Here is a 72089-nt window from a genome sequence, read left to right on the forward strand (position 1 = left end):
GGTCATAGAGTGACCTGGGTGCATTGTGGCACTGAAATGGGTGAGTGTTGGTGTTCCGATATCTGGACTGAATACGAAATATTTAAGCAGTCCCACTATTCAACATTATATGCAAAATCACATTCCTGGCTGATCTCATGCAATTTAATCCTGATGATGGAAGACTCCAATCCTGAGGGAAGAGGGTAAATATTTTTAACCATACTGCTGCCAGTTTCATTATGTTGCAATGGTTTATAGGATACTGGATCCAAAAAATAGTTCCCATCCACCACCAAGCATCAGGTGATACATTGCTGGATGTGCCTTGTAGATCACTGGACGAGGTGAATGCTGTCATACACATGTTCTACTGGTACCACAGATATCATATTTTTCAGTTGAGGATCTGGGGCTGTATATGTAGCCATATAAGAAATGGTTTGCCTGTTTCTTTTTACACTGGTAAACCCTCTACCTTACACATCTCCTCCACGAGAAATTTGTTGACTGATTCAGCAGCTGCACCTGTACTGATTACGTCCTCATCTTTAATATGGCACTATTTGTGACTCTTCATCCATGGAGTGCAAAATTCACATCTATTGATCAAAAGTGGTACTCAATCCACAGAGTGTGAACTTCACATCTATTGCCCAAGTGGCATCCCAACCACAGAGTGCAAACTTTGCATCTATTGCCAAAATGGCATCTCACGTGTTCATATGATGATCAGTAGAAAAGATTTCATGTACCACGAACACCATTATATAATAAGTAACCAATCAAAGGGTTGGACATTCTAATGGGTAGAAATAATTTACAAAAAATTAAAAATAAAACCATTTCTTCCTTAAAACTGCAGTGTGTTGAAACCTTCTTTGATATTCTTCAGCAGTAAGAACATTTTCAAATTAACTGCTCTGGTTGACATATTTGATGTCAACTTGGTACCAATTTCAATGAGGACCATCAAGGCTTCATAAACGGTCATCTGGTGGAAACCCCATATGACATCCATGTTGAAGATGCAAATGTAAAATGTTTGTAGGATGGATGCCATGGTGGCCATAGTCACTGTCACCATATCTATGTAGTACCAAATAGATATCACAAGAAGTCTTGTAGCGAAAGTAAAATGTCAATATGCCTAGCCTTCCAGAAGTAGAAATAACACCATGTTAAGATGGCTATTGTGGTAATCATATCTGAAGTCGGTTCAGCACCATGACCTACTAGGCGTCGTCAGAAGTCTTCAAGTTGAGCCTGCATGCTGATATGAGTATTCATTCAAGAGTAATAGTTAAAGTTTTTCAAAACGGCCATAGTGGCAAACCTAATGAATGCTTGCATGGCACTATTAGTGCCAACCCGACATAATAATTTAGCCCCCCCCCCAAAAAAAACACTATGCTGATACAACCATCCATTCATGAATAGTGATACTATTGTCATAATGGCCACTGCTTTAACCATATCAGATTGACGCCGTTTTCATTTTTAACCAAAGAGTGAAAAACGGATGGTGATAATACCTTTCTGGACAATTTGTATTAACATGAATTTCAAGTTGCAATTGCCATAATGGACACCAGGTTGGAACATTTAGTAACAATTAACACCATAAGAAGTCTTTTAGTGAAATTTCATGTTGATATTATGTATATTTAATTTAATTGTTTGTCTGTTAATTTTAAATTGCTTTTATTCCATTACATGCTATTGTAATGTAACATTGCTTACTGGATTTGACCTTGTCCAGAATTTTTTTCATTCATGTAAACAACATTTTTAAAAATCTTTTTTCATTCTCAGAGTAAGAATCATTAAGTTGAGTGACGGTCATACCTGTACTACGTGACAAAAGTCATGTGCCAATTGGTAACAAACTTCTGTTTTTCCAGAAGGATGAACATTTTTCCCTCATCCAGGAATCTGTTTTGTGTCTTAATTAGTCATATAACTGATGTTTTGATAAAGGTTTGTCTGTTGGAATTAAAACACTTGACACGTTAAGTTGTATTATGTTGTGACCACTTTGGGCTAAACTTTATTTTCTTCAAATTATTGAATTCAAGTGATTATTTTCTCTGGAAATACAAAAGTGCTCTTAAATTTTTTAAAATAAAGACATTCATTGGAATTTATACTGAATTCAAAACTGGAATAATATTTTCTGTGATTCAACAAGAGACACATCTGCATTTCATAGGATATTACAGATGTCATCACTTTCAATTTGGATTGCACCAGGAATCAAATGTAGTTTCATTCAGGACTTTTTATTATCAGGACTTCTATTTGTAATTCTTGGATTATTTTTGGATTTAATTTGTAAAACTGTTAAGTTCTTTTATCATAATTTTTCACTTTGCATTCAAGGGAAATAAATTATTTATTAAAGTTTACAAAGCTTGTTGTCTTCTCTTTTCTGTTACTTATTTTAAGAGCACTGACTCGTAACAATATGACCATCGATTCAGGAGAAGTAGCGATAAAAAGGTTTTAAAGATGGCCATGGTGGCATCTATACTGGCGATCAAGCAGACATTATTTTCATTTAGAACCAACTAGAAGAAGTCTCCATTCAGGAGGAATAGCAATAACAATATTTTCAAGATGGCTGCTGTTGTGGCCATATTGGAAACTGAATTGGAACACCTTCCTTTAGGACCATCTAGACATCATATGAAGTGTGAAAACCCCATGTCACTGACTCAGATCAGCAGAAAGAGAGATAACAAAATTTTCAAGATTTCTTATGTTGCTACCATAGTGAACATAATAATTAGCACGATTTTAATTTAGGATGAACTAGACATCAGCCCATCTTTATAACAAAAAGTTCAGGATCAGTAGTTATTTATGGTGAAGTGATACACCTGTGCCACATATTGATCGATTCACAATATGCTACCTGCAATATGATACAGTATTGGTCTTTCATTCTTTAGATGATCTGTCAGTGGTAGGTGGTGCTTTTTACGAATGTTGACATAAGGGTTCTATTTCCAGTATGCAGATTACAAATATACTTAGCATCAGTTTATAAGATATTCTCATTGATAACAAGATAACAAATATACTTAAAAACGGACTATTTTTAGTTGTCAGTGAGATTTTTTCAACATTTTGGCTATTTAAGGCAGGCTCCATTGGATCAGATGCAGTACTCACTTTAACCACCACACCCTTTTTTTATATCAAGGCTTCAAAAACATCTTAATACAATTTTTGTTTCCAATTTGGAAGACATTACAACATTATCTTCAAAACAGAAAAGTTAACAGTTGAAAATAAAATCTAGAACAAGTCAGGGTGTGGAGCTGGGATGAATACCAATAAAATATGTCTCTTTGTACTTCCAGCAGATGCAAAAAAACCTGCAATGGCCACATGTACTTGTTTTTTGTTAGTGAAGAAGGAAAATTATTGGCAACACCTACACTGATTCTATTAAAAATATTGAATAAATTACACAAAGTAACAAGTTCACACAGTTTGAAATTTGCTCCCTTGCTGAATCTGTGCTAATTTTATTTATCTTGTCTGAGCATTCAGTCACTGATTAAATATCAATGCATACAAAGAGAGATTACAAATTTGTTCCCCACATGCTGCCAGGATTGTAACAAAAGGGGATCAGCTACCCCCTTGTCAGCAAAATAAAAAGGAAGTTGGAAGACATGACAGGGAGGAGGAATTGTCCATAGTTCAATATCCCACTATCCATCTTTCTTCATCCTCCACTCTGATAGAGCTCTGTTGAAATCAAAATCTTTAAAAGACATTACCTCTAGTTGTGTAGACATTAATCTGTTATTTATGAGCATACTCTGTTCTTTACCTGTGTATGAATATTTATCTGTGCTTCTGTCTGAAGGGGCATATACATTGCTAGCTTAGCTTCAATAAGTTGGGAAACTGTTCTTTATAGTTCTCAAGTACAGAGCTCAAATATCACATATGTATCAAACACATCTTTGTAAATATCTGCTTCATAGCAAGCTCTACTGAAGTTTAAAAGTTTCACTTGCCAGAATCTGCGATTTACTGACTGCTTACTTGCCGTATTATGCTTGTTCAGACAAATAAATATCTTTACTTCCTAATTTTATATTATCATCCTTATTTATTCAGTTTATCTTAACCGTGATAGGAATACAGTTTTGTAGCACATGATCCCACAGGGCTAAGTAGCTTGCAAAAAGAAATGAAAATTGCCAATTGACTGTGTTTTAATAAGACTCAGTATTCTGCCTTTTCTACATCTGATTCTAACTACCACTCAAAGGGAGATTGGCCAGCATGGTGTCTATTTTTGTCCTTCCAGAATGTACATAGGACTATTTAACACCATTTTAGGGTTTAAAATCACTCACTGGTACCTTCATCAACACTTATCCAGCTCCAATTATCTGATATATTTCATATCTTTAAAAATTACTGCCACCATCGTTATCAATGGCCAGTATTTGCTAAATAAAATCATCATCTGATGATGAATTACAATGGGAATGAGCTGTTTAGGTTTCCTAGGTAGTATGGATTTTAAACACATATTTGTAAAACTTCCTTGATGCAAGGTTCTATGACATAATGCTTGTTACAGGGACATGTGCCAATCAGATTTAGTTTAACAACCATTTCAAGCATAACACACTGGTAGTGTAGCTTTCAAATTTGACCAAAGTAGACCAGATATAAATCAACATAGAAATATTGCATCAAAGTGGTTATTAAACAAAGAGGAAAGAACTTCATTATGCATGTGAACACATTTGGAACATCTCATGTATGCTGAACACATTTGGAACATCTCGTGTATGCTCAACACATTTGGAACATCTCGTCTATGCTGAACACATTTGGAACATCTCGTGTATGCTGAACACATTTGGAACATCTTGTGTATGCTGAACACATTTGGATCAACTAATTTTCATATTTCTTACTTTATATGCAAATAATTTCAAAGCATTACACTTACTATACATACCTCACAACAAAGGAATGAGAGGCATCTATAAGTATAGGGAAAAGGATGGGGTGGGTTGTTTATGAATCATGTCATTTTGTATTAATTTGTAGAAGACGTGAGAGTGTTCTCAATAGTCTTTGTCACTTTTACTAGCAATGAGATCTCATGCCTGTAACAGCAATCACAGATGTATTCTCAATTAAAAGAATAACAAGACAAATGATTAATAATTATTCACGACTGCAGAAGATTAAAATAATTTGCATTCAGTAAGTATCATCTTGTATTGATATGTGTATCAATGTATTAATATATTGTTAAATTGTTTCTCCCTTAATAGATATGACAAGATTTTCAAGATGGCTACTATGACAGCCATATTGGATGTCTGAGCGGCACATTTATTAAGGACCAATTAGCTCATGTTATATATGTGTAAAGCTTCATGGCTGGTAGCTCAGGAGGAGTAGTGATTACGAACTAATGAACAGATGGACTGACGACAGATGAAAGATGGACTGATGACTGATGGCAGATGAGAGATGACAGATGGACTGATGGCAGATGAAAGATGGACTTATGACTGATGTTTGTCAACAGACTATTAAGCTCTTGTGGTCAATAACTAATTAAACCATTAGAATCAAAGCAAGTTCTTCTTGAATGTAAGTCAACAGGCACAAAACTATAGACCACAAGATTACAATTAAACTGACATGTGTAAATGCAGGTAAAGATTTATTAAGTACTTTTCATGTTCATACTCTTCCTTTATATACAAATAATTTCAAAACACCACACTCATTGTACACTCCTCACAACAAGAGAATGAGAGACAACCATGGGTATAGAGACACTGATAGTTCTTGATGTGGAAAAGTTGTTTTGACATTTTAAAAATGTTTTCATGCAAATCCTTGTAACATGTCTGTAAATAATTGCATACTTGTGCTGTGTAAACAATTCCATGTGCCACATCTAATTTCTCTAGATTTAGAGTTGATTATCATTCTCATTTAAATAAATTAAATTGCTAAACTGTGTCGGAATTCTGGTTTGGAAATATACTTTAGACTATATTATCATTCTGTTTAACAGTAGAAGCCATTGGTTTATAGCTATCAAGCATGCCATGTTAAAATGTAAACCTTATTTGAAAAACAAAACTTCTTAATTTTTTCTGAAGTAGGTTTGCTGTTGTTGCTCAGTGGTCAATGGTCCTGACCAAAAGGGTGTGGGATTGAATCCTATCAATAGATGAGCCTGGGTCAGTAAAAGTGGTGTGCCCTTTGGCAAGGCACTTAACTCCAACTGCTACTGCACTAAATGACCTATTTATGTTGCTGCTACATAAACCATCAAACAAAACTCATTAACATTTGCTCTATATTTACATAATCTTACCTGAACAGTCGAAAATATCCTTGTTGATACAAGATTCAGTGGGCATCTATTTAATGAATCAAAATTGTTGAATTGCTAAGCTCGTTACTAAAATGTTATTTTTTGATGTAATATTTATATTTAAATGAAACTATTTTGTTCTGTATCTTTTTAAAAGAAGGATTTAACATCTTTCTCAAATGTATTTTCTCATTATATTAACGGACTGGTTGTAATTTTCAGTGTATGTTCTCATTATATTAGCAGACTGGTTGTAATTTTCAGTGTATGTTCTCATATAACAGACTGGTTGTCATTATAGAGACAGACTGGTTATAATTTTCTCTGTTCTCATAAAAAAACAGACTGGTTGTAATTTCCAGTTTATGTTCTCATTATATTTACAGACTGGTTTTGGATTTCAAACTTTTCAATGCATCTTTCCATTATATTAACAGACTGGTTGTAATTATCCTGTTGAATGTTAAACATTCTGGACAGTGGTATATTTCTTTATCTAAAATTAAGATAATATTAAATTTAAAATATGGAAGAACAAAAACAAGAATATATGTATAAGTGGTGTTCAATGGCACAGGAGCACAATAATGGCTATATACTGCTGATAAAAATGAAACTTCAGAAATTGTAACGGTAATGAACTGCAAATAGATATAGGAATTAAAATAAGACATACAGTAAAATTTAAAAAAGGTAATAAATATAAAATACGTAAAATATATAATCATTTTTTTAATACACAACCCACATTTTAAAAAAAATGAAATTGAACAAGGCAGGTCAACAAAGACTTATTGCAAGAGTTAAAAAAACACAAAAGAAAACAATAACATTCTATATTTCTCACAGATAATAAATGTTGTATTTTGACTTCGGGATTTAAAAGACTTTTTGGACATCTATTCAAAATCAATTCTAAAATGTAATATTCAGTTATTCATACAATATCTGCTTTAAAAAATGCATATTCTTCTGGGTAACTTCACTTTGCATGTTTTAACTTCAAATAACAGTCACAGTTTGCCATATGAATTTGACTAATATAGCAGTCACCTGAAACAAGAAAAGCTCACCTAATAAGATGCAAAACTACCCCCTTCCCTCTCTTTACATATATATATATATATATATATACACACACACACACACATGCACATATGATATCCAGATTGGTAGTAGTCCATCATTGACAAAAGCACAGTGGGTAATGCACAACACATACACAGCTATAGCCTTAAGGCTTTAGCAAAAGAACTGGCCATGGCTTGCTTGCCAAGCCTGCATGCTAGTGTTGATATATGTATGTATGTATGTATGTATGTATATATATATATATATATATATATATATATATATATATATATATATATATATATATATATGCCAAGCCTGCATGCTAGTGTTGATAAAAATGGCATTTAACCTGTAAAATAAAAAAGTCGATGCTAAAGTTACATTCCGTATCCTAACAGACTTGTTTACTAAATTTAAGCCTCTCAAAACAGCTACTGAATTCAAAAGAAATTCTCACAAATGCCGTTTTATTGCCAATATATGAGTTGACTTCATAAAACTGAGAATAAAATTACTCATATCTAAAAAAGTTGCATATTTGCGAACAAAGTCAATATTTTACAATTATATAAAAATAAGACACAAAAACTTCTTTTGCATATACAGGTTTTTTTCGTAAAGTTTTGGCACTGAGAGTACAAATGGCACTTTCATGGCACCTGAATGAATCTGGAAAATCCCTGATCCATATTCAGGCACTTCAATATTGGGTCAAGAAAAACAGCAATGTACATCACATAAAAATACAAAACATTTGAAAAGTGTCAACGGATCTGAAATGAAATAATAAATCTGTCATGTTAAATAAGAATTTACAAATCTGTTACAGTGAAAATAATCAATTTGGTTATTCCACGGGGATACATCTAACTAATGTTTGGTGTGAAAAATATTTAATAGAAATAAATATATATTTAACATATTGATGAAAAACTAGTAAGTACACTTCAGTGACTGTGTGACAAAATAAAAGATAGTAACTTAAATATGACACATTATAACAATGAATACTGAGAATTCACCTTTATTGGTAAGGCAGACCTGCCATCCCTAACAAGACTTTCTCAATAAGGCAGTTATTTTTTTCCGTAACTTAAACCAGTTTTTAGTCAGGTGTGACAAAGTATCATGTACTGCTATTATCAAGCTTGAAAACATCAATTTAAAAGTCCAGAAGTGTTTTTAAAGACTATTTCGGTGACAGTAAACACTGTGTTGAAATAAAATGTTTGTACAGTATACATGGACCTTAATTACCTCCAGTAGTTTCGTAAGCTGCAGTTCCAAACCCTATGGACTTCAATGGCTATCTTCTATCTCTCAACCAGATGTAATCTTTAAAATAACTTTTATATTTTGTGGCAACAGCGATCATCTTTCCTGCCATAATGCATAGTCAAACTCACACATGTTGTCACACACTAAACTGATGCCCTTCCTGTTCCCCCCCTCCAAGAATTTGAATATTTTTTTAATTTTTCTGTACTATCTATCAAAACTTTTTAAGAGGTTTATTGTCCCTTTCATCCTGAAATATATCATATGTTGGATGCCATTTTTATAAAAATATGCAACTGCATGATCATGCACACATTTTGCATCAGAAAATATATGCTGTTTAAAGTGTCTGTGGTACTCCTGTAAAGTTAATTTGGTACTCTAACTCTTCCAAATATGAAACCCAGAATGGAAGCAATCAAGGAGAAGCCAATATCTGGATTTTAACTCCAACAAACACATTTCCATAATTTGTGCTTTTATTCCGCATGTGAAATTTTAAGAGTCATTTCCATGAGATGACAAAATCATAAGGGTTGGCAGGCCTGGTAAGGTGTCAGGCCTTTGAAACTTTCTTTTAAAGTTACTTGCCCATAATTTTGACTACTTGCCCGTAAGTTTTTACTTGCCCAACATAAGCAGCTTCAGAGATGTAAATGGCAAAACATAAAAAAGACTGCATCTCAAGTAAGAACAGATTACACAAAATTATTGCATGTTCCATGAGAAAATTAAACTCCTCCCAAGCTTATGTACAATGGAAATTTTAAAGAACCCACTTTTCCATTTCATAATTGCTAAAACAAATCACCCTGAAGACTCCAAAAATAAAACTTTGCAAAATAAAAATCCCTCTTCCTCATCATTAGCCAAACACAAATTTAAATAACAACAAACGTCACTTTCTGCAAAACCATGGAAACTGATGTAAAAGAAAATAAACAAATTCACATTAAGTCAGGAATTAAGCAGCTGCATGCTATCTTGCCAGGGTGTATGGACCATCTTAAATTCCACACCAGGGTGTATGGACCATCTTAAATCACACACCAAGGTGTATGGACCATCTTAAATCCCACACCAGTGTATATGGACCAACTTAAATCCCACACCAGTGTATATGGACCATCTTAAATCCCACACCTGGGTGTATGGACAATAATAAAACCCTCACCAGTGTATATGGACCATCTTAAATCCCACACCATGGTGTATGGACAATGATAAATCCCACACCAGTGTATATGGACCAACTTAAATCCCACACCAGTGTATATGGACCATCTTAAATCCCACACCAGGGTGTATGGACAATGATAAAACCCTCACCAGTGTATATGGACCATCTTAAATTCCACACCAGGGTGTATGGACCATCTTAAATCACACACCAGGGTGTATGGACCATCTTAAATCCCACACCAGTGTATATGGACCAACTTAAAAATCCCACACCAGTGAATATGGACCATCTTAAATCCCACACCTGGGTGTATGGACAATGATAAAACCCTCACCAGTGTATATGGACCATCTTAAATCCCACACCAGGGTGTATGGACAATGATAAAACCCTCACCAGTGTATATGGACCATCTTAAATCCCACACCAGGGTGTATGGACAATGATAAAACCCTCACCAGTGTATATGGACCATCTTAAATTCCACACCAGGGTGTATGGACCATCTTAAATCCCACACCAGTGTATATGGACCATCTTAAATCACACACCAGGGTGTATGGACCATCTTAAATCACACATCAGGGTGCATGGACCATCTCAAATTCCACACCAGGGTATATGGACCATCTCAAATTCCACTGTATGGACAAACTTAAATTCCACACCAGGGTGTATGGACCATCATAAATCCCACACCAGGGTGTATGGACCATCTTAAATCACACACCAGGGTGTATGGACCATCTTAAATCACACACCAAGGTGCATGGACCATCTCAAATTCCACACCAGGGTGTATGGACCATCTCAAATTCTACACCAGGATGAATGGACCATCTCAAATTCCACACCAGGGTGTATGGAACATCTCAAATTCCACACCAGGGTGTATGGACCATCTTAAATCACACACCAGGGTGTATGGACCATCTCAAATTCCACACCAGGGTGTATGGACCATCTCAAATTCTACACCAGGGCGTATGGACCATCTCAAATTCCACACCAGGACGTATGTACAATCTCAAATTCCACACCAGGGTGTATGGACCATCTCAAATTCTACACCAGGATGAATGGACCATCTCAAATTCCACACCAGGGTGTATGGAACATCTCAAATTCCACACCAGGGTGTATGGACCATCTTAAATCACACACCAGGGTGTATGGACCATCTCAAATTCCACACCAGGACATATGTACAATCTCAAATTCCACACCAGGGTGTATGGACCATCTCAAATTCCACACCAGGGTGTATGGACCATCTTAAATCACACACCAGGGTGTATGGACCATCTCAAATTCCACACCAGGGTGTATGGACCATCTTAAATTCCACACCAGGGTGTATGGACCATCTTAAATTCCACACCAGGGTGTATGGACCATTTTAAATTCCACACCAGGGTGTATGGACCATCTTAAATTCCACACCAGGGTGTATGGACCATCTTAAATCTCACACGAGTGTATATGAACCAGACCATATTAAATCCCATACTGGGGTATATGGACCTTTTTCAATTTCACACTGGGGTGTATGGACCATCTTAAATCCCACACCACTGTATATGGACCATCTTAAATCCTACACCAGGGTGTATGGACCATTTTAATTCTAATAATAAGGTAACTGTGAAGGGTGCGTAGGATTCAAAACAGTCATTTAATGAATTTATCTCATAGCTCTTACATAAAATTATTTGTTGAAATATAAACAATGGATGATGTCTTAGTTGCCATTGGTATAGATTTTACAGTACACATTTAACAATGGATGATGTCATAGTTCCCATTGGTATAGTTATTACAGTACACATTAAACAATGGATGATGTCTTAGTTGCCATTGGTATAGTTATTACAGTACACATTAAACAATGGATGATGTCTTAGTTGCCATTGGTATAGTTATTACAGTACACATTAAACAATGGATGATGTCTTAGTTGCCATTGGTATAGTTATTACAGTACATATTAAACACTGGATGATGTCTTAGTTGCCATTGGTATAGTTATTATAGTACACATTAAACAATGAATGATGTCTTACTTGCCATTGGTACAGTTATTACAGTACATATTAAACAATGAATGATGTCTTAGTTGCCATTGGTATAGTTATTATAGTACACATTAAACAATGGATGATGTCTTGTTTGCCATTAGTATAGTTACTATAGCACACATATGTGGAAGGTTATAAACCAACTAAAACCATGTATGAATAAGAAAATATCTCTGAATTTATGATTTTTCTTCCAAGATGCTACAATAAATTGTCATTTTTAAACCCCTTACCTCAAAATCAGAAGAAACCATGTAAACTTCAAGTCACAAAAAACCCAAATGAATTCAGCTGCAGTGGCTCAGTGATGACTCACAACCTTAAGGTCAACCTACACCTGTTCGGGTCAGTTGCCATACACTGTCCCTTGGAACTAAATTGCTCTTGATGTCTTATCATTCAATATAACACCAACCAATCAAATTTCAATTAAACACCAACCAATCAACTTTCAGTTAAACACCAATCAACTTTCAAACCAACTTAATGCCTATTCACCTAAAGACAAGTAGTGAACCAATAGCAGTGACAAGAATACACTATAATACACTATACGAATACTGACAAGAAATGCCATTGTACAATCCACACAAGAAATCAGATGTTAAACAGATATAACATGAAAGTTACTGTAACAAGTAATTGCAGGAATTTGTCGCCCATTTTCAACTGGAGGACAGAATGCAGCTTTGAAGAAGAAAAGGCTTATGTCAATAATATAGTTGTTGTAGGGTTTAACGCCATTTTTCAGCACACGATAGGCTATACATGGTGGCCAGTATTAATGGTGTTGGAAAAACCCAGGAAAGAACCACCGACCCAAGAGAAGCTACTGAGAAGCTTTCTCACATACCCACATTAGCCGAATCCGAGACTTGAACTAACGCAGACAGAGGTGAGATGGCACTGATTCGTAACGGAGCGCACTTTAGACCACTCTGCCACTTGGGGCCCTGCAAGAATAAATAACAGAATTTTGTGGAAACAAAAGTGTGCAGGTCATGAGTCAAAACAAAACTAAAACGTAATGCAGAGAGCTGAAAATGAAAATCAGCCAAGGTCTCATCCATTTCAACCTGCATACTATATTTATAGGAAATGTAAAAATAATTAAAGGGGGATAACTGCAAAAATAAAAGTAGTGAGCCCAAATATAATTTGGCCAATTGATGACTAAGAACACATCTAACAATAGAAATAAAGGGCTATATCTCAGCCAAGTGATGATAAATAACACAAACAACAATAATAATAAAGGATCATAACTCAGCCAAATGATCTAACAATAAAATGGGTTGTATTGCTGCATTAACAAAAGTCTGTGGATCTGACAATCAGGGGCAATAACTCTGCTAAATGATGATAAAGAATGCTGACTAATATATTCAGACAAGGTTTCATCAATATTAAACTGCATAATAATTACAGTTGAAATCCCAAAAGAAGCTCCAGCCCCCTTGTCAAGCTGCCTTTTATTTACCCAGAAAGTAAAACATCTTTAACTCTGTGATAATCTATAAAAGATACTTAATACTGGGCCTTAATATGAGTACAAACATATGGACACATATTCAAATGTACATTAAAACTTACATCAACATGAAAAGGATTTACTGAGCACAAACAAAAGTGGGACAGATGGATGATGGATCAGTGGAAAGATGGAAGAACAGAAAAACTGGTGGATGCATAAAATTTAATCTTCCCATCCATCTCCTATTTTCTTTGAAAAAGCAGGTTAAAAAATGCATAAACTAAAAGTATTTGATGCTTATGAGGGAAAAATTTAAATGAAAACAAAACTGACTGCAATATTAACAAGCCAAATATAGTTGCAAATTATCCATAAACTTTAAAGACTTTTTATGCAAACATGATGCAGGTTTCATACAGGAAAAAACCCTGTAAATACATACTAATACCCTCTGTGGTATACAAATTATCACCATTTGTGGCACACATATTATTACCCTCTGTGGTATAAATATTATTACCCTTTGTGCCATACATATTATGATACTCTATGGTATCTACATTATTAGCCTTTGTGGTATATATATATATATATATATATATATATATATATATATATCAGTCTATAATATACACATTCGTTCACAATTTTGATAGCTACCTAGACAGCTCCCGTTCATGAAACAAGGATTGACCAAGATGTTATGATGCATCAAGCAATTTTTTTATTTGTAACTTCTCTTTGATCCTAAAGCCAATCCTGAAAAGCAGCCAAGGTGGTTTAAATAAAATGGGGATTCTTGTTTGCCAAGAAGCTTTTGGCAAACATATGTACAATTTTTCTGTACAATATTGCACCTACATTCACCCAGGGCATAAGTTTGTCTTGCAGTAATAGCTGAGGTAGTTCAAAAAAATGATACATATTATTACCCTCTGTGGTATACTGATTATAACCTTCTGTGGCATAATATTATAACCCTCTGTGTTATACATATTACATTCCGTGGCATACATATCATAACCATCTGTGGTATATATCTATATATATATATATATATATATATATATATATATATATATATATATATATATATATATATATATATATATATATATAATTACCATCTGTGTTATACATATTATTACATTCTATGGTATACTTATTATAACTCTGTAACATAAATATTATGACCCTCTGATCCTACTACTATCTAATTTCATCACCTACATACATGCAGGTTTCATACAGGTAAAAAAAATCCATAACATACATACTAATACCCTCTGTGGTATACACATTATCACCCTCTGTGGTATAACTATTATTACCCTTTGTGCCATACATATTATGATATTCTATGGTATCTACATTATTACCCTTTGAGGTATATATATATACACACACATTCATTCACAATTTTGATAGCTACCTAGACAGCTCCCGTTCATGAAACAAGGATTGACCAAGATGTTATGATGCATCAAACAATTTTTTAATTTGTAACTTCTCTTTGATCCTAAAGCCAATCCTGAGAAGCAGCCAAGCTGGTTTAAATAAATTGGGGATTCTTGTTTGCCAAGAAACGTTTGGCAAACATATGTACAATTTTTCTTTACAATATTGCACCAACATTCACCTAGTGCATAAGTTTGTCTTGCAGTAATAGCCGAGTTAATTCAAAATGGTACATATTATTACCCTCTGTGGTATACTGATTATAACCTTCTGTGGCATAATATTATAACCCTCTGTGTCATACATATTACATTCTGTGTCATACATATCATAACCATTTGTGGTATATATATATATTATTACCATCTGTGTTATACATATTATTACATTCTATGGTATACTTATTATAACTCTGTAACATAAATATTATGACCCTCTGATCCTACTACTATCTAATTTCATCACCTACATACATAATAGGAATGGTGAGAGATTTGCTCACCTCAATAAACTTCTGCGATTCTTCTATCCCACCCAACCCCATGATGGATGAAGTTAAAGTAAAACTGCCTCTCCTACATCCCACCCCACCCTATGAAGGACGAAGTTAAGGTAAAAAAATGCAAATCACTCTTTTGAAAATAGAGTACAATGACCTGTCAAAATACATATCTTGTAATCAGAATCATAATCCATGCTAATTAGAAATGATAGTCCATGCTAATTTGCATCCTAATCCATCAGAATCCTAATCCATGATAATTAGAATACTATTCCATGCTAATTAGAATCCTAATTCATGCTAATTAGAACCATAATCCTTACTAAGTTTCACAGCAATCCAGTAAATACAAGAGTGGCTGCACTCTCAAAATTGTAAGTCAAAGAAACACAATAACTCTTAAAAAATCACACCAGCATAATAAAAAACAACTTTAGCATCTCTGGATGATCGTAAGATGCATTAAGTTTGATACTGATTTATAAAAGCTGTACAACTACTTGCACTGCCAAGATTATGTCCTACAATAAAAAGCAACAACTCAGCTGCACACAAAATTTCAGGAGCAACGTGATTTGTCAATATGTGCTTCTCCATATGATGACCCTACTGTTTATCAAGTTTCATGTCAATCCATGAAAACCTGTTGACTAGTTGTGCTAACAATAGCTGGATGGAAGGACAGATTGACACAAGAATTACTATATACACCTAGAAATATAAAAAGTAAACAGGAACACAATACTTTGGATTATTCCAAAAAAATATTAAAAAACTGATGATCGTATAGTCCTATCATGCTATTCTGCAAAAATATAATAATTGTTTTTTTAAACTGAGCACATATTTAGAGATATTCTGTAAAAAATATATCATTTTGTAATGCTTAATGACAATAATAATAAATAAATATAGAAAAACACAACTTCTTTAATATGTCATTGCACAGTACTAATATTAAGAATAACTAGCATTCTTACAAAATATAGGATGGGGAAAAACAACTGTCAAATCTTTCAAACATTTCTGATCTCACATGATAATTACATCATTCAACATTTAAGGAAAGAAACATTTCAAAGATTTTTAACAACCATGGAAAGGTACACGTTTCTCTAAGCCACTTTAATGGAAAGCGATAGGCGAAAATGCATAAGTATTTCATCTGGGATGAAAGGATCAGTCTTTCCAGAAAATGCTGGAACTCTGCTATCAGCAACATCATGATGTTTGACACTGGTAGAGTGAGGAGGCTTTCGCACTACAGAATCAGCAACATCAAGAGGACGGGATTCCTGCAGGGAAAGATATGTGAAGGTATGCAGAAATATATTAATTATGGTTGTATGTTTTGGCTTTTAATGACACATCAAGAAAATATATGAAACAGTAAGTATATCAATTATGTATGCATGAATTAACATTTAATGGCACATCAAGGAAATCTATACAACAATAAGTATATTAATTATGTTTGCATGAATTAACATTTAATGCACATCAAGGAAATCTATTTAAAGATAAATAAATCAATGTACGTATTTGTTAGTATTTAATAGCACATCAAGGAAATTATATGCAAAAGTAAATTGAAATATATCAATTGTGTGTGTGAGTGTGTGTGTGTTTTGGATTTTTAATGTAGCATTAACAATTTTAGCCATATCGCTATGATGTCTGTGGTGTGACAGTTTACATGATGTCTAGTGCTGGGATATCATGCTGCAGACATATGACATCATGTCCAGCCCAGTCACATTATCCTGACACCAGGCTGACTAGTCATAACACTAACATATTAATGCTGAATGCCAAGCAAGGAAGCTGTTAGTATCATTTTTATAAGTCTCTGGTATGACTCATCCAGGGTTTAAACCCACAACCCCCTGCATCCAAGGTGGATGCTCTAAGTAAGTAAGTAAGTAAGCAAGCAAGCAAGTCTGTGTGTGTGTCTGCCTGTATCTAAGTATATATGTATGTATACATGTGTGTATGTATGTATGTATATGTATGTATGTAGGTAGGTATGTACGTATGTCTGTCTGTTTGCACTAGCATTTAATGGCACATCAGCACAATAATGGTTATATGTTACTGATTAAAAGCAAAGAAAAAAGGTGCAAGCATTATGATATCTGTGACAATGCTCTTCTACAAAGTGTGGATTTTTAACAACAGAAATCACACTCCTGGCCTTTTATTCTTAAAACTTTCAAGACTGCAACTAAATATTTTGTTTGATTTCAAAAATCAAATGTTTTCAATGCCATTAATGGTAACTGCAATAAATTTTCATATCTGTGTACTGTTCTATTATTTCACCTAATTTGGAAAACCCTTATTTAAGTATCAGTGATATACATGACATAATAAGCGTATGATAAGTGCACAGTAAAGCTGAAGAAAACAATGTCAACATTCAAGTTTACTGGCATAGTAAAAAGAGTCAGCTCCTTTGTCTATAAGACATGATTTTGGTTCTTTGGAACCAAACTGAAATTGTGATGGGTGGTCTGGGGGGCCTCACCCAGAAGAATCACAAAGGGCAGTTAATTACAGAAATGAAAATAAACTAATCTAACAACATGGGCAATAACTCTGCTAAATGATGACAAAGAACAATGACAACTGAACTCTGCTAAAGTTTCAAACTTTTCAAGCTGCACACCAAATTTGGCTTAAGTCCAATGTTATGAAAGGGTATTTTTGTGTGGAAATTAAAACTGGGCCTACAGATGAACTGAAGGACACACAGGTCCAATGTAACCTTTCAAGGAAAAGTGGAAGACAAGTTGTAGCCATTTCTTACCTGTAATCTATCCTCTTTCATCTCAGCATGAATTGCTCTAAAATCCCTGACATCAGGAAATAGAACAGCTATGACCTTCTTCATCATGTCATCATGGGATTGCGCATCAGGTAATGCTGAGAAAAGAGAAATAAATGTTCAAAGGGATTCAATCTATTCTTTATATCTCATTCAAATTAAATTACTATTTTAAGAAAACAAATGATTTATCAACTCCAGGAATAATGGACTGGTTAAACTTAAGCAACCTTCCACTGAATTCAATTCAACATGTCTGCCTAGGTGATATTGTGTTACATGAGCAATTTAACTGACTGCCCCGTGTTAAATAGGCAAATCGTTAGATAGTTAAATACACAGGAAATAGCAAGGCATCACCGACTCCAGACAGTACTGACCAATGCATCATTGTGACCTTTGCATAAAACTTTTAACCCCACAAAAAACAGGTAACCTCCTTGTCCAAATGGCAAAAAGTTTGTGAGATTTGGTGAAAGAAGATCATGTAGAAGACTAAATATGATCATTTTTGAATCATTGTGCCCTTGACCCTAACATTTGTTGCCTATTTTCTACCCACATCAACAGGAACTCTGCAAAGTATGATGGCATTTTGAGGTTCATTTTATATGAACATTTTTCTCTCGACTGTGTCCCAATGACCTTGACCTAGGATATGTTTTACCTGGATATAAAAACAGGATTATTTCTTTCCCACACGGTTTAGCGGTGGTCTCAAATTGAGGTTAATCTGCAGAAACCTTTTTTTTATTTTATTTGACTTATCATGATCGTGATTTCTGACCTTTCAAAAACAAAATCTTTCTTACAACTTGTGCAACAATCCCCTAAATTTGGTGTACATGATCTAGAACTTAAATTACTGTATTAAACCATTTGTCAACTTTGTGTCAGTGACCTTGGCCTTTGAGCTTTTGACCCCAAAATCAATAAAAAAAAATCTTGTCACCTACAGTCTGGTCAAGGCCAATGACATACAGCTTAAACTATCATGCTGAAGTGCATGTAAAGACAAATGGATGGATCTATGGATGGAGTGAGAGATAACATGGCAGAACACATACAACAATCAGAAAAAAATAGTTATTTTGTAACAGTGTACATGACATGGTCTATAGGCTGGTTGTGTTGTTGTGGGGTTTAACGCCATTTTTCAGCATGATAGGCTATACATGGCGGCCAGTATTAATGGTGGAGGAAGAACCCGGAAACCCCCGGAAAGAACCACCGACCCACGAGAAGCTACTGGCAAGCTTTCTCACATGCCCACATTGGCTGAATCTTAGACTCGAACCGCCGCAGACAGAGGTGAGATGGCAGTGATCCGTAACGAAGAGCGCTTTAGACCACTCGGCCACTCGGGGCCCCCTATAGGCTGGATTCAAAGTAGTATGCAATTGATCTGTCAAGTACCTGCTAATTATTTAAGATTTCACACAATATTTATCCTTAGCAAATTTGGTTCCCCCCCAAATTATTTTAATTTAAATTAAAATTTTAAAAAATAGATAAATCAATCGTCTGCTTTGCCAAAGAACAATACCATATAATCATGTCATGATATTCAGCATTTCAACCTAAAGCACTTTTAATAAATGCTATGTGGCTAGTCAGCCTATACAAACATGTCACATGATATTCAGTATTTCAATCTAAAACACACTTAATAAATGCTGTGTGGCTGATAAGCCTATACAAACATGTCATATGATATTCAGCATTTCAACCTAAAGCACACTTAATAAATGCTGTGTGGCTGATAAGCCTATACAAACATGTCATATGATATTCAGCATTTCAACCTAAAACACACTTAATAAATGCTGTGTGGCTGATAAGCCTATACAAACATGTCATATGATATTCAGCATTTCAATCTAAAGCACACTTAATAAATGCAATGCAGCTAGCCAGTGTATACAAACATGTCACATGATATTCTGCATTTCAACCTAAAGCACACTAACAAATGCTATGTGGCTAGTCAGCATATACAAACATGTCACATGATATTCAGTATTTCAACATCAAACACACTTAATAAATACTATGCTTCAGTTTGGCCTGACAAACAGTTTTTTTTACGAAGTCTTTATTCACAAAATTTTGGTCAAAGTATGTGATGAGGAGCAAATGTTATTTTGTGGAAGCCATTCACCTTTGTACCCCATAGTGACATTGACCTTTATTTTTTCACCATAAAATAATAGTTTTTTCTTAAGCCAAGTGTAACTCATTTACAAACTTTGGTCTTCATCTGTGATGTAAAAGTAATGGAATTGTCCAGATACATTTGTTTCTTCTTTCATTCATAGTGACTTTTAACTCTGACCTTTTCACACTGAAATAAGTAGGTTTTTTTCACCTGTCAAGAAAATCTTACCTGTTAAGTTTGGCACAGGTATGTGGTGTTGAACTGAAACTATTGTGCAAAAACGAAAACTCAACAGATGTACAGCCAGACAAGGTCGCAGCATCATAGACTCGGCCAAAATGCACTGGTATCAAAATTGAATTTGTCTTTAACAATTCAAATGAGACATTTGGAAAATGTATGCAAAATCAATTGCAACATTAAGTCAAAGTGTGACACCTTACAGTTCAGGAACATAGTTCAATCAAAAACAATAATGCACTATCCTAAAAAAAATTAAGTTAACTTTGAATTTTACTTGCGGTAAATAATAATATTTGTATTCCTTGATTAAAATCAAATGTATGAAATGCTAACCGTAGTAAAGGTACAATTAAAGCTACCAGGATTTATAAAGTCAGACAATAGATTGCTATTCAGTAATGAAAATATTTTAAAGGCTGCTTTTTATAACTTAAAGAGCTATTATTATTTTGAACAATTTCCACTTACTATGAAACTATTCCCTTTTTAAAAAAAATGATGAATGTCAACTATGAATTGGTGATTTTAAAGGATCTGCTAATCACTTATTAGAATCAAGCATGAAAATGATAACAATTCTGGAGATAATAATTAAAAGGTGAGTCCAGATGGCCTGAATTCATTATAAACTGGGCCAAATCCATTCTGGAGGATACCACTGTGCATATATCTGGGCCATTTTTAAACATAGAGACTTCCAAATTTTCTAAAAAAAAAACATTTCCTACATTGTTTTATAAAATACAGTAAAACCTATCATAATGGTCACCTTCACTCAGACGTAACTTGTTTCACAATGGCAATTCTAATTACTCACATTAAATTTACTATATATATTTATATATCCTCCATGTAATGGTCACAAGCATTCTGCTGTCTTTTTTCTGCATTTTTTTTCATTTTCAAGGGTGTCCTGACAGATTTCCAAGATTATATTAAAATCTAAGCCTCTTTCAAGGTTTCCCAGTATGCCAAGGAATTCAAGGTTTTCCAATATGCCAAGGAAATCAAGATTTTCCTGTATGAAAAGGAATTCAAGGTTTTCCAGTATGCCAAGCAATTCAAGATTTTCCAGTATGCCAAGGAATTCAAGGTTTTCCAGTATGCCAAGGAATTCAAGATTTTCCAGTATTCAAGGTTTTCCAGTATGCCAAGGAATTCAAGATTTTCCAGTATGCCAAGGAATTCAAGGTTTTCCAGTATGCCAAGGAATTCAAGGTTTTCCAGTATGCTAAGGAATTCAAGGTTTTCCAGTGTTCCAAGGAATTCAAGGTTTTCTAGTATGCCAAGGAATTCAAGGTTTTCCAGTATGCCAAGGAATTCAAGGTTTTCATGGTTTGCTACAGATCCCTGCCTGATTCTCCACTTGTTATGATTATGCAGACCTAGTCACAATCAGACTGTGTCTCCAATAATGATAATCAAACAGACATACCAAGGGAGATAATCACTCATTCCTTGTTTCTCCATGAATGATAATCACACAGACCAACCAAGATCAACAGTCTAACATTCCCTGTGTCCCCATTTATCATGATCATGCAGATCTCCATTATTCATAATCACACACACATATACCAAGGCAGACTGTGATTCATTCCCCGTGTTTCCTTTATTCATGATCACACAAACCTACTAAGACACACAGTAACTCATTCCCTGTGTCTCCATTATTCATGATCATACACACATATACCAAGGGAGACAGTAACTCATTCCCTGTGTCCATGAATGATAGTCACACAGACCAACCAAGATCATTCCCTGTGTCCCCATTTATCATGATCATGCAGATCTCCATTATTCATAATCACACACACATATACCAAGGCAGACAGCAACTCATTCCATGTGTTTCCATTATTCATATTCACACAAACCTACTAAGACACACAGTAACTTACTTCCTGTGTTTCCATTATTCATGATCACACAAACCTACTAAGACACACAGTAACTTATTCCCTGTGTCTCCATTATTCATGATCACACACACATATACCAAGGCAGACAGTAACTCATTCCATGTGTCTCCATCATTTATAATCATGCAGACTTACTGTGGCTGATACACACCACTGCATCTCTATTGATCAGGTTCATATGTACAGGTAAGACAAATTCTGACGAGAGTCCTGCTCCTGGGACATTCCTGATTCTGGACAACTGATCTACCATCTGACCTAAGAACCTTTCCAATAGGTGGTTTTTGTTGGGGACTTGCTATTGCAAACTACAGTAAGACAGAATATTCAAGCAAACACAAAGAATTAAGAAAAATATTAACATTTGAAGTTTCTTCTTTAAACCTACCTGACTGAAGTTTCTCCTGCACTAGACCATGAAATTTGGACACATCCAGAGGATGAACAATTTTCATAGCACTATCAATGAGACAAAACAGTTCCTCCTTGTCTTCCCATGCCAAATTAACCTGAATTAAATATTAGACATGTGTAAGAAAAAGAACTTATGCCAAATTAACCTGAATTAAATATTAGATGTGTGAGAAAAATAACCCAAATTAAAAAATAAATTATCAGATGTAAGTATTTTAAACTTCTGCATTTGTCTCAATTGACCTTGTTTTTACTAATCATCCAAAAAAATTTCAACTCCTGTACATTTGGTCTTTTACCTTATATTCTAATGGTCTCATATCTTGCTTAACTGGGTCATGTTACAGGTAAGACAAAACTTTACTGATTTTTGAAAATAGCTATCTTCAAAATGACTGTGTGTCTGGAATCAGTAGAAGAACAAATAAAAGTCAGAATCAAATGATTTAGTTCATTATAATTCACTATTCATGGTTCCAACACTTTTCTAAAGATAAATTTCCAGGTTGTTTCCAAGGTATATCCAGGATGAAGATAATTTTTTTCAAGGTTCACATATAATCATTACTGAATGGAATTAAAGAACAGATTAGCTTATAAAACGTGAATTTTTAAAATTAAAATATGTTTCTGTTTCAAGACTCTCAAAACATCTGAGTCAGATATATTATCACGCACTAAACCACAAATGTATCACAAAACATAAACATATCTGACTATGGTACAATCCTATAACTCATTTCAATTTACAGAATAAAATTCTAACTTTACTTTGCTGAACCCTGTTATGTTGGTACGAAGAAACAATACTGTAATGAATATAAAAAAGTTGTTTCCTTCACAGCTTTAATTCTTTCAAAATCAGAACAATCGGTTGTAAATTAAGATAGCAATCTATGTGCATGTTATAAAAAAAAAATAAACATTTTTTATCACAGTATGAGATATGCAAAGACTTAGAATCTTATCTTGTAAAGGAAAGCTTTAAACCCTAAATTAATCTAAACCAAAATAATAAAAAACTAACAAGATGTTTCAAACAACCTAAACTCCTTAAGATGATTTGATTAAATATCCATCATTTAAATCAGCCTAATTGCAAAAGGGTTGATTTAAATTTTGATAAAAAGACCTTGACAATTGTATACTAGTGTATAAACAAACTTTGAAATTTCTGCAAAATCAACATGTCAGAAGGCCTAACAAACTTAATGCTACATCGAGTCATACCTTCATGAAACTGATAGGAAAATTATTTAATTCCTTAGAAGTTGCAAGCATTATAATTCTTACGTCTTTAACACGCTGGCAGACAAGATGAAACCTGACAAGGTTACTGCCATTTTGCATTGCTAGTCATATAACTACGGACATCATAGGTACAAGTCACATGATATCAACAACAAACCCTTTTCTAATGTTGTTATACAAAAATTCAAATATATTAAACAAAAGTCACCATTTATTAAAATGTGGAAAGGATATAAAATTCTCAATATATTTATTCTGAGAACAATGACCAGAAACCTGTTGTTGTTGCAGCAACCTGGTCAGAGCCACTCAACTTTCAGAGAGCTCATGTCAATAAGGCATTGTGTGGTACAACAAAACTACCAAAGACACATGCTCCATGTTTCGTGAACCATATCTAGGAAATTGTTCTAAAAAAAATATATATATACAGAATTTGAATGACCTGTGATGTCATGAACATGTAGGCTGCGAGATTTGTGTCCTCGTGTGACTAGCAATGCAAACTGCATGTACCAGGTAAAATGTCATCAATGCTGTAGTTTCATCTCATTGGTCAGCAGATTAAAGATATAACAATTGTAATACTTGCAATTTCTGAGAAAATAAATAATTTTCCTATTGATTTCTTATTCAATGTAAGTGTTTAAATTTGCTTGGCTATCTTGTAAGCAGCTACCCTATGCCGCCATCATGCTGGCTTACTGTGATGCTAGACTGGTTTTCGTATCTTCCATCATAGAAAAGATCTAGCTAGTCTGTGAAATAACCAGTCTACAAGATGAATCTGATCACTGAGCATTTGGATATACAACACAAATATGTTTATAGCAAGGGTTTTTCATGGTTGGAATTTTTTAAATAATTTATTTCAATGTTTCCCGCATTTCCTGGTTGCATGGTAACCTGACTAAGGTAACATTTATCCAATGTTTGCATCTTCATAGACATCCATTGGTTGAAGATTCCAAACTTAAGTAGTTTAAAAAAAATCAACATCCAAAGAGATCTTAGAAAATTTAATAAAAGGGCATAAATTTAATCAATTTTATATTCATATGCATATAAAAATGCCCACCAAATTTAATGGTGGGGACTTGAGACCTATGGTCAAATGCATCCATGTGAACATTAATGGTGGAGACTTGACAGCTATAGTAAATGCATCAACAATGTCAGCATAGTAGCCAGATCCCAAGAAATATAATATAGCAATAGCTATATTATATTTCTTCATTGAAGTTAACAAATAAAAAAGAAAACTATCCTCTAAGCAAGTTTCTACTGTTTTAAATGATTTTTTGCACAACAGGGCCAAAATGATTCCATTTCAGGACACCGAGTACTATTCTCCACATTCCTACCATCAATACAATGTAAGATGACCTCACCAACTATTGATCTATTGTTCTTCAACCAACACAACTCATATCACTTTGTTTATTGCTTGGACTTATGCATATAGAATGTTTGAAGACTTTTGGCAGTCTTGTTCGAAAATACAAATATCAGGCAGAGTATATGACTGACCTTTTTATAAGCCCTGATTGCTAGGCAACATAACATTGATTGATTTACATTGCATAGTGCTTATAATCCAAAATGAGGTGCAGTACTAACTGGTACATAAGCGACCAAACTAGAAGACGTAATAAATAGACAAGTGTCCCAACCAGAAAAATTAATAAATACAAAAGTGACAGAACCATGATGTATAGTTTCAGGATAACCGGTTTTCTAGCATTTTTGCTCTGAATGGGCCATACCAGGTATGCCTCTCAATGACCATATGAGGTACTACTCTCCATGGGCCATACTAGGTACTCCTCTCAATGACCATATGAGGTACAACTCTCCATGGGCCATACTAGGTACTCCACAATGACTATATGAAGTACTACTCTCCATGGGCCATACTAGGTATGCCTCTCAATGACCATATGAAGTACTACTCTCCATGGGCCATACTAGGTACCCCTCTCAATGACCATATGAGGTACAACTCTCCATGGGCCATACTAGGTACTCCACAATGACTATATGAAGTACTCTCCATGGGCCATACTAGGTATGCCTCTCAATGACCATATGAAGTACTACTCTCCATGGGCCATACTAGGTACCCCTCTCAATGACCATATGAGGTACTACTCTCCATGGGCCATATTAGGTAATATTTTCAGTGGGGCCTGTTAAGTACTACACTCAGTGAGTCAAAATATGGCCTTATACAACCACTGCTGTCGTAGAAACTAGGAAACCTTTATGACACCAAGACTTAACTAGGAAAACTCCAGATTCTTGGTTTAATTAAATTTATAAGTCTGAGATAACATGCAATCCAAAACAAAGATGGTCTCACAAATTTTAAATTAAACACTGTCTTGATTCTATAAATTTACTTTTACTTTAATTTAATTGACTCTACCTCGTTTAACTTCGTTTGCCAATTCCGCTGCAGGTCCAGGGCACTGTCAAATTCTTGTCCGCAGTACAAGGCAGTGAAGAGCCTCACAACCTGCCTGATATCGTTTTGGAAATTTCCAAATTGCAATCCTTGGGACCCATCAAAAGACTGAGCCATTCCAAAATCTAAAATTCGTACCCTGAGTTTGGATTCTGAATGCTTCTGCGTCATTATGTTACCAGCTACAAAAAAGAATATATCCGGTGTTCACTTCAAATTTTTTGAATAATTCTTAAAATATTTCCATCAATTAATTATAAAATCCCAAAGAAAATGCAAAATAATTTACAAACATAGTATTCAAACCCTAAGCACCATTCCTCTTTGTAATTCAATCATATATACAAAAAAACAAGTAAAAGCAAAACATGACCAGATCAAAATCAGTGATTGCATAACTTACCTCAATTAGGAACTGAGTAATCTCCAGCGGCTGTTGACACAAAAATGTATTTTATCATGCAGAAAATGAAAGTGGTCTGGACAAAGAAATGTTGGTCCAATTCATAACTTAAGTATTGCCGCAATTCTTATCTTTAGACTTTTAGAACTTAACTTTAAATTGAAACCAGAGTGCTTCTGCCAGTTTTGACATAAAAGGGGCCAAAACTGAAGTTAACATTTTGCCATATATGGCATCAGGAGAATGAGGGGAAAAAAGAAAATCTGAGCATAGCAACCAGCACACACATTTAATTCCTACACTTTTTCACATGCAATAAAAACCTAGTACAATATACAATGTACAGTATTAATATAGAACGTTTATAACTGAATATACATACATATTAGTCCTTTCAAATGCACTGATTAGAAACAGGACCTTTGTGTAGGTTATAATGCATATACACCATGGCAGAATCTATGGAGTCATGAGCTAAAAACCTAATCTATGCTAATAAAACACAAAAGTAGGTCACTGTGACTTTCTTTGCTCGACAGGATTTAGTACAAAAAGATTGGTCACTTGGTTTTTAACAGTGATTTCAACATTATTGGCTTCATCATGCCCTGGAAATCGGAGCTCAATGTCTTTCCCAACAATCCAAGGCCCAAACTGGTCTGACTGGATGCATGGGTGATACTCGATCTACACCAATTTGATCCACATGCTTTCATTTTGAAACTATTCATCATAAAGAAATAACAATCAATTTGCAACATGTGCTCATTTTTATGCCATCATTGATGCCATGTGCTGTGACTTGAGTGCAGTACATGTATATATCATACTTTTTAAAAACATTTCTCTGAAATTGATGCATAAATAATCCCTACTTGAAAACTTAATGGTATAATTTGCCAGAGAACTTCTTTGACATTACATATATCCAATGGGAAAATTGCTTCTGATTTACACCATAAACTGGGTAATAGATCTACAGCATAAATCAAATGTCACCTGTACAAGTCTATCTATTTAGCAACTACTGCTCCTGCTGTCTCAACAGAAATCCAGCTAACAAATTAATGTACCAGCTAAGCCAGACCAAATTAATGTAAAAGCTAAGCCAGACCAAATTAATGTACCAGTTTCGGCCAATTTACATGCTTCTGACTTAACCAAACTGCATAACTTGTATAATTTATCTTATAAACTATGAGATCAAATGTCACAGACATGTTTGCTAGCTGTCAGGTTAGACTGGTCTTCATACCTTATACCTAAGAAAAGATAGACATAGCGCTATATGTAGACTAATCAGTCTATTGACGAATCTAATCGACCTAGTGTTTGCATTGACTACACAAATGTTTGTTGCAAGCAGACAAATCATTCATAATTCAACCTTCAAATATTCTGGTCAGAACTCAACTAATGATCAGTTCAATTATGACTCAATTACAGAACTGCTATCAAGTGGTGCCAAAAATTACTGGGTACCACCCGACTTTCATCAATCTTGTCAAAATTCAAGGGCAATATCTTACCATGAAGATCTCTGTGTACCCATCCTTTGTCATGTATTGCCCTTGTTGCCTCCAACATTCCATCCAAAACATACAGAGAAAATGGCTTAAAAAGACTGGCATCAATTCTAAACATGTATTCATCTATGACTGTCCGTAATGTTTTTGCTGAAAAAGGGAAATAATGTACCTTATATAAAATTCTGTAATTGGTACAGCTATGGTGTTTGACATTGGAGAGTCTGAAACTAACTTGGGACTTAGTTCACCAAAATGACAAATGCTAAATAAAAGCCAAAACACCCTTAAACAGAAGAAGGGTTACATAGTACAAAGTTTATTTACATCAATAATCTTCTGTTAAATCTGTCACTGCCATACAATCATAACTGTTGTTATTGTTGTAGCGTTTAATGCCATTTATCAGCACACGATAGGACATACATGCCCGTCAGTATTAATGGAGAAGGAAGAACCGGGGAAAACCCCAGAAAGAACCACTGACCCACGAGAAGCTACTGGCAAGCTTTCTCACATACCCACATTAGCCGAATCCGAGACTTGAACCCACGCAGACAGAGGTGAGATGGCAGTGATCCATAACAGAGAGCGCTTTAGACCACTCGAGGCCCCCTATCATAACTGTAATTAACTTTTAAATATGACACTGTCATACACTTAAAAAACATAATTAACTGTTTAATCTGATACCGGCATACACTCACAGCTGTAACAAACAGCCATTAGGCCAAGAATGCATTTAATATGGTGTAGGAATACACAGAGGCCATCAGACCAAGAATACATTTGATATGGTGTAGGAATACACAGAGGCCATCAGAACAATAATGCATTTAATATGGTGTAGGAATAGAGAAGTCATCAGACCAAGAATGCATTTAATATGGTGTAGGAATACACAGAGGCAATCAGTCCAAGAATGCATTTGAAATGGTGTAGGAATACGTAGAGGCAATCAGTCTAAGAATGCATCTGAAATGGTGTAGGAATACGTAGAGGCCATTGGACCAAGAATGCATTTGATATGGTGTAGGAATATACAGAGGTCATCAGACCAAGAATAGAGAGGCCATCAGATCAAGAATGCATTTGATATGGTGTAGGAATACATAGAGGCCATCAGAACAAGAATGCATTTGAAATGGTGTAGGAATACATAGAGGCCATCAGACCAAGAATAAATTTGATATGGTGTAGGAATACACAGAGGCCATCAGACCAAGAATGCATTTGAAATGGTGTAGGAATACATAGAGGCCATCAGATCAAGAATGCATTTGATATGGTGTAGGAATACATAGAGGCCATCAGACCAAGAATGCATTTAATATGGTGTAAGAATACATAGAGCCATCAGACCAAGAATAAATTTGATATGGTGTAGGAATACATAGAGGCCATCAGAACAAGAATAAATTTGATATAGTGTAGGAATACATAGAGGCCATCAGAACAAGAATGCATTCATAAGCCATATCAAATAAGTTCTTTTCTTGACTCAGAACAAAACATGCATGTGGTTTTGTATTTATTACATGTCCCATCTTTTACCCTTTCTAAATTTTTATATCTTTGCTGTAAGAATGCAATAAAAAATGAACATGGATTTATAAAAATGGTCTAAAAATATCTATGCAAGGACATCAAAGAATGAACCAAAATAGTTTTAAGCTGGGTGTATGATACAGAAATATGGACTGAACAGATTTATCAAATGCCAGATCAAGCATTTAAGACTAAATGGGTATGTAATAAAGGATTCCTAAGAGCACATTTCTGTAAATTATACATATAGCCAAGGAAAACCTCATTATCTGACCAAACAACTCAGTTCATGAATTATGTGTGATTGTTTATCACTAAGCATATGGCTCATAAAATACTAACTTTCATGAAAACAGAAAATTTCTAGAGTTTTCCCTGGCCTGTGGAAGCCCTGAATGTAAACATCCATTTACTCTCAATCCATATTGTTACCTCCATGAATATTCTCATTGTAATTTTTTATTCCCCAATTGTATTAGTAAATGGGAAAACAACCATTACAGCATAGGCACAACTCTCATGTTGCACTCAAATTTTAATCTTCAGATATTGGCAATGGTGGTACAGCCATTCATAGGCATGAAATAGTCAGCCAATGGTAGTACAGCGATTCATAGTCATGTATATAGTCAGCCAATGGTAGTACGGCAATTCATAGGCATGTATATAATCAGTCAATGGTAGTACAGCAATTCATAGGCATGTATATAATCAACCAATGGTAGTACTGCTATTCTTAGGCATGTATATAGTCAGCCAGTGGTAGTATAGCAATTCAGGGGCCCCGAGTGGCCGAGTGGTCTAAAGCGTTCTCCGTTATGGATCACTGCCATCTCACCGCTGTCTGCGTGTGTTCGAGTCTCGGATTCGGCTAATGTGGGTATGTGAGAAAGCTTGCCAGTAGCTTCTCATGGGTCGGTGGTTCTTTCCCGGGTTCTTCCTCCACCATTAATACTGGCCGCCATGTATAGCCAATCGCGTGCTGAAAAATGGCGTTAAACCCAACAACAACAACAACAACAACAGTATAGCAATTCATGGGCATGTATATAATCAGCCAATGGTAATTCATACTTAAAAAGAACAGTTATTGACAGAATACATCACAAAAAACACAAGCAAAGCATGTGTCCATGAGAATTGACTGCTAACATGAATATGCTGTAAGTAAAACCAATATGGGACTGCTCTTGTCTGTTTGCTGGTCTTTCTTCACACTAGAAAATATTAACTAAAAATTAAATACCATCAAAAAATTTCTGCTATGGATAATTTTTTTATGTCTAGCTCTTTTACTGCTTTCTGCATGATGCAGGGTTTCAGTGTGTCATCAATAAATACCCTTCAGGTTCACAAATATTCGCTGAGAGTTCCTTTACCAACTGTTGTTAGCAAATAAAAATCTGTAACGTTTTCATTCTATTATACCCACCTTCTGAAATTATTTCCATTTCTATTACCACTTTATTTCCCTCCAGTTTGAAGAGGTACAAAGCAGGTGCAAATCCCATCTCAGCTACATCTATCCAGGCTCTGATCTCTTCCTTCCTGAACACTGAGATCATTATCTGAAATGTATAAAAAATGTCTTGCCAAACTACTTTAGGTTAAATTCTCCAGCAACAAATTATATACCAAGATAAAAGCATAACATTGTCATGGGTCTATCTGAATGAACAATAAGAATTATTTAGCCAAGAAGTACACCAGAATCTAGAACAAGAGGAAAATGTGTCAGCATATCTGTCTGATATCATACAAATAAGCTCTGACCATTCCCAGTATTTCATCTGTCATGCATGTGTGAACAAACCAGCAACAAGTCAGCATGACATGTTCTACTGCACGCTGTCCAAACATAATCAATTTAAAGGTTGTCAAAACTAAGGGTTGAGGACTGTTACAGTCTCGCTACTAGATAACTGAACAACCCAAATTCTGCTTAACCTCAAAAAATATTATCAGATACAATAAAAAACCAAAGCAATCATTTGAACCAGATAATTATTCATGTTTAAAAGCTGACGTTAGATAAATATTTTTAAAACATCAATGTGACATGGGTGTTTTCCAAATGCCAACCTGACATAACTTGATGATCTGGAAGGACTGAGGTAAGACAACTGTTTTACATAGTTCTGGGCTACAGATAACATTCTTACCCTGTACATAAAAAATGGTTCTGTGCAGGAATGCAGCTTAAACATATAATTTATAGAGTCAATATTTCTAAAACAACATTTGCCAAAGAAACAATAAAACTACTACTACTACTAATAATAATAACAGCTGAAATACTAACCAGGAGATCAAATCTGAAACAAACACTGCTCAAGAATTTTTACTCCAAACAGCAAATGCTCATGTATTTACATTAACACTGAATTCCTCTGTGTAATTATGTCAAAACAACTACATGCTGCATCCATTTCCAAAAGAAATCATCCTTTTCTCACTATTCTAAAACATAAACATACAAATCTGATATACTATAATAATACATACGAAACATACCATATCTCAATAATAAAAAATAGCATGTATCAAAATGCGATTTTAGTTTTCAGTTTTGTGGGTTTAATTTCCAATTTTTCAGCACATTATTGGCTATACATGGTAGCCAGAATCTTTCATAAAGGAAAAATCCAGGAAAACCCTGGGAAGAACCACCAACTCATGGGAAGCTACTGGCAATGTTTCTCACATACCCATGATGGCCGAGATGAGAATCAAACCCACAAAGAAAGAGGTGAGATGTCAGTGATCTGTAAAGGTAAGCACCTTGGTCCTCTTGGCACCCAGGGCCTTACAATTTATTTTGGAAATGAACTAAAATCTGCTAGGCCTCATTACCTATCACAGCTTCCATGGGACCTCAACATGGAAGTCAACCCAGGCCTCATTACCCATAATAGCTTCCATGGGACCTCAACACGGAAGTCAACCCAGGCCTCATTACCTATAATAGCTTCCATGGGACCTCAACATGGAAGTCAACCCAGGCCTCATTACCTATAACAGCTTCCATGGAACCTCAACACAGAAGCCAACCCAGGCCTCATTACCTATCATAGCTTTCAGGGGACCTCAACATGACATTCAATCCAGGCCTTGGTACCTGATAGCTTTTAGGGGACCCCAAAATGGAACTAAATCCAGGCCTCAGTACCAGTCAGAGCTTTCAGGGTACCTCAACATAGAACTCAATCCAGGCCTCAGTATCTGTCATAGCTTTCAAGCAACCGTAAAACAGAATTCAATCCAGACCTTGATACCTGACATAGCTTTCATGGGACCTCAACATGGCATTCAATACAGCATACAGTAAATTAATTCATTTTCCTGAGTTTAAAATTGTGTGGATTTTGTCGGTATTTAAATTTGTGAATTGGAAAAAGAATCTTAACATTGCTTCTGCAAAAACTAAAACATAAATATAATATTCTTCCTCAAACATAAATAATTCTTCACAATGATCATTAGTGAAAGTGTCATCTACTCTAGTTCACCAACTTACAGTTTTTTGAGCACTTTCCATTCCTGTCTTCTTGTCTTTAATGACAACAATATCTCCTGCCATTGTACCTGACCCCAACACCTTCTTGGTTTTCTCAAACTCGTAGTCTTCTCTGTACATACCTCTATATGGACGGACCTGACAAAAATAACCATTTTAGTTTATTTCAATAGGAAGATTTTTTAATGTATATAATTCGACAGAATTTTTTCTATATTACCACGTCATGAATAAAGCCAAATGTGAATCCTTTCTTGTATTACCACATTATGAATGCAGTACAAGAGAATCATTTTCTGTATTATCCCAGTGTAAATACAGTACACAATATTCCATTCTTGTATTCCCACCATCTAAATACAGTACAAAAGAATATCTTCTTGTATTACCACAGTATGAATAGTGTAAAAGAAAGTCCCTTTCTGTATTACCATTACCATAGTATGACTACAGAACAAAAGAATCACTTTTTTACAATGTGCCTTTAATTTAGCTAGAAAGTGATAAATTGTAACAGATGGACAGACAGGCATACAAACACCAAAGTGATCACTTTCTGTAATACGAAGGTATGAAAACAGTCCTAAAGAATCTTTCTGTTTTATCACAGTATGAATACAGTACAAGAGAATCCCCTTTCATAATTATAGCTATATTAATACAGTACATGAGAATCACTTTTTTACAACCTGCCTCTTATTTAGGTAGTAAGTGATTAATGTAATTGATAGACAGACATGCATACAAATACAAAGTGATCCCTATGTCAATGTTTGAGGTAAGCATAAAACAGCGTATCTATTTTAGACGTGCCCTATATACTCATGTATAATCTGAATAACTTAGGAAAAAATAAAGCCCTGGAAGATGGGCCAATGTCTAAACTTAACAGTTTTTAATTCTTTTTGTTGACTACTGTAATGGCTGTAAATCTTGGGACATGAAAAAAATTATTTCCATGTCCCAAGCCATACGCATGTAAAATAAAATCATTTTCGGCATCCCGACCCTTATTTAACTGTTATAAAATACTATGATTGATTTCGTTATTATTTTTGCATGTGCATATTTTCTGATTTCTCCAACACAAAATTAAACAAAAGTAAATGCAGACATCATAATTCGCAGGCTGGTTACGTTTACCCAGGAGACCAGGCTGAACTATAATGTACAGTACTTACACAGTGCAAAGCATGCTTACCGTCACTCAAATCCTTATATATTCCCAAACATATTAGATGCTGATTTTGCATATTCATTGTTTCGACCAAATTGCATTCTTCCATATAACATTTCAGCAAGTCCTCAACAGCTGTTTCATTTACATTGAATCTCGCACTCACAAAGTACTCATTTTTAATGACACAAGCGATGCTACAGAGGTAATATCTATGAAAAGGTACACACATTTAATTGTACAAGGCACATAACTAGCATAATTTACATGTTCATGAAGAGTGTTAATAATAAAGGCTAAAATTCTCATTACAATCAACTAAGATCATCGTCAATCTACTTTAGTTTTGTGTTTTGGCTGAACAACATCATTTTAACTTTCCACACAATGGAAAGCTTGATGTTTCGGCGTCTCCTTTGTTGATAGTTAACCTGATTTGTCTTTTGTTTTCAGACAGGAATACAGGCCAGTTAATCATTAAAACCCTGAAACTGGCTTGTGTTAAGAGGGAATATTTACCGGCATCTATACCAGTACAATGACGTGTAATTGCCTTTCATTCCATAATGTCAGCACGATTACCCAAGTTTTATAAAACGAGATGTAAGGCACACCTGTAAACTTTTCAAAATCCAAATAGGGAGACTGAATAAAAAAGTACAGAAACTGGGACATAAAATCAGGAGGTTTTTCCTGACATTTTCAAAGCCTTGGTTTCACTAAATACTGATTGACCTTCCAGGTCCAAAATGCATGAAATTTGCAAATAACACAGTTTCTCCCTGTGACATGCCTTATTTTCCCCCAGGGCGTGCCCTATTTTCATATTCTGGTTAGCTGTGGCCAAAGTGCACAAAAGCAGTCTTAAATAAACAAGCAAGAAAGCCAGCACAATTAATTAGAAGTTAATCCTGCTTATCAGTGCAACTATTTTGTGAAAACGACTGGCCCTCCATCATAATTCAAGCAACAGCAACTGATTGGCAAATAAAAGATTCCCAATTTTGTAGATCAAAAGGTACTTAAAGAGGCAGCCTCATGGTACATACATGTGGCAACTATTTTCCCCTCGTTGTATATCCAAGCTGATTTCCTTATTGTCAACTTGTAAGGCATTTAGTATTGTTTACTATAAACACATGTAGTCTGAGTTATATATTTTCATTCATTCCTTTTAATTTAACAATGGTAATTAATGTTCGTATATATGGTATAAAAATGCCAGGTGTTCACTAGTGTAAGTTTCTTTGGTGGGAATGGCGCTATAGCATATGGAGTTACAGCATTCATAGTGATCATTCCTGGGATTGAAATTAATTGTCGACAATTTTATTGTTTTTGTTTATTTTTTGTTCTGGTTTATTTTCTGATTTTTGTTTTCTTATAAATAGTTAAAAATAAATCATAAATTTACATGAAGAATGTTTAAACTTAACATTCCATTTATAGAAGAATCAAATTCTTTCTAATAAAGTAATAATCAGCTGGCTTATTAAAGTTACATGTGTTAATTGCTATGTCTAAGTCACAAGTGATGTGTTAATTGCTATGTCTAAGTAACAAGTGATGTGTTAATTGATATGTCTAAATAATCAGCTGGCTTATTAAAGTTACATGTGTTAATTGCTATGTCTAAATTACAAGTGATGTGTTAATTGCTATATCTAAGTTACAAGTGATGTGTTAATTGCTATGTCTACGTTACACGTGATGTGTTAATTGCTATGTCTAAGTTACAAGTGATGTGTTAATTGCTATGTCTAAGTTACAAGTGATGTGTTAATTGCTATGTCTAAGTTACAATGATGTGTTAATTGCTATGTCTAAGTTACAAGTGATGTGTTAATTGCTATGTCTAAGTTACAAGTGATGTGTTAATTGCTATATCTAAGTTACAAGTGATGTGTTAATTGCTATGTCTACGTTACACGTGATGTGTTAATTGCTATGTCTAAGTTACAAGTGATGTGTTAATTGCTATGTCTAAGTTACAAGTGATGTGTTAATTGCTATGTCTAAGTTACAATGATGTGTTAATTGCTATGTCTACGTTACACGTGATGTGTTAATTGCTATGTCTAAGTTACACGTGATGTGTTAATTGCTATGTCTAAGTTACAAGTGATGTGTTAATTGCTATGTCTAAGTTACAAGTGATGTGTTAATTGCTATGTCTAAGTTACAAGTGATGTGTTAATTGCTATGTCTAAGTTACAAGTGATGTGTTAATTGCTATGTCTAAGTTACAATGATGTGTTAATTGCTATGTCGGAGAAGATAAATATTCAACTTATTGATATGAGAAGGGCACATAATTTTACTAGCTCATTTCAAGTGACTAGCTTTATGTCATATGCCACTTCCATTTTATTTTCAGCAAGTTACACTTTTCTGACAGTTCACTCTGACATAAGTATCCAAATATCAATTATGGGATGGGTAAATACCAGAGGAAATTCAAGTCATTGTTAAATTACACAGTCTTGAACAGGCATGTGCAACTTCCAGGGTATGAGCCAGATAAGTAATTTTTCAAGCAACACCCTATGATGTAAATCAAACCAAGTCTCTGGCCACATGTAGCCCACAGGCTATTCATTGTGCATGTCTGGTCTAGAATTAATGTTACTATGTAAAACCATTTTTCTTATTTCAGTCACAGCGACCTTGACCTTTTTGAATCAAATCTCCATAGGTCTCTTTCATATATAAAGTGTAAACAATCCAGGCCTTTTGAATAAAATCTCCATAGGTCTCTTTCATGAACAAAGTGTAAACAATCCAGGCCACAGTATATAGCATAGAAAAAAAGATTTTGTGTAAAAAAGCATTTTTTTCCAGTCACAATAACCATGACCTTTGACCCAATATCAATAGGGCTTTCCCTTCCTCCTAAACTGCAAGTCATCCACAACATTTAGCTAAGGTCTGATGTATTGAACAAAAGTGATAAATAGTGCAGAAATCAGTATTTTTTTTCTTCAGTCAGTTATCTTATCCTTGGGCCCCTTGACCTTTTGATTCTAAAGTCAATATATTTCTTCCTTACCCCAATTGGAAGCCATACACAAAGTTTCAAAATGGCAGATGGTGTAGAACCAAAGTTATTGTGAAGAAAAAAAACCCAAGGTAACATAGTGACACATGAACTGATGAACACAGATTGATGGACAATTCATAACCTTTTGATGGACATATGAACACTTATTCTATCTTAACAAGCAGCATTAAATGGAAATGAGTACTAAGTTAATCTAAATTTGTGGCAGACATCTTTAAATGGAAACTGATCACCATTATATGTGAATAAAACCAACGCAACTTTCATGTTTCCTTACCTGTGTTTTGTCCAGGACAACACCAGATGGTGGTTTCTGGGTTTTTAAGTAATCAATGAACTCAAAACAAGACTCCATCTTCATTTTAACATCATTATCAGTCCTGGGTTCAGCAATCATATTGGCATTAGAGGCATCCCAGTATATCTTGCTGAAATAGTAATGTAACAATACTCGATTCAAATAGTTTTATTACAAAGCAACAATAAGATGTGTCATACCATTTCATACTTTAGATGTGTCATACCATTTCATATGTTAAATGTTTCATATCATTTCATACATTAAATGTGTTTTGCCATTTCATACTTTAAATGTTTCATACCATTTCATACTTTAAATGTGACTTACCATTTCAAGCTTTAAATGCATCTTACCAATTCATACTTTAAATGTGTCTTACCATTTCATACTTTAAATGTGTCATACCATTTCATACTTTAAATGTTTCATACCATTTCAGACTTTAATGTCTTACCATTTCATACTTTAAATGTGTCATACCATTTCATACTTTAGATGTGTCATACCATTTCATAATTTAAATGTGTCATACCACTTCATACTTTAGATGTGTCATACCATTCATACTTTAGATGTATCATACCATTTGATACTTTAAATGTGTCATACCATTTCATACTTTCATTATCTCTAATGTCAGATGTTTTTGTTATGCACAAGTTTCAGCAGGGAAATATTATGATACATTTGGCCTGTTCGTCCATTTTCCCACAAGTACTTACCTCATATGTATGTATGTATGTATGTATGTATGTATGTATGTATGTATGTATTATCATTTTAAAGTACCTCAGTCAGTACAGAAGCAACTATATGGTACCAGCTAAAAGTGAAGTAAAAAAAAATTAAAACTGCTAAATTCAGTTACATCATCACAGTTTCTTCATCAAGTTCACATCAGAATACTTTTTTCTCACAAGGTGGAAGTCAACACATTTGACAAAAATATGTTCCACTGTCGATCGAGCTCAAATTGCCCGCATATCAGAATCATATGGTTGCTTCCACTCTTTTCCATATCACTGTTGGTGATAGGTCGGCACTGCCCTATTTATTTTCCAGCTCTCTCTCTCTTGACCGCTCAGGCGGCCTAAGTGGTTGGAGCATTCACTTCATATGCAGGAGGTCGCGGGTTCGAAACCCGGCCAAGTCATACCAAAGACTTATAAAATGGTACTAACAGCTGACTTGCTTGGCTCTCAGCATTAAGAGGTTAGTGTTAGGACTGGTTGGCCTGGTGTCAGGATAATGTGACTGGGTGGGACATGCTACATGTGTTAGACATCACTATAAACAGCCACACTGCAGACAACATAGTGATACGACTGAAAACCTGTTAAAGTTATGTTAAAAATCCAAATCACACACACACAAACAAGTGTGAAAAACATGCTGATCTATATAATATTTTCAAGTCAAAGCAAGGAAACCTTAATTTAGAAACAGTTGAAAGCAGGGCAGCTTTGGCTGCTTTATCTACTCTTTCTTTACCCTTTATGCCAATGTGAATCAGCAGCCACCAGTAGTGAATACTTTTTCCAGATTGACTAAGCAAATCATGCCTCAGTAATGTCTGGGATATATTTGGTGTATCAGATTTAAGGTTTTCGCAAAGCTTTCAGTGTAGAATGAGAATCTGAAAAGATGATGAAATTTATTTATTGAGGTTTCAAAGACCCGAGTATGGCTGTAATTTTTGTGGTAAAAGCTGAACCTTTGTCCAGTAAGAAGCTTGAGATGGTGCTTTAAGGTTTTGTTATGGCAACTTTAACCATGTCTCCATCTTTCACATTCTCAATATACAGGGATTCTGATAGGAGGCTCTGATTTCATTGATTTTTTGCACAGATAAAGTAAAAGATTTTGATGATTTCTGAATTGGCAAATATTAAATATTACTTTCAGGGTGTTGAAAACCAAGGCGTTTTTGAACATATAATTGAACATTATTTCCAACACTGATTTTTGCTGCTTCTAAGTGGGGCCCTAAGGTAGAATGATGCTTGGTTTCTGAGATTTGGTATTTGGGCCTAAATACCACATCATATGGGGATTACACAGATTAGAGGGGATTACACAAATTGGAGGGCCCTAAAGACCATGCCACATGGGGATTAGAGAGGCCTAAAGACCACATCATATGAGGATAAGATGGTCCACACAGGCACACAAAAAGCTCGGTCCAAGAACCAAATAAAATCTGATGAATTTAAAATGAATAATCACTAACACAAAACAAAACTTAATGAAATAATCTATGAAACAGGGTTATTACACTGCAACAGTTACTACTTTAAATACAAGAAACAAATACAAAACCAATACAGAAACAAATAAATGTCATATGAAAGGGAAATGATATTTAAAAAGAATGTCATTGTAACCCAGATGTTAACCATTGCCCTTTAGCTTCTGTACTGTCTTCTCCAGCTGCAACTCCATTACTTTCTCTTCTGAGATTCTGCCAGGATTTTATTTAATAGGGGTGGGGGTACCCACTTTTTATGAACATGGGGGGGGGGGGGTAGAACAAAAAGGAGGGAGCAAAGGAAATGGCCCTAGTTAACTACATATCTAACACAAGAATAATATCCATCTATCTTTCTTTCAGCTACATTATGGTCGAGTCCGATTTAATTCAAAATCTTTAAAAGATGTTGCCTCTAGTTGTATACACATTAATCTGCTAATTTTTCTAAGTTTAATCTGTTCCTTACCAGTGTATGAATATTGTTCTGTGTTGAGATGCCCCTGTAAAGGGGCATACACCTAGCTAGCTTAGCCGGCTGTAACAAGTTTGGAAACTGTTTCTTTTGTTTATTATGTACATTTTTTCACTGCTCATGGGTAATGTCTTTTTGATACTTCAGCTCCAAAATAAGATTTTTCACTAACATAAAGTTGGGCAAAAAGTTGACATACATTTGCAGTGTAACATATTTTCAAGCTTTCAAAATGACATCAGTTCCAGTTCTGATTACATGCGTGACCCACTCAGTTCAAAGCTCAATTTCAGTAGGGCTGCATCAGCTAAAGATCTTACTTTTAACACTTGTCTAGCTCCAATAATTTGATGCAATTCATAGTTTTAAAATAAACTGTCATCACTATCATAAGCCATTTGGCCTATTTACCAAACTGAATCATCTAATATGAACCGTGCTAAGATTTGGCTTTAAGACTGTCTAGGTGGCACATATTTTAAACATGCATTTGTAAAACTGTTTCGATGCATGGTTCGAACTACGACAGCATGTCTTGTCCAGGAATCAATATGACAATTAAGCTTAGTGAAGGGAAAGAGTGTTAATGACATCATGTAAATGGGAGCAACGAAAATTTAAGACTTCTTCCAGACTTTTTAGTCATTTTTAAATTTTTCAAGACTATTTCAAGGCCAGGAAAAACTATTTTCAAATTTAAGACTTTCCAAAATTCAGGAACCCTGTAAGGTTTACAAGCTGATTAGTAAACAACTGAGCCACAGTGGTGATAAAGTGGTCCAGAACCCCCATTCCATATACTATTAATATGTGAGCTACAGCCAAGTGTAGATCTTCAAATCCTCTCCCCAGTCAGTTGTTACAACAACTCTGTAGTCTGCAGCTTTTTAATATCTGTCCCTATGGTATCTCATATTTAGAAGTAATGTTAGCTTATGGTTGAAAATAAAATCTGGTCAACTCCATGAAAGAAATAAGACGAACATTAAGATAGAACTTTTAGTTTTTTTATGAAGCTGATGTAACCAACAGAAGTATATGTTGTTGCTGTTGTAGGGTTTAATGCCGTTTTTCAGCACAAGATAGGCTATACATTGTGGGTTGCATAAATGGTGGAGGAAGAATAATGGAAAACCCCATAAAGAACCACCGACCCATGAGAAGCTACTCGTAAGCTTTCTCACATACCCACACTGGCTGAATGCGAGACTCGAACCCATGCAGAGGTGAGATGGCAGTAATACACAACAGCGAGTGCTTTAGACCACTCGGCCACTCCAGGCCCCCAACAGAAGTATATAGAAACAGTTCTGATTTTAAAAATTTTAACAAATTTTCTGACACCATATCTGTAGCTGACATTCAACAGTAGGCTTACTCTTTCATCTATAGCCAATCAAAAATTCATCAATGTTTAATGAGCACTTAGGTTCTGGATTAAAGTACGCTGCATAGTTGCTCAGTGGCTAGCATGATAGATTTGCAACCAAATGGATAAACGTTCATTCTGTACCATCAGATCAGATCAGCCCAGGTCGACCAGCAAGCTTCCTCAGTCAAGGCACTTTACTCCAAATTCCCTTGGCACTGAATAGCCTAACTGTGTTGCTGTGCCATAAAACACTAACAAAATTGACTGGCACAGCTCTCAGACCTACTTAACATCCCAAACCCCCGTTTTTACATCTATATCCATTTTTGGCTTAAAACAAGCACATTCCTGTCAACAAATTTAAAATTACAAGTACCCATTCCTGAAAACATATTCTGATACAGAACTTCACCAAAAACGTATTATTTCTGCCTGACCACCAAGAACCTGCAGATAAAAAATCAGCTTCAAAGGAGAAACTTAAACATGGTATGAAAACATAAGGACCATCAAGAAAAGGGAGATATTATTGCAGTGTTCATTGTGCCGATCTGAGTTTTCTTGCGTTCATTAAAGTGCCGACCATGTTTTGATATCTGACTAGCAGAAGCATTTGTTGTATTGTTGTACTTAATTAAATGCTGCCTCATTTGTATTATCATGTTAATTACGTCTTTGAATCAAATAAAGAAGGTGGAATAAGAAAAGTAAAAAATCATACAAATCCTAGATGCTTAAGATCTAGTGATCCAGGTCTTAGTTCAAGTGAACTCATTTCAGTTAATCAATTGAACACTGTTATAAATGTTACTGTGTACATAATCTAATTCAACTCCCTTAAACTAACCCTACTCAATCATAGCTGTAATGAAAGATAGCAAGGCAACCAAGCAAACGAATACTTTGTAAAATAAAGAGCTTTGTTTCACAGATATGTACCATTGGGAGGAAAACAAGTTTCAGGGAATTCCTGAATTGGTGCTTAGAGATATCCTTAATGATGATTAAAAGTTTCACTATTACTTGCAATGAAATCACGGCATCAATATTTGACTAATTGAACAATATAAAATATAAAAATTGAGTTTTTACGTAGACAAGTGTCTCACAAAATGTTTTTTTTAAAAAGGACTCATTTGTTGGTGTATGAATGTTTAGTTCCCTGCTTCATAGATTCCTGGTTTCACACAATACTATCACATACACTCTGGGAACCAGACTAATCAACAAAACAAAAAGCAGTGACACAATACATAAATGTTTTCATGTACATGTTGCAGTTGTTGAACCAGTTGGAATAATGTTAACAATTTTTCTGATGTTGAACATTTTGAAAATAAATATAACGAACAACTTCATCAGAAAAAAATATTTTATTGACAATTATTCTTAATGCAATCATAAAACGAAAAGATTCAGTCATTAAACAGCCCAGTTCCCACCCAACTCCATCCCCGCGGTTTTCTGGATGTCTAGCAGATATTTTTGGAGGTCCCTCAGTAACTTGTGCCCTCTTGTAGTGTGGTCTGTGTTTTTGGACCTTGTTGTGTGCGAGTTATCGAGGAGGAATGTATACCTTATTTTGTTAATGTGAATTTTCTAGCAATAAAATTTTTAAAATGGAATGATTTCCTTGAAAATTTAGAAGAAACAGAAAAGCTACACATCAGGATGGAAGCATGCACTGCTTTACCAGAGGGATTTCACACATCTTGAAATGGTTAAGGATATCACTCTGGGGCTCTTGACAAACCACAACTTTACTAGCACAGGTGTAAAACTCTTCAAATTAGAACACATTTAAGAAATTGTCTGAATGTACATAAGACAGTTCCGTCATATGTAACTGAATACAAAATACTAAATCTTGACACTTGGGTTGCCATCAGTGATAATGTTGATACATGTCAGAAACTCACTTGAATTAAAAGGTTCCACAAATGCTCTATTTTCCATTGTGCCTATCAATTTTGGACCTTAACTGTCTTTTTATTATTTTACCTCTTCTGTTCATACTGTATAATTGGTCTCCCCTTCTCATCTTGATCAACAGAGGCTGAAACGCAAGCAAATAAATTCATCAACTATTAGTTTGTTTCGCATGCAGTTTGAAATAGGCTGAATTTATCTGAGACAAGAAAGCCCATATTCACCGTTTTTCTACCTTTCCTAAATTTTTTATTTATTTGTACAAAACCAACTCTGTCCATCTTGATAAAATTGTGCAAACACATGCATATAATCTTGTAAAGGATAATATCTCAATACAACCATATTTCCATAAGTTTAGTGAATATGGTTTATTCCTTTAAAAATTAATTATTAGTTTCAGGCTTCCTTCCTAAAACCCAGCAAAATATTTTTGCAAATTCCATTTCCCTGCTAAATGCAAAAGGAAATTCTGTTCTTAAAAAATGCAATATTTTCACAATATATTTATTTTCACATTCAAGACCTATATCCAGTTTTATTTAAATGTACTGAACTTGTGATCAAAAACCCAACCCATTTGCTAATATGATAACATAATAGCAACACAATCTCTTTGCTGTTGATCTTGATGCTTGGGGTTACTCACCATTACTCTGTGCAAGATAGGCTATATTTGGCAGGGAGTATAAATGGTGCAGGAAGAACCCAAGAAAGCCCTGGTAAGAACCATGAACCCACAGGGAAGCTGTTGGCAAACTTTCTCACATACCTATATTGGTCAAGCCCAAGACAGGTTTGATTCCTGGTAAGGATAGTTGGTATTGAATCACCTGTTGACAATTTCCTCTGGACATCGCTCAAAGACCACATCGGGCAAGCATTTTTGCCGTTAGATTGTGTAATTATCACAAATCTCCTGATAGACCACTTTATAACAAAGTACATGAAGCCCTATATACGACAGCCTTAAAGTAAGACTGCCTTATATTGAATTACACTGTACATATAGAATACTCCCTCACTGTAATGTCATCCATGGAAGCCATATGGACTACTGCCATAAAGTAAGACTGCCTTATATTGAATTACACTGTACATATAGAATACTCCCTCACTGTAATGTCATCCATGGAAGCCATATGGTCTACTGCCTTATAGTGAGTGTCATATACTGCAGTAGATTATATGTTCAGAATACTCATTCACTGTAATTCTATTCATGGAAGCCATAAAGACTACTGCCTTAAAGTGAGATTGCCTTATATTGAATTACACAGTACATATAGAATACTCCCTCATTATAATGTTGACCATGACAGTCACAGATTATACTACATTATTGTAAGACTACTTTATAGCAAAAAGTACATGGGACTCAATTTTACTATTGGATGCATGGGGAATCCTTGCCTTTGAACAGAAACCACGTGGTTATCAAGGACATAAGAATGAGATGAACTGCATTTACAAGACTGTCATTTGGGGTCAAAATGGAGAAATACAGCTGTTAGAACTCACCATACACTGTAAAAATGAATTTACCAACCTAAAGTAAGAAAAAGTATCTTACCTTCCCCTCTTCTGAGATACTGCATTATAATATGCAGTTGCTGGACGGTATTAGGGGACAGACTCCCACCAGTCTGTATGTCACGATAGGATGGATCTGAAAAAATAAATTTGACCTAACAGCCAAGTTTATGTCAAAAAGTATTTCTAATATGACAAAAACAATGCCGAAATCAAACTTATCACTTTTCTTCTTACTTTAATATTTATTTGCATTTACAGGCTCAAAAAAATAGAACTGTTTACACCAAATCAAAAAAACTGTTTACATCATATCCAAAAATATGTTTCCACCATACCCCAAAAAAATACTATTTACATCATTTCCAGAAAAGCAACAATCTGGAAATTTGTAAGATATGGCCTTTTGAGTGAGATACTGTAGGATGTGTATAGCATGGAAGAATCCATTTGATGAAAACAAAATACTTCTGTTAGTAAAGCATAAAATGTAGGTTACATTGACCTTTGGCTGTAAGAGTATAGTACTAACAGAGATGTAACCAATTATCAACTTAAATGACTGGAACTTGAACAGTACCCAAAAACTGAACATTAATAGAAAATTTCAACAAAATCATTGAATCAGGAAATAAGGGTCACAGAGACCTCTTTTTGCAATAAGGATGTAGAACTTATCAAGATGCATCCAATCACATAGTCTCATGATTCTAGGTAGGACTGTATACATGTAGCATGGCCAAAACATATTTGGCCATGACCTAAATACAAATTTTAACCAAAACCAGTAAAGAATGAAATACAGGTAACAATGAGCTTTTTTCTTGTAAATGTGGGGTTATAACACAGACGAATAATATGATCATTTCAAGATTCATGCCTGAGAAATGAACATCAAAAACAAAAAATTAACCCAATTTAATGAAGTCTAAAATCTGAGCTATAGTGACCTATAAATGAAATGATGGCACAGAGTTCATCAAAATGCATCATATCACGACATTTCTTTATAGGATATTATGTAAATAGAATGGAAAAAACGTATCAGGTCATGAGCTAAATGAATAGTTGTATCCTAAATCAGTAAATGAAATGAGGGTCACAGTGACCTTTTCTGTATGGGTGTGATACAGTGGAGAGATCTATGCAATTATCTTCATTAATGACTCAAGAATAAACAGTAGAAACAACAAAATTTATTTAGAGTCAACGAAGATTGAACTATGGGTCACAGGGATCTACTTTTATGATGAGTATTGTAGAACTCATCCTGATGCATCCTCTCACCAAGTTTTGTGATTTTTGGCATAACAGTTTTATACAGGTGGCAGAACAATCTACAGAGTCAATGCAAAATCTTTACATAAACCAGTAAAATCTTAAATGTAGGTCAGAGTAACTTTTTTGTTGTAAGAAAGTAGTATAAATAGAAATGTGTACAATCACCAAGTCTGATGTTTTTGGCATAAACAATATTTATGACTGAAAGTCAATGAAGTGATAAATATAGGTCATAGTGATCTACTTTTGTGTAAAGAATGTACTGTAGTCTCCATCAAGATGCATCTCTTAAGATGATTGTGACACTCTCACAGAAATGCATAAAATCACATTGTTTGATGCAAAGCGTGAGAAATTTTCAAAGTTTCAGCGCAGTCAGATAAGTTTGAAATATGGGTCAATCCGTCATACTGTCTTACTTTTGTGATAAGGGTATAGTGTGTCACAATGCATACCTTCACCATGAGTCAGCAATTCAGCTAAAAATGCAGAAACTTTACCTTGCCAGCAAAATGTGAAATGTAGGTCACAGTAACCTTTTGTAGTACATGTTTGCATAAAATCATCTTGTTTCATGATTCTATCGCAAAAAGAGATTGAGAAATAAACATAAACAAAATTTAACTCAAGTCAGTGAACCATGAAATATGGGTCATAGGTTCCTATTTTTGTGACACGGGTGTAATATACTCATCAAGATGGATAAACATGAAATAAGGGTCATCAGTACCTATTTTTGTGACATGGGTGTAATATACTCATCAAGATGGATAAACATGAAATAAGGGTCATCAGTGCCTATTTTTGTGATATGGGTGTAATATACTCATCAAGATGGATAAACATGAAATAAGGGTCATCAGTGCCTATTTTTGTGATATGGGTGTAATATACTCATCAAGATGGATAAACATGAAATAAGGGTCATCAGTGCCTATTTTTGTGACACAGGTGTGATATACTCATCAAGATGGATAAACATGAAATAAGGGTCATCAGTGCCTATTTTTGTGATATGGGTGTAATATACTCATCAAGATGGATAAACATGAAATAAGGGTCATCAGTGCCTATTTTTGTGATATGGGTGTAATATACTCATCAAGATGGATAAACATGAAATAAGGGTCATCAGTGCCTATTTTTGTGATATGGGTGTAATATACTCATCAAGATGGATAAACATGAAATAAGGGTCATCAGTGCCTATTTTTGTGACACAGGTGTGATATACTCATCAAGATGGATAAACATGAAATAAGGGTCATCAGTGCCTATTTTTGTGATATGGGTGTAATATACTCATCAAGATGGATAAACATGAAATAAGGGTCATCAGTGCCTATTTTTGTGATATGGGTGTAATATACTCATCAAGATGGATAAACATGAAATAAGGGTCATCAGTGCCTATTTTTGTGATATGGGTGTAATATACTCATCAAGATGGATAAAAATGAAATAAGGGTCATCAGTATCTATTTTTGTGGCAATGGTATAATAATCGGCATAATAGTACTTGCACAGTATATAAAAAAAGATAGCTAAATGCAAAACTTTAACCCCGAATTATTAGTATTGTACATGTCATGCATGTACAGTTAGCCTTCTCAGATCCCTCTCCAGAATATGCTATGGAACCAACACTAAACTGTCACCCAAGATCTAAGAAGAAAGAATTGTTAAGATTCATTCAGGATGTACATATGTATAAGCTGTTATCAGTATGTACAATGAAGCTGATGTCAAAGCTGAAGCAGGAGGTAGTACAGCAGCTCTACTCTACATTATGGAGGCAAGTTAAAATCAGGTTGGGCTATTGTATAATTTTGATGCCAGCACCATGACTAGTACAAAAAATTCCCTCTCCTTTGTGAAGTTCAGATCAAAAGCAGTTAGTTCAGTGGGCTACTGTAAAACATTGATGCTGACACCAGAAGTAGTATAATAGATCGCCTCTCCAACATGAAGGTGGGATCAAAATTAGGTAGTTCAGTGGGCTACTGTACAATGTTGATGCTGGCACCAGAAATAGTACAAGTGATCCTCACTCAGTAGTGGAGGTGGGATAAAAATTAGGTATCCAAGATGGCTAATGTATAATGCTGATGCTGACACCAGAAGTAGCATAACAGGTCTCCTCTTCAATGTGGTGGTGAGATCTAAATTAAGTAGCCCAGTGGGCTACACTATGATATTATGACTGATTAATTCTTTTTTAAAAAATACAAAAAAATATATTTCACAATGGATAAAATTTCAAATGACAATTAAGTTTCAAAAAATTTTGAAGCAAACAGTTGCACTCCTTGCTGTCTTTGTTGCCCAATTTAAAGCTGGGCTATCATCTAAGTTTAATATTTTTCATACTTTTAATATCTGATGTTGCAAAAAAAATAAAAAAATAAAAAACTATGCCCCAATTTTGGCAGAAAGAGCAAAAATATATCTACAAATTAATAGCCAGATTTATAAAATATACTTTACACTTTTACCTGTTACAGATGTCAAAGTCAACTTCGGACCATCTGTTTCCATGACAATGTCATTTGAACCAGAGATCTCCTGACGAATGTCCTTTGTTTCTTCCATGATAGGATTTTATGTTGTCATGGTAACTGCTCCAAGTCTATGTATCCTGTGTATAAAAAAGTTAAGTCTTTTGGTAACTATATGCGGAATTGTGACATTGTGATTTTTCATCAGTAATTGTATGATGAATGTTGACAGTGATTTTACATCAGTAATTGTACAAAGAATGTTGACAGTGATTTTCCATCAGTAATTGTACGATGAAAGTTGACAGTGATTTTCCATCAGTAATTGTATGATGAATGTTGACAGTGATTTTAAATCAGTAATTGTACGAAGAATGTTGACAGTGATTAGGGCATAACCGACTTTTGATTGGAAATCGGATTCCACCGGATAGTATGAACTTCCGATTAATCGGAGTCGGACAAGGCAGGAACGACCGATTCGGATAACAAAAATAATAAAGTTGAATTTCTATAGCACCGTGTCTAACACTGCGTGTCATTCGATAGTGCGTTAATAAAGTTAAATAAGAAGTCAGAAAAGTCCAATATGGTCAACACAACGGGGTGAAACGATAATACTTGAGTTAGACCGAAAGATTTAAATTTATTAAAATATATAATACAGTCCTACCCGTTTATGTCAACATCCTCAATAATGAAGGCATAATATTGAATACATTGACACATGCTAATGAGGTATTAAAAGAAAATGATTCCACAAGAGGCCAACTTTATAGGACCAAACAAAAGCCTGTTTTATTTTTATTTGACCGCGACATTAAAGCATGGTGGCAAGATCAACTAATTGTTGAATAAAGTACAGGATGGAACTGGCCGCTTACCGACATAAATGATTAAGGCGGGAAAATAAAAGCCTGGCGGCAAGATCAACTAATTGTTTAACAAAGAATGGGTCGGAACTGGCAAAAAAATAAAAAATTTCATGGATTCTTTGTGGCTTTGAACTTCGTTGCATTTTGCTATAGTCTTGCCATATCCTTCCCCTTGTGACATCGGTGTGATATGCAAAACGTGTGTAACATGGTTTAAAAAGTTAATTTGAAAAACCTTTTAATTTAGCATTTCCGATTAATTGAATCGTATCCGGAATCGGAAAAATTTCATGCCCAAAATCCGGAATCGGAAATCAGTAGAAAAATGCTAATCGGTTATGCCCTAACAGTGATTTTCCATCAGTAATTATACGATGAATGTTGACTGATTTTCCATCAGTAATTGTATGATGAATGTTGACAGTGATTTTAAATCAGTAATTGTATGAAGAATGTTGACAGTGATTTTCCATCAGTAATTGTATGATGACTGTTGACAGTAATTTTTCATCAGTAATTGTATGATGACTGTTGACAGTAACTTTTCATCAGTAATTGTATGAAGAATGTTGACAGTATTTTTATATCTATAATTGTATGAAGAGTGTTGTGTTATGTATATTCAATTTGCTTTGTTTGTAAGTTAGTTTTTTTATATTTTTTTATTTCATTATAGGTAAAGGATATTTGTATTTTGGACTTGACCTTGTCCAAAATCAAGTTCATTTTTTACCTGACCTGACTCATTGGCTTGGGTTTTGCAAAAAAAAATGCTTTTCTGAATCCGAGTGTATCACTTTGGAAATTCAACATGAATAAAATATCCTCTACCTGTTGTTTACTAAATTTTCTATTATAATTTTAGAAACAAACCTTCTAATAATAACTATTATTTTATCATGTAAACATTTGGAACCATCCAGAATAAAATTTTTAATTAGGTAAAGCTTGTTTTTTTAAAACATCAATTTTACCTGGGATCAAGTACCATAAAATCAATCATTTATTTGCGCTATAAGAACTCAAGAAAGAATCGTTGTTGTGTCCAGTACTTAAGTGAGCTGGAATTTATTCATTCAATAATTTTCATTTAAATTATTCTTCTCTGGAAATAAAAAGTGCTCAAAAATAACATTATTGGAAATAGAGACTTGGATTCATGATGAAATTCAAATAATGATTGTATTATCATGATTCAACAAGAGATTATTGGCACATCACTTCAGCACAGGCCACCAGGGCACATTACTATGACACAGTTGGATTTATTTAGAATACCACTAACATTTGTTCAGATCTTTAATCATGAGAAATTATGTTGCAATTTATAGGATTATTCTGGGATTTATTTTGCAATACTATTATACTGTAAGGGCTTTTTACATTTTTCATTTTGTACTAGGAAAATAAATTATTTGTTCAATTTTACTAAACTTGTTAGTTATGACTCTTTTCTATTACTTATTTTAAGACCATAGAGTTGTAATAGTTAACAGTGATCTTACATTAATAATTGTATCAAGAATGTTGACCGTGATTTACATCAGTAACTGCATGTTGACACACTGAATTTACACCTAAAGCAATGCAAAGACTCACCATGGAACTCAATGCCAATACATCTTTCTTCTAAGACTGCATACAGTACACAGAGTTTGGCATGAAAATAATTTAAAATGTCACTGTAGCTGAAGTTTTAGCATATCTGGTGTCTGACCCCACTTCTATGGACACCAGAGGGTAACCAAATATGACACCCCTTTTGCAGATGGTTACCACAAGGGCAACACACCATAGCCACAATGTTTTGTGAATTTCTACACAGTGGTTTAGGAGAAATATGGTAATGGTCAGGTGGCCAGAGAGATGAAGTATCTCAATACTGAATAAGTAAAGAATTTGGTATAATGCTGTAATGAATGCTAATGAACATAATGAAAGTTAATGTACTGCTATGTTTAATAATAAAAGTTAATGCATACCTTCTGTAATGAAAGTTAATGGATAGCTCATATCTTCAAATGCATATGATAATATACATTTGCCAAGCAAATACGATACCTTTAAAATGCATGCCCAAGCCATAACATGTCAGCACCAGTAAAGGCCAGTTCCTTAATCTCTGATACTCATAAATATACCATTCAAACCCAATACCTGAAGGTCTCCTTTATCACTGATTCCACGTGTGCAATTTAGATACTGTATATACTTGCTTACAAGTCAATCAAAATTGCAAACAACAAAGATCCTGATCTGCCTTTGCATAATGTGCCTACAGATCAGGATCTATGGTATTGGTTTTAACGATTACTCCTAACAAATTTCTCAGACCCAGATCTGCCAGCATATTATGTGATGGCAGATTTGGGTCTATTCAGCCTGCAGTTGGACTTGGTCTTATAAGCAAGTGCATAAGGCAATCAAGAATAACTGCCCAACCTGCTTAGTGGTTATCTTTTGTACATGGATCAATACAGGTGTGCAACATCTGATGCTAATTCATCTATTGCACTGATAGAGTCACATGATAAGCCTGCAATCATGGCCTTCAGTGATAGTGTGTACTATTTCAGTTGTTTTCAATACCAGTCCTATAGATGTGAGATGCATTTATTTTTGAAGTTATTAAAATCCTCAGTGCTCTAAAAAAAAAACTCCACCATCAAATTACAGTGCCTGGCTAGTACCATGTTGATCTTGATTTCATGCTCAGCTACATTCTGCAATAATCCTACATGTACACTGTAAGATATCCACATTGATCAATGACTTACTGCCTTAACAAGTGCTGCTGTGTAGCTCATCTGATCCACAGATCAGTCTAACTGATTTACCATTTTGACACTATGGCACAATTAGAACTTGGTCTCTAACTGCCTTACCATTTTGATAAACTGCTCCAGTGGCCTGGTGGTTAGAGCATCCACCTCGGCTACGGGAGGCTGTGGGTTCAAACCCTGGCCGGGTCATACCAAAGACTTATAACAATGGTACTAACAGCTGCCTCACTTGGTACTCAGCATTATGAGGTTAGAGTTAGGACTGGTCAGCCTGGTGTCAGGATAATGGGACTGGGTGCTACATGTCTGCAGCAAGATACCCCAGTGCTAGACGTCACTATAAACTGTCGTACTCCAGACATTGTAGTGATATGACTAAAAAATTGCTAAAGCTACTTTAAAAATCCAAAACACATACACACAACATTTTGACACTGTCACACAGATTAATCTTTAACTACTTTATCATTTTGACACTGTCACACAGATTAATCTTTAACTACTTTATCATTTTGACACTGTCACACAGATTAATCTTTAACTACTTTATCATTTTGACACTGTCACACAGATTAATCTTTAACTACTTTATCATTTTGACACTGTCACACAGATTAATCTTTAACTACTTTATCATTTTGACACTGTCACACAGATTAATCTTTAACTACTTTATCATTTTGACACTGTCACACAGATTAATCTTTAACTACTTTATCATTTTGACAGAATAGTCTAAGTGCAATACTCTTCACTGCTTTACTCCTTTTCCTTACTGAATAAAGCTAAAATTAAGTAGATTGGTTCAAGAGCAATTACAGCTGATGAATGCCAAAGTCAGTTAATGATAAAAACAAATGTTGTAAATTATATGGCCAAATGTGAGATATCAGATTTTTATTAAATGTTTTATTAAAGAAAATATAACAAACGTTAACCAACTCTATCTGGGAGAAGTAGAGATAACGTTTTCAAGAAGGCCACCATGGTGGCCATATTAAGGGCAGGATTTGAACCCAAACCTTTTAGATGATACATCCAGCACACTTTGCAGTGATATGCATGTATTCACAATACCAATGCACTTGCTATAAATATAAGCAGCTCATCTATTTTACTCCTGTAGTAAATTTTGATCTGAATGATCATATCCTCTTTACATTGTTAGCAATTAAATTTTAAAACCATGAATGGGTAATTACCAAATCAAAAAGCAATTAACTTCTAAAACCATGAATAGGTAATTACAAAATCAAAAAACAATTTCTGAAACCTTGAATGGGTAATTACCAAATAAAAAACAACTTTTAAAAGCATGAATGTGTAATTACCAAATCAAAAAAGAAATTAACTTTTAAAAGCATGAATGGGTAATTACCAAATAAAAAACAATTAACTTTTAAAAGCATGAATGGGTAATTACCAAACAGAAAACAATTAACTTTTAAAACCTTGAATGGGTAATTACCAAATCAAAAAAGCAAATTTGTTAACTAAAAACATACAGGTCAAGTACAAACACTGCTGCCCTGAGCTTGACACAGGTGGAAATTTTGAACATTAAGAAATACATTAATATCCTGTGAATTCAGGGGTAACACTACCAGGCGAAGTGGGTGACTAAGTTGCCTAAAAATGTAAACTTCACCTTCTTCTGTTAGGAAAGCAAAAACGACTTTGCCCTGTGATTTTGTATTTTTTTTTTTTATAGTGGGACACCGAATAACCATACTTTGAGATGCTCCTATGCCTTAGCCAGGTTAGTTCAAGTGTTATATTATAGCTCATGGCTAAATGTAGGCTTCGAGTCATCAACTAGTTGATATCAATTGCGCCAAACTTGTGCACATTCAAATCAGTTTGGAATCATAACTTACTAAGTGAACCTGTCATGGGGAAACAGTGGCAGACATTGCTGTGTCTGGAAAGTACTATAGTACTATGCAGGTCAGAAACATATGGGACAATGCCATGTTGTGGAATTTGAAACATGCTGTATGGTCAAGTTCACTCATTTTTTGTGAAAATACATAGAAGAAAGAAAAAAAAAAACAGTAAAGCAAATAATATTTAACCAATGCCTAATGTTACTACAAGTATGTAGACAAATAATAAAATCTTTCATTTGCAATCCTATCAATGCAGACCTTCCAACCCCGACAAGACCATCCCAGCAAGGCAGGTGATTTTGTTCTTTAAGTTTTAAAAGTTTTCAGTAAGGCATAACAAAATATCATAAAATGCTATTGTAAAGCTGGAAAACATATTCAAAAGTTCGATATTCAAAATATGTAACTATGGTAAACATTATGTTCGACTGAAAAGTTAGTAAAGTACACATAGACCTTATTTACCCCTTGTACAGTTGTACAAACTTTAGTTCCAAACCCTATGCAGCTCAATGCCTTGTTGCCATTTCTCAAACTGACATAAGTCTTGGATTTTTTTCCCCTTCCATTTCACATGTTGATGGCTATTATATTTCCTGCCACAAGATATACTCAAATTGACACATGATGTCCAATAAACATAATTGCATCCCTTCCTGCTTTTATTCACAAGAATCGAAATATTCCTTTTTAATCTTCTGTGCTGATTTATAACACTTTTGACAGGCTTAATTTCATCTTCAACATGCATTGCTTGCTGGATGCTGTTTTAAATATTTCTATAATCAAAAGTTTGATCATGCAAATGCTTAGAATGTAAAAAATATGTGCAGTTTAAAGCACCTGAGGTACTGCTGTAAAGTTAGTCTGGTTACTTGACTAATTCCTCTGATCCTAATATGAAACCCAGATCCAAATCAAACACAGATGAACCAATTATAAGTATTTTTCAGCAACAATCATTTTCCCATAGTTTTTGTTTTTAATTCCACAAGTCCATATTTTAAAGGTCACTTTCATAAGACTTATGGCAAAATTGTAAGGGTTGGCAGGTCTGTCAATGGATTGTTGTAATGAAGCTATAGGGTGAGTGGTTACATTAAGAAAACACCCCTTTCTAAAAATAGATGCACTTGTATGCTGGCTGTGTTGATCTGGTTGAAAAAGAAGGGTTTACTTCATTCATATACTGACTTAAAATTCCATAGTGTGTTGTCTATGAACAATTATGGTCAAGTTTTATCGGCAAGAACAAAATAATGAACATTATGATTTGAAAGACACGTGCATGTTACAGGTTTTTTAAAAACAATTTTAGAAATATTTTCAAATGCAGTTTCATAGTGAACTTTCAGAAAGTAAAAAGAAAATTTCTTGATTAAGGATAGCTGATTAAGCATTTGTACTAATTTGCAATTACAATCTAGTTACAATTCATTACAATGTATAGCTTCTGCTGTTCTCTTTATAGTAGCAAGTTTAGTGAATTTGTACCTTGCAGTTTAGGAAATGGGTCCAGACAGGCATGTGAACAGACATAGTGGAGGGTATCATAAAACATGTGGAAAACTAAACCACTACCCCTTCTCATCTAACAACACTGAAAAATTTCTATAAACCATCCCAGTTCTCCAACACATTAAAAACAATTTTTTAAAATTTCATTTTCATATTAACTAATAAATACTAAATACTGACACAATATACAATGTATCTGACATAATTTCATATTCATATTCTTATATATTTTAGTCCAATTTGCAGCAAAGCTCTGACAAGGTGTCCCTCATTATATCATTATGTTGTTACTAACACCTGGTCTCATCTGATAGCCCTCCTATACTATCTGAGATTAAGGACATGCTGAGTTTGATTGATTTGTTCAGGTATTGCATACATAATTTAAGGATCAACCATTTAATGTGGGGAGAAGGTAGGAAAATTTTCCCTCATTTTGGTTGGGATATTTATTTTCTCTTACTTCTAAATAATTTTGTTCCCAACCCACATAATGAATATAATCAACATTCTTTTCTATAAATCAGATTCAGAGTAATTTTTTTCTTCTTGCCATCTGAAAGCCTGAGTGTTTACCCCCCAAACTTACAGCCTCCATCACCCCAAATTAAATGGACAGTCCATTATTACAGAGGGTAAGATATCAAAAGTTAAAATTAATTTTATACTTATTACTCACTATATAATGATCACTGCCATACATTGGTCTGAATAAAAATTCATACAAAGTATTGTCATTTATAGCAAGTTTTGATAAATAATGAATAAATATTTATATTTTAAATAATTGTTTACATTGTATGCATGTGAATGATTTGTATTTTTAATGCAGCTTTAACAATCATATTTTTTTCAGTGTGGCAGTTTACAGTGATGTCTAACACTGGGGCATCATGCTGCAGACATGCAGCATCATGTCCCGCCCAGTCACATTATCCTGACACCAGACCAACCAGTCCTAACACTAACCTCTTAATGCTGAGCACCTAGTGAGGCAGTTGTTGGTACCATTTTTATAAGTTATTGGTACAACTTGGTAGGGTTCGATCATGTGACCTCTTGCATCTGAGACGGACACTCTAACTACTTAGGCCACCAGAGGGGTATAATTGTTTGTTAGTGTCTTATTTCAGTCAATATGCGTTTGAAAGCAATGAAATATATTACGGATACAAATATTAATAAACCTATTTCTTTGTTTACACTCTGAAAATGAGTTTCTGTTGTGTGAACACAGGCTGGTTGGCAAGAATCAGAGGTAAACAGATGCTTTCTTTGTTGTTGTTTTAGGGTTTAATGCCATTTTTTTTTCAGCACACGATAGGCTATACATGGCAGCCAGTGTTAATGGTGGGGGAAGAACCCGGGAAAACCCTGGAAAGAACCACCAACCCACGATAAGCTACTGGCAAGCTTTCTCACATACCCACATTGGCCGAATCCGAGACTCAAACCCACGCAGACAGAGGTGAGATGGCAGTGATCCATAATGGAGAGCACTTTAGACCACTCTGAAAAATGGCATTAAACCCCACAACAACATACAACTCTGGAGATTTCTTTGACAGGTATGTATTTGGAAATAAAAAGCACCTATCTGTAATGATTAACTACCAGGAGGATTTAGTTCAAAGCATGAATGATGTAAGGAAGATTTAGCACTCACAAGTGCCATTTGATGTGTTTCCTATGTCATAATTAGAGACTCAATGTATACTTGGTGAACAATGAAATTGAGAAAAATAAGTGTTCCCAAAAGTTTTCACAAACAAAACTAATGAGATAATCATGTGTATTTTTAGTTTCCTTAATGAGCTCCTTAAAGTGTTTTTAAACATTTGACTTCAAGTTCAAACATGAAAAAAACTGCCTTAGCTAGAAAATTCTTCAGCTTCTAAAAAATGCAAGTATTCACAGTGCCTCTGTTGCAGACATTGATGCAGAACATAGCACTGAAAATTGGGTGACATATGGCAGCAAAAACAAATGTCTGATTTTATGACCACCCTTGATAAAAAAGCAGAGTGAGTACACTGTTGTGTTGATAGTAGAAGCTTTCCAGTCGAAAATTTGCACACAAAAAAGGGACCAATATTAAAAACGGTGCATTGCTTGAATGCTTCCTGCGAATTTATTTCAAAAGAATTTTTTTTAATTATGCACTCAGATTATGTTGGAAAACATTCCATTTTCATATGTTTAATCATTCTAAAGAAAAAAAGCATACCCTGTTGCTATCACAGAGTCTTGTATCGTTGATTACAATTAACAATTTATACATGTTATACATAATACTAGTAAACAGTACATGTATGACCGATAGTTAACTTGTAAGCAACGCAAGCCCCTGTGGTTGCTATATAGTTATATCTCACTGATACTGGTAAACCATTTCTGGATGCCAACCCACCACATGAGTTCGTATCAATGCTTACAAATCACTCTTGTACAAAATAATCCTAGGATAATGTTGGTAGTAGCACATGTATGATTTGTAAGGAAACTGTAACGATACGAGCCCCAAGGTCTACACCATAAGGCATCGATGTGGGAATCAACCCGAAACATACATAGATCTAAATAAAAAATAATAAAATAACAATAGTACATTTGCTGTAGTTACCTCTCTCGATGCAGCATCGAACATGCCGAAAATAAGCATTGTTATCAGACACTCTAATCTATAGATACATATGTAAATACTCTTGACACTAATTAAACACTAAAACTTGAGCGTTTATCATAGGCACGCTGAAACGAGCTATGATCGAAAAAGTTTAAAAGAAAAGGCCGAGGTCATTCCGATTGTGAATGGCGGGATCAGGTGAGTGGGATATTCTCGACTCTTTCCGATGCGAGTCGAACAATAAAATCGTTCAATGACAATTCTCGCGTTTCTCCATGAGATCTCACTCAAATATGTCATTAGAGTTTGATTAAACGATACAATTCGAAGGAAGAGGACTATCATACTCCGATTGTAAACGGGTGAAACCACAAATTATACATAAGTAGATGAGGCTCTATTTTGTTTGAGCTAACACATTCGGAACAACCTCGCCTAAAACCCTTGTGTGTTCATTAGTACATGTACTCTGAACTTTACTAATGTAACACTTTTCTTTGGGGTCTGCCACTGTAACTTCTGCAGAAGCTTCAATTTTATTTTATTTTTTTTAAATGCAGCTATGATCATACTTATAGCAGTAGAATCAAACACAAAATCTCTTTTCTCTGTTATATTTCGTTGACTGCCTCTGGTCTCAGCCATCGTTTTCATGTTGTTATTTTGTGTAATAGGTCATTTGTTTTTACAGTGTATGTGAGGCATTTGTATGTGTTTTTATGTTGTCTGTATGCAAACTGCTCTTATACCCTTGTGTATTAAGTTCATGTTATAAAGTCCTAAGAGATTTTTGAAAGAATAAGCGCTCCACTAAGTCGTTATTATTATTATTATTATTCCTCAAATTTATGTCGCCGCGGTGATTTACAGTATAATCCAATCGGAACACCCTTAGTCTTTTCGTAAAGTCGGGAACAAACTCAGATGTACTTCGACGCCATCGAGAACAATGTTCTTAACTACGTTCCTTCCCACTGTATAATATGGCGGTGGAAAGAAATAATGTCTTAATCAGAACAATCGCGGATTTCGCTGTCGTAACGTATGTGCTGCAATCCACCAGAGGCGAGTCACCCAAAACATCAAATTAATGTGTATTCCTGCAACAACATCCAATCTTTTTCACGATACAACGGAAGTGGTCTAGAGATATTCCGATCGAAAAATCATACATTTGGTCCAAAATATTTCCAAAGAAAAATAAATCCAATCTATTCGGATCGCCTTTGCTATTTTTTTGTTTGGGTTGACTGTAGAAATGATCGATAGTTTTTTAAGGGAAAAAAAATTGTATTCGTTCTTCAGTATGGTATGATCCGTAAATGGCATTGAGAAAAATTAAGAATATTTATATTGCACCCACACCCACCTAAAAAATACATTGTTAACCTAGCCTTGACACACACACGAAAATATTTATCAGCTATCATACACGGCGCTTAAGACTGGATAGAAAGATCAACCAACACACTCTTCAGGACAGGAAAATTACGTTTACACATAAACACATATCCGACATTGACAATAATTTCTAGTTTCACTATAATTGGATGGTAGGGGCACGGGATTATCCCGCTTTCCTTCTATATGTTTGAATATCTAAGCTATACTTTAGTGAAAAAAATCATGGCCTAGACACGCTAATTTGTTGTTGTTGTTGTATATTCTCTTTAAAAAGAAAATCACGAGGACATTTCAAAACTCCTCATAAAAATCCGGTTTTGTTTTTTGAAACTTTTTTTCAGAACTTTTTCCTTGAAATGGATTCTTCTGCTATTTATTCCATTTGTCTTGCTGTCAGTTTATTTTCTAGAATGGGCTCCTCTTTTCATCCTTTTTGCTTCTAAAATTTCCTCCTCCTCACCTTTCACTTCCTGGGGACACTCAGTTGACCAATTCACTTTTTGCTCACATTGATAAGGGATATCTTTAGTCCCCCCCCCCCTTCTTTTGTCCTGTCTTAGACATTCCTTTTCGCTGATATTGTGAACATTCGGGAGTCCAATAAAATTTCTCTTGACAGACATAACAGTTGTCGTCACATCTATTTCAACATAAGTATTCTAAATATACACCACCACCACCAAGCTTTGTTGGAAGTGTACTTTAGAATGACCCTCTTTTAATTTCTGACGATAAATGCCATCTGTTAGGGTCCTTACATCTTTACAGATTGAAAATGCATGAGTGTATTCTCTCGGGTAGAGATATTCTCTATATACTACCTCAACGGTGAACGTCCTCTTTATCTTTACTAATTTGAGTGCTACTCATAATCTGTTTTCATTAAATTTGGTTGATATGACTTACTCATACTCCTGATTATAAAATATAGTCAAATAAAAATCTTTTTTAATTTTTGCTCATAATATCCCCATATTAAATTTCCTTATTGCTCCATCTGTCTCATGTTAAATTTCCGATAGATGTCGTAAGGCCATTACTATGTTAAATTCCTGATAGAGGCCGGAGTGCCATCCCGGGCCGGATTTAGGCATAAGCTAAACAAGTTACTGCTTAGCCACACAGTCTGAAGGAGCCTCTCAGAATTTCAGGGGGCCCTGAGCGGTCGTGTGGTCTAAAGCGCTCACCGTTACGGATCATTGCTATCTCACCTCTGTCTACGTGGGTTCGAGTCTCGGGTTCGGCCAGTGTGGGTATGTGATAAAGCTCGCCAGTAGCTTCTCGTAGGTCGGTGGTTCTTTCCCGGGTTCTTCCTCCACCATTTATACTGGCCGCCATATACAGCCTATCTTGTGCTGAAAAATGGTAAACCCTACAACAGTGCTGTCCAACCTTTTTGACACCATGGGCCACTGAAAAATGTTTATCTTGAAGGCGAGGGCCGCAGCAGAAAACTGAAAAGCAACGACTATATAGCTGCTCGAGCTCTGGCTGGCCATTTAAAATCAGCCCGCGGGCCGCGGGTTGGACAGCACTGCCCTACAACGACAACAAGAACTACAGCAAAATTTCAGAATTTACAAAATGTATATTTAAGTAATAATTTCGCTCGTGATATTTTGCATAATATGTTCACTATTGTTATGTATGCAATATATTTTATATAAATTACATAATTAAATTGTAATAATTAGAAAAAATTGTCAAGTTCAGTTGTTACACAGCCTTATTCCCTGTTAACACTTACCAAATACGGCCTATACAGCTTCTCGTTGCTTAGGGCTTCACCATGTCTAAACCGGGCCCTGGTGCCATCCCCGTATTAAATTTCCGCTACAGGCTAGAGTGTAATGGCCATGTTGAAATTCCTGATGTGGGCCGTACTTTATTTTCAAGCTAAAGTCCTAGTATAGGCCAAAATGACATCTAGATGTTAGATTCCAATTTTATATAAGCCATAGTTCCATTTCCATGTCAACTTCCACTTAGAGACAATAGTGTCATGTCCGTACTAAATTCCTGATTAGAGGTCTTCTTATCGTCTCCATGTTCAATGTCCCTTTGAGGTCGTAGCGCCATCTCCATACTAAATTCCTGCTAGCAGCCATAGTTCCCTTTTCATGCTTAATTCCTCCTAGAAGCCCTATCACCATTTCCATGTTAATTCCAGATTGAGACCGTATTGCCATTTTCATGTTAAATTCAAGTTAGAGGTCACGGTGCCATTTCTGTGTTAAATTCCTAATATAGTCCAAAGTGCCATCTTCATGTCAAATTCCTGAAATATAGGCCATAGTTTCATTTCCATGTCAACTTCCACTTATAAGCCATAGTGCATCTAAATGCTAAATTCATGATAAAGGCCTCAGTATTATTTCGATGTTAAATTTCCCTTAGAGGTCATATTACCATTTCCATGTTAAATTCCCGATAAATCTCGTACAGTCATCTCCATATTCAATTCCCGACAGAGGGCAGTGTGCCATTTCCATGATAAATTCAGGATAGATGTCATAGTACCATCTCCATGTAAAGTTCCCGATCATGTAATAGTGCCATTTGCATTTTGAATTCCCTATAAAGGCTAGGCCGATAAATCGGCTCTTCACCCGTGATGATCGTCCATTAGTATAAACATAGATTTGTCGGTTTGATTTATCGAACTATGTAAAGGCCATAAGTGCCAGTCCCATTTTAAATTCCCGTTAGATGCCATAAAGCTTTCTCCATGTTCAATTCCCGATAATAGGTAATATTTCCATATGTTAAATTCGTGATACAGGCCCTGGTGCCATTTCCATTCTAGCTACATCAAAGAGGTCATAGTAGGTACTTTTCAGGCTCAGGTAAGTGATATATACTATAATTCCCAAAATATTACTGCTGAACTTATGCCTCTGCTTTAGATTTTTCCGTTACATATAATATCCATACAGGAGTACTTTATTTGTTGCCTATAAATGAACTAGCATTTGCCTCAGGTCGAAAATTAATTTTAAGACGTGGATAACTTAATTTGTTAATGAATTTGATGCAAGGGGAATAACTCTCGAGAGGCTCGTGAGCAGCAGAGGGGCTGTACAGACCGAAACTTTTTGCACAATAAACCCCTCCAGGAAACTATTCCTCGATAGAGGGCTTATTTCGACGAAATAAACCCTTCTATTCAGAATACAGGACAAAAAAAAATGTCCCCCGAAAACTCGAAGAGTTTCCAGGGACAAACTCGTTGAGTTTGCACTGACAACTTGGGTTACTTCAATAAATCTGAAACAGTTTCCGTGGCGGGGTCGTTATTGAAAAATCCATGGGTCGGGTCCATCCCCTCTGCTGCTCTGGGAAATGAGTTTCCAAGGAAAAACATTTTTATGTTGCAAATAGTGTATCAAGTCCAATACGGTATCTTGTTCTGGGATCGTGTAAATTTATTGTCACAAATCCGTGAGGTTTTCTTTGAGCATGACTGAAGAAATTTTTAAATTTATTTAAATCCATATCGCCACCACACCAGGTTTGATGAATATTTCTCAGTGTATGTGTATCAACTCCATTGAATATCGCAAGAAGATTACAATTATCCCTGATTACTTTAGGAATTTGTGTATAACGCTGAGTAACATAAATCACATCAGTGTTTTTGTGACGTCCCCGGGAAAATATTCTTGCGGGATTTTTTTGCTTGTCCAACATAACATCATCATACACTACTAGGTTGTTAATTGATTCATCAAGATCCTCGACGCTGGGGGCTTCTTCGATATCAGTGATAAATTCAACAACATCCTCACCGTCTTTACTCAGCGCGCTTGCACTCTCATTAAAATCTTTTATAACGTTATAGCATCGTTGATCATCTACAGATGGAGCTATCAAATACAGTTTATCCCATTTCATCCACTTCATTATCAAGTTCAGCAACAGCTGTGTTTTACCTGAACCGGATGGCCCAATTATAATCGCGCGGATAGAGTTTGGTAGCACTGAATTATGCTTAACTGGCTCTTTCTTTTTTGTCGCAGAAAAATCTGTAATTTCCATTTGTATATAAAGAATAATAATTATGGATCTATATTGTGTGAAGTGTAAGGCACGAACCCCTACGAATGATCTAACAACCATTACAACAAAAAATAACAGACAAGCACTTTCTGGTAAGTGTACGCGATGTGGCACAAAAAAATTTAGATTTCAAAAAAAAAGCGAGAATTTAGCGGAGGTGACATTGCAGCCAAACTTGGAAAGCTCCCCGGAACTCCCTGGGCAAAGTATCCCGGAGAAAAACATCTCCCAGGATACAATTACTGCGGTCCAGGGACCCGACTAGATATCAGACTTGATGAACAATCTAAACCAAAACCGGGAGAGTATCCGATAAACGCTATCGACGCAGCGTGTCACATACATGATGTTGCTTATCGAAGTAAAGATCTACAAGACAGGCATATCGCGGATGTGAAATTAATTCATGCACTAAGCGCCATAAAAAATAAATCATTTAAGGAGTCACTCGCTAATTGGTTAGTAAGATCAGCGATGAAATCTAAATTAGTATTAGGCGCTGGATAATTAAATAAAAATGCAAGCGATTTATTATTCCCCAATCGGATACTGGAGAGGTAACTCAGCAATTAATAAACTCGCCAACGCGGCATCAGTAACACGCGAGGTTGCCAAAAATTGGCTATCAAAACAAGCAATATGGCAAATCTACTTACCACCACCTCGACAAATCAACTTTGCACATTTTGATGTTAGTGTGCCCAATGAAGTTCATCAGGCTGACATACTATTCCTGCCTCATGATACTGTCCGTAGAAAAATATACAAATACGCGCTAACAGTAGTTGATGTTGCCAGTAGATACAAAGAAGCAGAACCGTTAGCGACTAAAACAGCGTCCGAAGTCGCCTCTGCGTTTAAACGAATTTATCAACGAGGACCTCTAAACTGGCCACGATTATTACAAGTTGATCCTGGCAAGGAATTTCAGGGCGCGGTGTCATCACTGACAAAGCAGCATAACGTTACCATACGACGAGGACATACTGAAATTCATCGGGATCAGGCAATTGTTGAGCGATTTAATAGAACACTCGCTGAGAGATTATTCGGATACCAGTACGCGAGGGAATTCATTTACGATACGAGATCTCGTGAATGGGTTGCAAGACTGCCAAACGTGATAGCCGCACTGAATAATGAAATTACCAGAACAACAAACATGAGACCTGTAAATGCAATCACAAAAAAATATATACCCCGCGTCAGTGAACGCGGACAACAGCAACAAAATGTTTCAACGCAGCCAGGGACGTTAGCGTCCCCACTGCTGGGTAATGTCACCGTTAGGTATTTATACGAACCAGGCGAACTAGAAGGAGGAAAAAAAAGAGCAACCGATCCCACATGGAGTGTTACTACACATAAGATATCCAGCATAACCAGATCAACTGGGAGAAACGCAATCTACAGATTAGATTCGACTGCTCCTCAACGCGGATTTAAACGCGAGCAACTTCAGGTGATTCCCGAGGATACACAATTACCACCCCGATCACTAAAGTGATCCGCACTGAAGTGATTCAATCATTTAAATAACTGCAGCAACACCTCTGCGTCGGTTACACTCAAGACAGGTCAACATCACATTTTCACGTGTATGACCGCGACTGCTATCTATTCTATCTACGGTGAATTGCCTTGGGTCGTTTTTCGAATACTGCCACAGCAATAAACAATTACAACTCGCACAGTGATTATTCTGCTGTTGTTGTAATTGTATTACAAATTCAACATCCAAACTTTGTTTGGGATCAAACTCTCTACCATTTTTTTTGTCGCTCTGTTTGTAACCGGCTAATTTCTTTCTTATTGTGTCATCAGCGATTGAGCTGTCGTTGACAACATCATCTAATACAATTCTTCGTAACTGACCTATCCTTCTTACTCTTGACACGGCTAAATAAACTAAATTTGACCACTCGATGCGATCATCAACAATCCAAACTGTTGTATCTGAAATAGTTAGTCCCTGCGAACTGTGGATGGTCATAGCGTATCCTAGCGTCCACGGGGATTTGCTCATTTTCAGTGCCTGTTCAACAGCATCAACATCAACTGTGACAATATCATTTAATACTAAATTCTGTTTCTCCGGACCCGACGCAGTCAGGCGCCCTGGAATATCAACATCAATATTCTGCAATCGCGTATCAGCTGGTCTATAACACAACGGCACTGGCAACATGGGAAATTTCTTCTGATGTAACTGAAATAACCGCTGCTGAAGTGTGTCCCTGACTATCTTTCTACTTGCCACAATTAAATCACCTGGTTTCCACGTTTCCCAAAAGTCGCTCAGCGAAGTCTCTGGAATTATTTCACGCATTATCTCACACTGGACTTTATTGGTTTGTAGCCTGATCAGTGCCTTAAACTCTTTCAGCGTTTCATCGAGTGCTCTAACATCGTTAGTTATTTCCTCATAATAATCTACAAAAGTTTTCAGCCACTCGTGTGGAGATTCACCTGTAAATGGGGGTGGTTGACCATGATCGCCGCACATCACCACTGCGGTATTTTTCTTTAGCAGCCAATCCAGAAACTGTTTTAATGTATCCAACGGCACAGTGTCTATCTCATCCCAGATGATTTTCTCGGGAATATATTTCGTTCCCATTCGTTCAGGTGTCCACGTGCCGCCGCTGTATTTGAAAAAACTGTGATACGTGCACGCGTTAACATCCCGTTGTCTCATCTCCCTGGCAAGTCTGTGTGTGGGTGTTAGCACAATCATGTCAGAGTTTCTAAATAATTCAATCGCTCGAGTTGTTTTACCAGAACCACCAGGACCGTTCAGATAAACTGTTTTGTGTCTTGTAACAGGATCGTGCACCGGCGGCAACAACGAAGTTGCCCCCGACGAAACCATCGAAGATATTTCTGCGCTGCGATACTCATCCTCGATTTCAACATCAGCCGATTTACAATATCCGTGTAACATTTCATTCTTTATTCTCCACGAGCCCCACGATGGATCATCCGATATAACATTATCCAACAGCGCTGAGTGTTTTTTATCAATATAAAATGAATCCGTTGCAACTCTCACTGCGGCAACAGGGAATCTATTGATCATCGACAACAAATTTATGGATACATAAGCCAGCATCGAAGATCTCAAATGTATGTACTGAGATGATTCTCCGTCAATATAACTAAAAACAGTCCCTAGTTTTTCCCCGTTTGACAGAAACACATCTTTGCGGTTACAGAACATGTTGTTCGTGGCTGCATCAGCGACAATAAGATCCAATTCAGTCTTGTCCATGATTAATCGACTGTGATGTTGTTTATGATCATACGCTCCACCTTGAGTGAATTTCCCTATTATTCTTCGTCCTAGATCTTTTGCTGTGCTTTCATCATTTCTGAGTTTGCTTTTAAGTACTTCAGGAGCTTTCTTGATGATAGCGTCGATAGAAGTTTCTGGATATTCTCGTGACCAATCTTCGATGACTTCTTCTAACGTAACCGGCGTTGGAGTTGGCAACCAAACTTCGGTTTGACGACAATAACATATAATCGCTTCGCTGACTGTCAGCGACAACAGTATTCGACTGTCAAGCATGTATCGCAATAACACTATCGGTGCCCATCGCTTCTCAACGAAATGTCTGCCAAACCAAACATAACACACAGGATGTAAATCCTTAGCGAATTTAAACGACGACACACAAGCAAATCCGGTCAAGTCAAAATCGGGTAAAACACCGTTGACAGCTACTCTTGTCATGGTATTGCCAGCGTGGCCAAACCGTTTAAAATATTCGCTGCATTCTCCACGCCCAAGGAAACTTCCTGGATAACACGCCGTCATGTCCACGGATATCATACCGCGGTGATCATACTGAGTATTCCACAAACCGCCGTGTCCGTATTCGACACAGCTCTGCTGGATATCAGCAAGAAAACTTTTCGGAGTTGGTCTCCATGAATTTCGTTCCCGGGCTACATGCGCGACAACACCCGGGACAGTAAAACAGTGTGTCAGTAACGTATCAGTGTTGCCAGCATGATATTTTTCTGCGAGTTTTTTCATTTCCTGCTGTAACGCCATTGTTCTGTATATTTCCCCGTTGGGTCTCACAAACTGATCATATTCTCCATCTTCGCTACTTCTGAATAACCACACAGACACTGGATCGGTTTTACTTATCTGATAAATAAAATCAAACATGCTCCCAGAATTGCTTTGCAATTCCGGATAATACTTCACAACACGGTCTTGCGGAAATATCCTAACCGAGTCAGTCCAGGCGTGACTGTTATGATCGATAATAGTTATTGGTGTTCCACGGGAATTGTATTTACACTCATACAATACCTCACCGGTTAACGATGAAACCGTTATAGGAAATTTTAGTAATCGCTCTAGCTCAGCAACATCATTTATTGACGCTCCTTTATCCGCTACTCGTGTCGCCCACGCTGTTATTTTAGTTTGTCTTAGCGGTGTTAGGCCGTTTCCTCGCATTGCATTTTTAAAATGTTCCATTACTCGCTCAGCTACACAATTCAACACCGACACCTTCATCGGTTTGAGTTTATCAACGCGTGGTTTCTTCATCGGATAAATTCCATAAACAACTGCGGTCACAGGATACGCTCTGGCATAATATGGTATATCAATCCCAACAAGTACTCCCGGTTTTGAGTCTTTACTTAACAGAACGGTTTTTCCACGAACGCCTCTGGCATCAAGAACAGGGTCTAGTTTGTCTCTGATAATCCACGTTCCCTCGCCGACTCCAACAATAAATTTTATCTGTACGAAATATCTTCTATCGTCGAGATACCCAATTATGTTACGCGCGATTGTATCGTTCATGGTAGCATCAATGATACGGTCACGAGAAATGCTCGCGTTTCCGAGGATAATTTTATACGAAGACCACGTGTGTGCGGCACCATCACGACGAAACTCTTCTTTGGCATTCTTGATAACACCAATTACCTCTGCTAACTCTCTTCGTCGTGGATCAGCGGTTAACCGGTCAAGATCGAATCTAGAACCTGATATGAGTTTTATTCTGGATAGTCTTTCAAAACCCATTATTATAATTAAGACAAATATTTAAATAGACAAATATATTATATGATGAACCAATGCAAGTGGATCAAACTAAATTCATCAGCGCCGTGTAGCAAACCCTGCAGAGGCGAATACTGTGGACAACATGCTCAACAGGTCCGCGGTGGGAGTCTAGGACCGATACCGTGTATCAGATGCGGCATTGGAGTACGAGGAAAAACGCAATTATGTTCAGCGTGTGGTGGAAAACGCTATCGAGAACTAAAACGGTATTATGATAAAAAAAATCCAGACTGTGATAACGCTCTCAAATGCGAGCGTGATTACATAAATAAGTTTTCAGACAAATTATGAATTAGACAATGATTTGCTTATAGTATAATGAATCAAGAATTCGTCCGACATCCAACTATTCCAAATTATGAGGCAAACCGAGATGGCATAGTGAGAAACTACAGGCTGAGGAAACAAGTTGGTACAGTTGATAATGCTGGTTATTTAAGATTTACTGTTAGGAAAGGGAGGTATTTATGTCATCGTTTCGTCTATGAGGTTTTTAACGGAGAGATCCCTAAAGGCCTTGTCATTGATCATATTAACGGGAACAGACTTGATAACAGTATTGAAAACCTTCAAGCGATCACTCAGAGCAAGAATACCATACGAGGAAGAGTTAAATGTAAAACAGCTATAAGAAGAGCAGTGAAATCTGTGAATGTTGAGACTCGTGAAGAAATAATATTTCAATCAATGAGCGCAGCCGGTAGGTATTTCGGTATTTGTCCACCTTCTGTACAGCATGTCGCAGATGGGATCTACAAAACAGCATTTTCAAAGAAGCTCAAACAGAAGATTTCATTCTGTTATATAACTCTTATCGTTGACACAAACGACGATAACTCCTCCGAGAGTGTGTAACGCTTTGCAGAGTTGTCGTTGCTGGTCAGAGGATTTGCTCCCCCTAAGAAAGCCACCTTGATAAAATATTTTATCGAGTTCATAACATGTAATCATTTATTTACCGTAGAATATATATTTTTTTACAAACAATATCCTCGTTTTACTGAATATATCCGACTGTTTTGCTCTTCTGTGCTTGTTATATGACCGCGCTTAAGAAAACATACAATTAAAATATTTTAAACAAGTCCCGCCCACTGCTAGAGCGAATTTCCAACTCGCAAGTAACAGTTGGGTTATATACGAAATCGCTCCCTAAGACCTTTGGGTCGATCGAAAGTCAGCACGCGCAAGCAAAACCATAAATTTAATCCGCCAATGGCGGGTGTCTTTTGTGCACCATCCAATGGTCGATTCAATGGATGGTTTTGCTCTGCTGCTGACCGTAGAAAATGACCCACCTGTGTATGTTTGTGTCGTCATAGGATAAGGTCTTAGGATAAGTTAGGATAAGATTACATGTTCATTGTGCCTTTACTTGCTGTCATACTCGAATCAGAGGTAAAGGTTGTCTGTTCTGTACCGTCTCTTAGGATAAGATTACATGTTCATTGTACCTTTGCTTGCTGTGATACTCGAATCAGAGGTAAAGGTTGTTTGTGTTGTCAAATAAATGTTTGCCGGGCCTGCTAGAGAACTCGATCCTAGAAGCCAGGGCTGTCTCGTCTTGTAAATAAATGTGCCTCTGAGTCACTTGGCAGTCAGAGGGGTCCGTCCTTAGGATAAGTTACGTGTTATATGTTTGTCCTTGTCAATTCACTAAACACGTCCTCTTGAGCCTATAGATATCTAGAGGCTCTTGCAGGGGATAAAGTGTTTCGTGTTACATGTTGTATTGTCATGTCGGAAGCAGTCCTCGTGGGGTTCTAGAACGTTATTTGACGATCTAGGCCCTTGCAGGGGATAAATGTTTCCGACTGTCTCGTTTTGTTTTGGAAAGCTAGCGTTTCTCATGCAAAGTGTTTCTATTAAAAATATAAAAATATATAATAATATGAATCACGAAAATATAAATACCATACTTGTTGAAATTAAAGAATTACAACAGCGAGGTTTTAATATTTTACTAGACACTGAAACAATTATGTCAGATTTTGAATCCTTGAATGAGCTATCACGCTTGGGGAAGAACAATCTCCCTGCTCGTTATAGGTTCATTAAGGGTTTGCAAGATCGTGTTTACAGATCACTTGCCGGGATAACTGAAAATCAGGTATCTGAATTTATTCCACTGTGCCGTGCAGTTGAGAAGATTCGTCTTGGATTGTCACAAGAGTATGAGACTCGAAAATTAATTAGCACCAGGGTGAGACGGTTAAAAGGTTATATAAAGAATCTAGACACGGAAATGCCTTGCATTTCTGACAAAAATACT

At 35.6% G+C, this 72089-nt stretch overlaps 1 protein-coding gene across 2 annotated transcripts; it reads right to left on the reverse strand.

The window, feature by feature from the left end:
- Positions 1 to 14884: 14884 nt before the first annotated feature.
- Positions 14885 to 59441, reverse strand: LOC149784778 (uncharacterized). Of its 2 annotated transcripts, none has more exons than XM_089932794.1 (12): positions 52502 to 52600; positions 49563 to 49705; positions 45827 to 45922; positions 44326 to 44380; positions 38206 to 38356; positions 33691 to 33828; positions 31606 to 31741; positions 28629 to 28775; positions 26658 to 26878; positions 22953 to 23073; positions 18221 to 18336; positions 14885 to 16706 (listed from the first exon to the last, which is right to left on the reverse strand). In XM_089932794.1, the coding sequence occupies exons 2-12, from the start codon at positions 49657 to 49659 to the stop codon at positions 16527 to 16529; spliced, it is 1458 nt and encodes a 485-aa protein (XP_089788920.1). In that variant the 5' UTR covers positions 49660 to 49705; positions 52502 to 52600; the 3' UTR covers positions 14885 to 16526. The 2 variants fall into 2 exon arrangements, with proteins under 2 accessions (XP_089788920.1, XP_089788919.1); XM_089932793.1 differs by lacking the exon at positions 52502 to 52600 and adding an exon at positions 59254 to 59441 and having other exon boundaries at positions 14887 to 16706.
- Between the last annotated feature and the right edge of the window lie 12648 nt (positions 59442 to 72089).

This window comes from Sinohyriopsis cumingii, chromosome 14 (genome assembly GCF_028554795.1).
Source record: "Sinohyriopsis cumingii isolate HCF-2022 chromosome 14, ASM2855479v2, whole genome shotgun sequence".
NCBI classification, from domain to species: Eukaryota; Metazoa; Mollusca; class Bivalvia; order Unionida; family Unionidae; genus Sinohyriopsis; species Sinohyriopsis cumingii.

What these genes read in the sequence shown, in the direction of transcription:
- LOC149784778 (XM_089932794.1), bottom strand. Translation starts at nt 49,659, where the DNA reads ATGGAAGAAACAAAGGACATTCGTCAGGAGATCTCTGGTTCAAATGAC. An exon ending in GTATCTCAGAAGAGGGGAAG is followed by an intron (nt 44,381 to 45,826) that starts GTAAGATACTTT and finishes CTTGCGTTTCAG; the next exon opens with CCTCTGTTGATCAAGATGAG. An exon ending in TGAAAGAGGATAGATTACAG is followed by an intron (nt 16,707 to 18,220) that starts GTAAGAAATGGC and finishes CTTTCCCTGCAG; the next exon opens with GAATCCCGTCCTCTTGATGT.